At 44.6% G+C, this 72,089-nt stretch overlaps 2 protein-coding genes across 2 annotated transcripts; both read right to left on the bottom strand.

Annotated features, from left to right (window-relative positions):
- Positions 1-10,379: 10,379 nt before the first annotated feature.
- FOXD2 (forkhead box D2) lies at positions 10,380-13,602 on the bottom strand. Its single transcript, XM_072997600.2, has one exon. It carries the CDS (start codon positions 13,183-13,185, stop codon positions 11,752-11,754), a length of 1,434 nt encoding a protein of 477 aa, XP_072853701.2. The 5' UTR covers positions 13,186-13,602; the 3' UTR covers positions 10,380-11,751.
- Positions 13,603-34,227: 20,625 nt separating this feature from the next.
- On the bottom strand, positions 34,228-62,042 carry FOXE3 (forkhead box E3). Its single transcript, XM_072996459.2, has one exon. The coding sequence runs from the start codon at positions 61,963-61,965 to the stop codon at positions 60,661-60,663; it is 1,305 nt and encodes a 434-aa protein (XP_072852560.2). The 5' UTR covers positions 61,966-62,042; the 3' UTR covers positions 34,228-60,660.
- Between the last annotated feature and the right edge of the window lie 10,047 nt (positions 62,043-72,089).

The raw sequence follows: 72,089 nt of genomic DNA, 5'->3' as shown, positions 1-72,089 counted from the left end.
TTGTGAATGAAGATGACCATAATCTACCTTTGGACTGGAAAGGTCACTGGGACAGGGCAGCCTCATTAGGCCACTGAGTTTTAAAGGGCCTTCTCTGGTGCTGGAAAGCCTCTATGAGTTTGGTCCATATTCTGGAGTAAGTGGTACATCCAGGAGAAACAGATATGGGAGGGGGCAAACAACAGAAATGGGCAGGTTTCAAGCCTCTGGCTGGCCACTGAGGGAAAGCTCATGCTAGGATGGAGTCTGCATCCCTATTCCTGGCCACTCACCCCTTTAATAAACCGAGAACCTGGAATAGTAGGACCTGTTCTCCAAGCTAGTTTGAAGAGTTTGATCCGGATTAAATTGAGGAGGAGGAGAGATGGAAACAGAGGTAGCAGAAGCAGTAAAAGATTTTTTTTAAGGAATCCGCTTCCCCCCCCCCCCCCCCGCACACCTGCCCCAAGGGAAAGGGCAAAGAAAAGTAGTTCGCTTTTAAATTAAGGCATCTCGGGTTTCTCTAGAAATGACTTTATATTTTCCACAATGCTAAATAGGGTGATCTTTAACAAATGTACCACAGAGTAGAAAAGTTGGGAGGTTTTTCTGTTAGAAGCAAACACGCCCCTCCATTCCATACGGTTGGCGTTAAAAAGGGAATGAATGCTTTGCCAAAATAAACACACCACAATCAAGAGTGAAACCAATCTTGGTCAGTGGCAGCATTTATTTGGCTGGAAGACCCCTGTTCTTTAACTAGTTTGGGAGAAGGAAAGAAGAAGGCAACATTATACTGCTGCTTTTGACTAATTTCTCACCCCTTTATATTCTGAAGGAGTTTCTTTGGCTTTGCCTTTGGCTTTTTCTTTTTCTTCCTGTTTTAAAGCACCAAGGAGTTCCGAGGTTAGATCATTTGATACAGTATTTTGGTCTCTGCTGGTCACCAGAGGCGAACACCAGCACTTAGATTCTGTATTTGCATTAAGCTGGAAGATCAAAGGCTCCCCATACCAGGCTTCCTCTTGGCACCTGTTGCTAGAGCTACAGAGAAAACTAAAATATTTTAAAATAAAACAAATGTGGAAAATGCATCTTAAGTCCATTCTGGCTGCATTTGCAGGCCACAGCAGAGTAGTTAGGTACACATATGAGGCATAAAAATCAAATAACCAACGATTATCTATCCTGGAGGGTTTTTCTTTGATAACCTGAACAATTTTTAATTCTCTGACTGAATGGAGCTACTTTTGCCTACAATTAAAATACAGTAAAAATCCAAGCTTTCATTTTAAAATAAGCCCCTATTCTCATCAGTGGGCGACTCTAAGGACCAGTCTTGTTCCGGAGTAAAAGAACAGAAAAAAGTTCATGCCCCAGTTTTTGCAAACATCCTCAGGTTGTTTGTTTGCCTAGATTTCCCGAAAACAGACAATCATTACATCTTCCAGTATTATACCAGATTTAACCTGCCAGTTAAATCGGCAGGTTTCCAGGTCGGCACTTGAAAATGTAGAAGTCTTGTGAGTTTAAAATCTAGTGAGACCCTGCGGTACAAATTTAAGACGGATGGAACGTGGCTTCATTACCCTAACTCGCGTTCTTCGGGAATTCTAAGGATGGTCGTTTTGTGTGGTCCTGCGAATTCTTTATCAGGCATCATCCTCAACCGCCCTCACCCTTCACAAGATTATATTTCCCACGATCGCCTCGTTGCCAGATTTTAAAGGAGGTTTTAAAGTCTCTTTAAAGATGAGCATGATAGAGAGACGGGATGAGTAATTGGCACATTAGAACTGCAGAGCTGGAAGGGACCCTATGGATCAAGTCCAACCCCTATCAAGGAGACACAGTAGAGAATCGAACTCCCAACCTCTGGCTTCCCGACTAGAGACCTAAGCAACTGAACTATCCAGAAGTAGTTTTTAAAATCTTGTAGCACCTTGAGATGGTTGGACAGTGTCATCGAAGCAACCAACATGAATTTGACCCAACTCCGGGAGGCGGCGGAAGACAGGAGGGCCTGGCGTGCTCTGGTCCATGGGGTCACGAAGAGTCGGACACGACTAAACGACTGAACAAACAAACAAAGCACATTTCTATAAAGTACAAATTTTGCGATCCAGAGGAAGCTTGCCCCATAGCATCGGTGCCTCCTATTTAGGGCGCGAGGGTGCATCGCACCCCGAAATCTGCTGGAGAAGGCACCCCTGCCCGGCCCACACTAAGCATAATCGCTATTGACTGTAAAGTCAGCTTGCTTAAGGTCGGCTGAACTCCGCATGAAGAGCGTTTAAGACAGCAGGTGGCGCCTTCAAAAAAGAAGCCCCCACCCAGCCACCCACAGGAGGCAAAGCTTGTACCTTTTGAGAGGAATCCCCCGATAATCAAATTCACACGTTAACAGTTCAAGTTCTGCCCAGAACAGAAGAATGCAGTAGAACCAATATAGATTATACCCAGGTGCTTCGATTCTGACAGGCTTGTGAGTGGCTCAGCCACCCCGGGTGAAAGGCAAGGGAAGTGGAACAGTTAACTGCGCTTCAGAAAATTACTGGGCGGGGAGCAGAGATATGTGACCCGGTGGTTGTGATCAGACCAGCGTCCAAAACATCTCGCCTTAAATTTTCCCATATGCCTATGTGCGTGTGTATGTGAACGCTCGCCCTTTTTCACGGCTTCTCGCTAAACGTAAAGGGAGTAACGCTGAAGGGCTGAACAGTGTCATTCATTCATTACCTAACCCACTTTCATCCTCAGCGTGTTACTTGGAAGGTGCGTCGTGTGATTCCGAGCCAAGGGTAGTGGTATTCCTTGGTCTACCCCGACTTAGAGACACTTAGAAGGAACGGGGGAAAGAAAAAGGAGGAGGTGGCAAAGTATTGTAGCACTTAACCGATTTATTTCAGTTTGAGTTTTGCTGGATCAAAGTTCATATCTTGAGACTCAAGGAGGGCACATACATGCCCCCTACATTTATACCATAGGGATGAAATTCAAGGGCAGGTGACGTCATGCAAAAAATTTTAAGGGACCTGTAATTTGTACTCCCCCTGTCTAAAGAAGTGGATTTTGATCCACCAAAGTGCCCGTAGAAACAAATCTGAAAGTCTTTGAAGTGCCACAGTATTTTTGCCTTTCCCCCTTCACTTTTGCCAGCTTGTTGAAGCAAACTAGCACACCACTTCTTTGGAAATGACTTGGAAGTCTCTCTCGTGACTTCTACTTGAAGGCACATCCAAACAATCCTTTTTTTGAAACAGGCACCATCGGGACAAACACTCCCTTCCGAAGAAGACGCCTCGGGCCTTTTCTTCTCCTGGCTAAGCTGCCTGGTTACTGTTCAGAGAAAAACCGCTATTAGAGGAGCGACTCTCCCTGACGGCGTTTCTTTAACCGTGCAGAAACACAAGCAACTTCGTTAAGAGCCACGCCAAAGCAAGCGGCGGGGACCTGTAGCTACATTTTCCATGAAGGGCGCCAAGAAGTCCACCTATTTTCCATCTGGCTTGCAAATTGGAAGGGAGGGGGGGGGAGAGAGAGAGAGAGACGAGAGGGGAGGGATCAACAAAAAGGTCCCAGGATAAACAAATATTAGCAAGAGGCCCCTTCTAGATCTAAGAATGCTACGGTTTGGCGGCGGGGGTGGGTGGGTGGGGGTTGGAGTTTGTTCGCCATCTGGTTTCATATAATTTTCAGTCCACAAAACAATTATTTGGAAGTGTCCCCTTGGTATTCCTAGATCTGTCACAGAATCTAAGGGGCCTGTGGATAAACTACACCAGGAAGGAACGCTGAGCAAACCGGAAGATATGAGACAGGAGCGGATTTCTAACTGCCAAGTCTGTGGCAGGTTGCCTTTCTACCTCTTTTGCCTGCGAGTTTCCTTCTCCAAAGGAATCTCGGCAGGGCAAAAAAGTCAAGGCGAAGGTGAGAAAACCACTCCTTCATGACAGCCTCATCGTGAGGACGGAGGCATTTTACACATGCTCAAGAGATACCGTGTTATCACTGAAGTCTAGTACGGGAAACAGATTCCAGGGCCAATTCAGCTTGGCCAGGCTCATTCTATTGGGCTGGGATCATAGTTCAACAGCAGTACCACTATGTCTATTTATAATTATACTGATAAGGTGATGTGTATTATTATGGAAGCATAGGTCACAGGAGGGCATTTATCTTGCTGTTTTCGTCCTGTGCAATTAATGCAGGTCCATTGTCATCCAATAAACTACCTCTCCAACAAGTCAATCAACCCAGCTATCCTGGAGATATGAAACGGATCCGATCCAAGAGCTTTGGACTCCAAGCATTGCAGAGATTCTCTGAACAACTTGTGTGGGACTCGAAAACACCCTTGCATCCCCCCCTTCCCGTTTTAAAAACAAGCAGGGCTTGCCCTCTCCTTATTGCCGAAAATCTCCACTTCTCTTTCCTTCTGTGGGATCAGCACAACAGTGGTGCTCAGACCCCTCCGTTTCCAGAAATTCAAAGGTGCCCCCGGGAAGGCTTCCACTCTGCAAAACATCCCTCAAACAATCTTTCCTTTAATTCAACAAAAGCTTCCCCCCACCGCCTCCCAAACTGAGAAAAACTGACAGTCTATTATTCCTTTGTAACCAAAAGCTCCCTTCGCCCACCACCCACTCGGAGCTGCAAATGTCTCTTTGAAAGCCTCTTTAGGAAAATGGACCATGTTTTAATCAGTTCTTTAATTGGCTAATAATCTCTTTCTCACGCACGCACACACACCTTTCCCCTATCTTTGGGAACCCAAGAGTAGGAAAAAGGAAAGAACTCTGGGATTTTTGAAACTCTGATTTTTTTTTTTCACTTTTGCATTCGCTTTCTCCCCAAACTTGGCCATTTATCTGTCCCTTTCTGAGACAAATTAGTTTCCTTAATTTTCAGCCCATCCACACTCCAGTGGAAGTGAAATTCTTTTAGCAGAGCAACTCTCCTTCTGCTTTACAGAAGTGTTGTTCGAGATGAGGTGACATAATTATTCGCCGGAGACAATTTATATCGCCTCCGCAGCTTTAGAAAGTACCCAATTTCTAATCCCTGGACGAGAGCTCCTGTTCCCTAACTTTTGTTTTCTGCAACACGACTTGGGCTTCCATGCCCTTCTTGTAATCACACCCAATGAATGCTAGCCACAAAATAAGTTTTTTTTTTAAAATAAAAAAGAAAAAGAAAAGGTTTTATGTATTTATTTTTAAAGCAATCAGACAACTATCTAAAAAATTCCTCTCGTTTAACTGGTATGGATTGAAACAGAAGAAATGCCAAAAGGATTCGGAAAACGACAGGACATTTGTGATCAACTGAAAAAAATAATAATTCCCCAATAAAAGTTACACTGTGTGATTGGAAGGTGCGTTGTTGTGAATAAGCTGTTTACTGACAGAACTTTTTGCTGTCCCGGGGAAGGAATCATTTCCTCCTTAATAAGGATGTTCTTTTAAAAAACTGACTGCGGAGTCCAAGTATCTTACGATTCTTAAGAGCCCCAAGGAAATGACTTTGAAGGGAAAATGAAATCGCTCCTATCATTAAGGTCTTAAATCTACCGGGTATTACGACAAAAGGAAGGATACCATGGGCTTCAAACAGAATTTATTCACAGATCAGCATTTAACACACACCAAAAGTCAACTTCAAGTAGCGTGTGTGTGCGTGTGTGTGAGAGAGAAAGAGCGAGAGAGATTCTCCTTAGAAACAAACGATACAGTCAAAAGGGCTGCGATCCTGACCCTTTCCTAATTCCCAAATCACTTTCAAACGCGCCTGCAGGCTCCAGGGAGTGGCAATAATGGGAACCAGAAGAGGCCAAAAGATGAGCCACTTAGAAAGGAGAAGGGCTTGATTGTGAAGGAGGAAAGGCCGGGGCCGCGAGTTTAACGCCAGAGCGAACCAGCAGACCTCCCCTCTCTCCTCGATCTTGAATTGGTTAATCTCTCTGTCTGCTTCTCACATTCTTACTCTCGTATTTAGAGAGCCGGGCTGAAACGAGAGAAGACGTCCTCTAGTGCTCCCACACACGATTTTCTCTACTCAAGACAAGACCCTTTATTGGCCTGTTTTCAAACAATAATATAAATAAATATTTCAAAGAGGAGTCTCAGGTTACCGGTCCCGTTTAATAGAAAGAGGGTGGAAAAGGGGACGCTCCCGCAGAACAGAGGACCAGCATCGCAGTTCCTTGTAATGTGACCTGGGATGGAGCTCACGTGTCTTTGAGATCTACGATGAAATTATGAACAGACCTGAACCCCATCCATGCGTATCTCCCCCACGCGCCTTTTAAGGCGCCTCGCTCCTTGTACTCGAAACCAGCGCTCGGATCGCTCTAGCAGAGCAAACTGCGTATCGTGTTCAGCTGTAAAAAGCGAGATTCCCGAAAGAGACTAGAATTCCTCAATAGGGAAAAGGCGGTAAATAATGTTCCGGGGTGGATGGGGAGGTGGGGAGTAATACGGAATAAAGTTAAAATCATTATAAAACATCCATCCCGGTGCTAGAAAATAGGGCTCCCTACCGTCCGCTTGGGCCTCAGTCCTATACGTCTCATTGAAAATAATACAACCTCTGAACAGAGATGATACACACTGCTGGATCTGAAGAAGGGCAGCTGGAACAAGAAGCGGAGGCTTTCTTGAAACCATGCAAACCTAAATTCGGCTTATTTACCTTCTGGCTTGTGGATCAATCCTGCCCTGCGCAATGGCCCGCCATGAAAATATGCAACCACGCTTATTTGTCAGCTCTAACATCAGCCTTTTCCAGCCTCACAGGCTTTAGATGATTCGGAGTAGAGCACCCAGCACCCTCCAGCCATTGGCTAGAAGGACTGGGGACGTTGGAAATCCTGATCCAGAATCTCTGGAGGACACACGTTATTCTTCCCTGATATAAATTTAACACATTCCTTATTCCCAGAGTAGAGAGGGGTCGCGAGACGGGGGAATCACTGTTCATTCGGAACACAAGAAGAGGTAGAAAAGGTTTCCGAAGGTGCCTCCTGCCGCCACCGACCCGTCTCCCATCAATAATCCTGCCATTATTATGTACCAGTCTTTTAAAAAGTCAACAGCCCCTCTAGGGTTTTAAACTGTTCAGCAGGTCCCTCTGCCACCCGGTTTTAGAGAAGGAAACAAGAACAAAAAAAAAACTATTTAGAACTCCTGCTCTAATTTATTTCCGGGTTGGGGAACAGAAATCTATTCTGCAGAATAGCTGGGGCCGGCCGATTCTTGTGCCTCTAGTCTCTTTCACTAAACATTTAAATACAGTAATATAGGAGGTTAACTCAGAATAAATTAAGTCTCCCCGGAGAAGCCTGCTAACGATTTTCTTTCAGACAGTGGCAACTTCAAGATGTCCTCTCACCTTGAAATAGGAAGTCAGTCAAACACCAGGAAGGCGGCTTTCGCCTCCTCACCTTGTTTCACAAGAAGTACAAGCCTCAAACTCCTTTTTTTGAGGATATGGTGGCACCTCAAGATAGAAAGGAGCTATCCAGGTATGACCAAAACTACCTTTAATTTATGACACACAGGCATACACACAGAAAATGCTACTCGTTAATAATACTGTGTCTGAAGATGATATCACGTTGCTTATCCAGTGGCAGAAAAGACTATTGGGATGGTTATCTATGGGCATACTCTATGTACCTTACTTTCAGACGACCAAAGGTATATAAGGTATACAAACAATAAAACAACATTTACAGAAATATAGATTGTGGCCCGAGATTGCAAAAAAACAGTCAACCAATAAACCAAGTTAAAACAATATCACCTGGTCTCATTTGTCAGGAATCTTCTGCAGCCAAGGTAGCTCCCTCCATAATTCCTGATCAACCATTTTCTTTTCACCTTTAAAGGAGATGCCGGTGAGACATCCCAGTTCTCCTCGGTGTGTAGGCTGGCAGAATAAGAGACAGCCCTTAGATGACTTATTTTGCAATTGTTCTACTGAGCTCCAGCTCTGGAATAAGCTGCTTATGCCCTCTAACCTTTAACCCCTGAACTCCCCGGTCTTGGCCCTCTTTCACATTTTAAGAGGAAACCATGCAACCTATTTACTTCTGTGTGTGAAACATGGCAAGGGAACTATTTATTAAAATACCCATCTGAAAGGGAGGAAAATTTAACGGACTGGGAAAAAATGTATTTTGTGCTGCAATCTTTGCTTTCAAGGGTCCCCTTACCTCTGAACCCAACAGAATGGAACGGAGTTTCCAAACAATGCCACTGTTGCAGCTGAAGGCTGCAGTGCTAGGCACACTTAGTTGGATTTACTTCCAGGTGAACATGCATAGGGCTGTGCCACACTTCCACAGATTGGAATTCATTTTCAAGCGTGCCTTCTAGCATAAGTAACTACTTTAATTCAGTGTGCTTTTACATGCAAATGAGTGTATTTAAGATATGGGGTTAACCAATGTAAAGCCCCACCGCTTCCAGTTCACTAGCACCGCATTTCTTATTCAGGCTCTCTGGCCCAACACACCGCCAACCCCAATCCTCAGGAAAAATAAAATCTACATTTTAGTCCCAGCGTTGATTTCCCATGCATGACGAATCCGACCTAACCCTAACTGCATCTTCCTTCGGAAGTAGCTGTTTGCTTCTCATCTCCCAGAGATGGAAATGTGCTCTTTCACACTCTGAAAGTGGTGTTTGTGAAGGCAACCTTGCATGCACACACCCTGCTCCACCTTTTTCTCACAAGCTGCTTAATTTACAACCCAAACCGTTGCAAGGGGAAAAAAAACACGCCACAAGTATAAGGAAGCCCCTATCTAACCTCCTCTCTCCCAACGCCCTTAAATGCTGGAAATGGGCCGATCGCCCTTCTACAGAAGGGCTTCGCCTTGGATCACTGGAGTTATTGGGAGGGACTCCTGGACAGGAAAAACGGTTTGGGAGACCGGAGTAGATAGAAAGAGCTACAAAGCTCCTTCCATTTGTAACCATGGGCTCAGCAGTCTGGAAAATAGATTCATGCCGCCGCCTTCTACGCTCTCACCCTCCCTTTCCCATGTCCTGCTTTGTAATGTCTTTTGTGGGGTCTGGACATGAAAGGGGACGACCAAGGGTCTGACAGAGGATTGCTTTTCAGAAGCAAATGTGGGCCAAGGGGGACGTGGACCGCCAAGGAAAGCAAGACCCTGTTCAAGGAACAACATCAACAAACTCTGCCAAAAGCTGGAGGGGAGGGGAGGCTGAGGAGTAGCGGGGGGGGGGACAGAGGGGGGGGAGGCGACCTGCAATGGAGAGACAGATGGAAAATGTTGCAAGAATCCGTCCCTCTTGTCTCACTCTCCACAACACCCTCCCTACCCCAAACTTGTATAGACAAAGATATGTCTCTATATATTATATAGACACACACACACACACACACACACACACACACACACACACACACACCTCCCTTCCTGAAAAGAGAAATGGATGACTGCATAGCAGCCCTCAAGCTCCCCTCTAAAAAGACTCATTTACTTTTTACGTGCTTGTAATAGACTGTCCTATATATATAATCGTCTATGACAGCCCATTACAACCACGTAAAAAGTAAATGAGTCTTTTTAGAGGGGAGCTTAAGGGCCATCCATTCATCTATCTTTCTCTCCAAAAACATTCTGCCGGGGAGTGTGGAAGGACACAACTAACAAGGCGGCCGCTGCCCAAGAGACTAGGGGAGTATCTTGTTCAGCAAAAGCGGGCACATTTACAGACTTGGCCACACATATAAAGACATTTTAAGGAAGGATTCAGCAAGGAGCTGTTTATTTTTTAATCTTTTTTTTTTTTTTTTGGCAAGAGGACTTTCACAAATTTAGGTAGAGGTCTCCGATTTCAGACAGTCAACTGAACCCTTCAGGCTCTGGAGAAACTTTAACATTTCTTCCCCCCCCCCCAAACAGCCCCCTCCATTCCTCGTTGCCTCTTCCATGTGTCAACATTTCCAACCAAAACAAAAGGGGAGTGGGAGTACAGTTTTGCTCCTGGAGGAACTGCCTGGCAACTTCAAGCATTTCCTGAAAACAAGAACTTAATGAGTTGCCAGCTGTAATACCAGAGTTTAAAAGAACGATGCATTTTAAACACACACACATACACACACACACACACATATCTGGGTCCAAGGTTTTTACACTTAAAATTATTGATTTTAAAGAAAGAGCAGAATCAATATTTAAAGTTGATCAAATCATGGCCATAATGAATACTAAAGATTTATTAATAGGCAAGGAAGAAAGTGTTTCATCTACTAAATCTAACCTACCCTTTTCTTCCAGCAGGAAATTCATTTAGTAACATAGTTAAACAAAAAGTGCATGTCTCTACTTACCTTGCCCCTTTTAATGAGAAGAATTTATTACAAGTACATGAGAAGTGTAAGCCAGTGGTAAACTACAGACGAATTTGCCCTGTAATGCAGAAAACTAAGATTTGCCCATTTTCAATTAGGTTAGAGGCTGCAGCCTGAAACACTGATCTTACATAAACTTCTTAAAATATTTTTTCAGAATGAGTTTTAAGAGTCCGTTGACTTCCCTGCTGCAAAGTTTCAGTAGCTTCCTTTCAGTGAGGTTTCAAATCACCAGTACAATTCTCCCACCCCTTGTTTTAAGACCTTTAGTTACTCTTTTTAAGACCTAAACTTAGTTACTCCTTTTTTTCCACTGCTTCTTGTATTAAGAAGGCAAATAGAAAACCCACCAGCTTTCTTTTAAAAGGGTTCACAAACATTTATTAATTTACACCAAAGGTGGACAAAAAAAATACGACGCCTTTTCCACATCAAAGTATTCACAAATCTTTCAATAAAATAGGAAGGATGCACAGCTAGTGGGAAGAGTCAAGTAAGTTCTGGTGGACAATATATACACACAAATAAACCCAGGTGCACAAGAAAACACACACACTAGAGGGGTGGAGAGAAGATGGCTGAGGAGGTAACAGAAAACTTCCTGATACCGCAGGACTTTTTTTGGTAATTGGGTTTGAAATCTCGCTGTTGCAAAATGATCCCTCACTTTAGGAGGTTGGGATTCATAATATTGAAACATTCGAGGGAAACTTTCCTTAAACAAGTGTTTTGAAACAACAGCAAGGTAGAGATACTGTATAAGGAATCCTACAGGGACAGAATTTAAGAGAGAAGTTACTAGTGCAATATTTCAGATTCACCATCCACTTAAATCAAGGATTTAAGGCTCCAGTCCTGCACACTGATTTGGGTGTGAGTCGCCTTTCAAAACAAGTGTTTGGAGAATTACAGATTGTCGTTTTGTCACCTCCAGTCACTTTTATTTTGACTCGGAGGTAACTATCACTAAATCCGGCTAGAACGGTTTTCATGCCTCATGCCGGCGGTTTAGCATCACAGCCTTAATTCAACTATTCCCTGTTATTTTATTTTATTTTTTTACAAGTCACGAAAGTTCATTTGACAGGAAAGGCTAATCTGAAATAAATCTGATCTCTTAGATCCCTGCGTCTCTCTCCCCCGCCCCATCCTGCTTTTAAAACACCGATCCTGAAAAGGCAAGGAGAGAAACGAACACGCAATATCGATCCAGACGCCAAAGAAAAAGTAAAAATAAAAAAAAAACAAGAGTTCCTACCTTTTAAAACACAATAGGAGGGCAATTGTGGGAGTAGAGTAGGGGAGACAAGACAGATAGGGGGCAGTTGGTTGGGGTCGAGGGCATTGAGGCTGGTTGCGTGTGTGTGTGTGTGTGTGTGTGTTTTAAAAGGGACAGCTGTTGAGGTTTGTGAGTTTACTGGAGAAGTTCGGTCCTGACTGTAGAAGGGATTCGTGGGCCAGATTCAAATGGTTCGGTAAGGGAGTCAGAGCCGGAGAGAGCATCGCCAGGACCTGCGCTTGGCTACCGGCGTGGCTCGCCGGGAAGGGCGAAGTTGGCGCGCTGGTGGTGGAGCTGCTCGACTGCGGAGGGGCCGCACCGCCGCCGATGATATTGTCTATGGAAAAGGAAGGCCTGTTGCCGGCTCCCTGGTCCGTCTTGAGAGTCTGCAGGAGAGAGGCGGTGGGACTAAGCTGCCCGGCGGGGTAGAAGGCTTTCCTACAACTCAGATCGCCACCGAGGAAAGAGGAAAGGCCGCTGGAGAAGACCGACGGGGCGGCCGCCGAAGCGCCGGGACCCGCCGAGGCAGGCAGGGCACAAGGTGAGGGCTGGAAGGGGAAGGGCCCCGCCGCCGCCCCGCCGCCGCCTCCTCCTCCTCCGGCGGCAGGGTGGTGATGGTGGTGGTGATGGTGGTGGAAACTCTGCAGCTGGAGCCCGTAGTTGTAGCCATAAGGTCCGTAGGCAAAGCCCGGGAGGAAAGCGGCCGAGTCGGCGGCCGCTCGCAGGAGGAGCTCCGGGGGCTGCGGGTGGAGCTGCTGCTGCTGCCGCTTGAAGCGCTTCCTCCGACGGAGGAAGCTGCCGTTGTCGAACATATCGGCCGACTCCGGGTCCAAAGTCCAGTAGTTGCCCTTGCCCGGGTTGCCCGGCTCGCGGGGGATCTTGACGAAGCAGTCGTTGAGCGACAGGTTGTGGCGGATGGAGTTCTGCCAGGCGGGGAACTTCTCCCGGTAGTAAGGGAAGCGGCCGCTGATGAACTCGCAGATCTCGCTGAGGGTCAGCCGCTTCTTGGGGCTCTGCAGGATGGCCATCGTGATGAGGGCGATGTACGAGTAGGGCGGCTTCACCAGCGGGTTCTTGCCGCCGCCGCCGCCGCCGCCTCCTCCTCCCGAGGCGCCGCCTGAGGACGACGAAGAGGACGACGACGACGGGGGCGCAGCTGGGGCGGCGGCAGCCACAACAGCCGAGGCGGCCGCCCCAGAGGCAGCCGCCGCCGTCACGGGGGGAGGGCGGCCGTCCGCGAGCGCGGCCTCCGGGCCGGCCTGAGCGGGGGACAGCCTCCCCCGGGCCGGCTGCTTAGGAAGGAGGTGCAACTCGTCCTCCTCGTCCTCCTCCTCTTCCTCCTCCACCTCGTCCTCGTCCTCGTCCTCCTCTTCCTCGCTGAACTTGGCCTGGCCGTGCTCGTGCGGGGGGCCCACCACGTCGATGTCCGCGTCCTCCACGTCGGAGAGCGCCTCGTCGTCCTCTTCCTCCTCCGCCGCCGAGGCTGCCGCGAGCAAGCCGCACGGCCGGCTGCTCCCGTTGCTGCAGCCCAGGGTCATGGCAGCGGTGGCGGCGACCGCGGCGTTGCTCCCGGGGCTGCTCCCGCCGCAGCTCTCGCCGCGTGTCCCTGCCTCGGGCTTGGGCTCGGGCTCGTCAGCTCGGCCACCCCCTAGTGGCGGCGGCGCGAGGGAGGAGGAGGAGTCCCAGGAGGAGGCGCCGCCGCCGCGCAGGAAAGGACCGGCGGACCCGGAGCAGCCACAGGCGCGCGCGCTCTGGGCAATGCCCTCCCCTCAGAGCCGGAGGCGGCCAGCTGGAGGGAGGAGGGCGAGGGGCCGCGGGAGGGCAGGCGGGGGAAAAGGGGCAGAGGGGGGGGAAGGGCGTTGGGGTTTGGGGGGGCCGGGGGAAAAAGGTGGGAGACGGGGCAGAAGGGGTGGGGAAAGGCCACCCCCTTCCCGGGCAGCTCGCGCCCGCCAGAACGTCTCACAAGCACTGAGCCGCTGCCGAGCGCGCCAGGAGCCTTTATAGCGCCGCGGCCGGCGGGTCACGTGCTTCCGCGCGCAAAGCCCGAGCTCTCCCACGCCTCGCTTGCGCGCCGTTCGAGCGCGGGTTTGGAGCTGCGGGACCGCCCCGGCCGGCTGCTGCTCTCGAGCGGCTCTTTCTTGCGCGCGCGCTAGTCCGGGCCTTTGGTTACGCGCGACGAGGCCAGAAGGACCGGGGGGCCCCCCAGTTGTCAGCGCTCCCCCTCGGCCGGCCGGCCGGCCCGCGCGCGCCATCTTGCATCCGGCGGGTTCAAGGCTTTCCGCCCTAGAGGGCCCAAGTTGGGAGGGCTGGGAGCCGGCGACCCCCCAAGCAGCAGGGCTGAAAGGCTCGGCGGCTTAAATGTGCATTTTCTTAAAAGTGGCAAGCGGGGAGGGGGCATGCCCGGGGTGCCACGAGCCTTACCTTCCACTTTGTCCTTCTCTCCATCTCTAGGAATTTGTGGAAACCCGGGCAGTAGTACCTGTTGCAGCTTCCCGGGCAGCAACTCCTGATGCCGAGCTCGGGTATGGAGGACGTTTTGCTCCGACCCACGTTAAGGCTTTAGCCTCCCTTCGGGCAGGTTTGCTTGTTTCTCTTTGTTTGTTTTGGTGACAATGCTTGCAAACGCGATTCAGGCGTTTTGCCTGTTTAAGACCTTAGGTGAAGGTAAAGACCTTAGGAACAGCCTAATTCCCAAGTCAGTTAAGGGAATTATTTTTGAAAGACTGTTTGCCACAGAAGTTCGGCAACGACGGCCAAATCCAAAGGCATTCGTCTGTGCGGCCTCATCCGGTGCGTGGCTACTCAGAAATCGGCGATCCTGAGTTCAGCCCGCTGATAGGGCGTATAAAAGGACTGTCGCCGCGGTTCCATCGGTCTGAATAAGACTGGGCCCGAGAGCAGAAGCTCGTCCAGTGTGCTTCCAGGAAAATCCTACTGTCACTTTTCAACATGGATGGAGTGGATTAATAGGATTTCCAACGGGATATTCGTTCAGATAAATGTTTTGTACGTAATGCGTCCCTCCCTGCGTTGTGGATCAGGCTGCAATAAGGCAATCCGCCGTGAGTTCAGGAGCTGCATCAGTCCAGGATGAATCTTAAAATAATTTATTTTAAAAAGGGGGGGCGGGGCGGGTAGGAAGAAGGGTTTATGAGAGAAATCCGATTCTAGTGCACGTTTTTCAAAGGCAGGTTCCCAAGAAGGTAATCCGGGATCATGAAAATCGTTACATTATTCCATTGCTGTAGAAGATGTTGCACCCAGTCCCCCTCACATTTAAATTCTTGGCGTAGTCAACTACTCTAACTGGCCGCTGCTTGTTATTTGCAATGGGACAATTGTATTTATGTGTAAATGCCACATTTCTTCCACGGGGGCATGTATCGCTCTCTCTCTTGCCCGTGTTGCCTTCATAAACAATCTGGTGAGTCAACTTAAGGTAACTACAAGCTCCATGGATCGGGATTCGAGCCCCATGCTTCTAGTCCTATTTTAACCACTACACTGGACCGGTACTTGAGAGCAAACCGGAAGCATCCTTCGCCAGTGATTATTTCCACTCGTTTGCGTGGATTATTGCCAAACCCTGGGACCACCTTTTTCCTCCGGGGCATATTTTACCATATTGCATTAATTCCGTGTAAGAAGTATATATAACATCCTCCCAGAAATGCCAAAGCTCGGAAACAGCAAGAAGCTCGCGGTGCGTTTGAACTGGAGGCAATCATCATTTGGACCACCACCCCATGCAAATCACGTGAGCACTTGAAAGGGCCTTAAACGTTGGGGACTCTCTCTCTTTCTCTCTCTCTCTCTCTCTCTCTCTCTCTCTCTCTCTCTCTCTCTGGTCCACGCAGCTAGCTGCGTGGTATTTCTGAGATTATTTTAAAAGCCCTTTTCTTACTTAGCATAAACTTGTGTATACGTGGAAAAAAGTCCCATTGAAAAGAACAGGAATTTACTTGCAAAGCAGGGTTAGTATGTTCAGGACCGAATGATTGGAAGACATATCCTTTCCACTGACCTGAAGATGGTGGAAGACTCCTGCAAAGGGGAAACAATCTCCCCTCAAGCTGGAGAGGGGCAAAGTCTTGAGACGCTTTCGTATCCATAAAAACAAAAAGGACTGGATTCGATAGGATTTCTTTCCCAGTCACAAGATCGTCTGGCAGATCGAGAGGTTTGTAACTGCTGAAGGCCTGTTACGATCCAAGCCGCTCAGAGGAGGAAGCGTAGTCCTCGATTCCCCGTCTCCCACCTGGTAGTAAACTTACCTGGCTAAGCGTGTAGGAAATGCATGCCCGCCAAGTTATGAGAAGAAAACTCGGCTGGCTTTTAAAAATGATATTTGCAAACCTCCTTCTCCCGGAATCTTGGCAGACACATTAAATGAATCCCCTCCACAACCCAAAAAGCAGAACACTCAAAGCACACATTTCAGCCTTGAAAAAATAATCGTTGAAAAGGACATTAGTAAGTTTGGAATGTATGACTCTAGGCAGCGATCCCTGCTTCCATTGCCTCCTTCTCCTCCGCCTTCCCGCGGTAATTCGACGAGTGGAAAGGACCAGCATTTTTTATTCCTCCTCTTAGCAGGCTGCGTTCGTGTCCTTCCCAACCGACTGGTGCTGCTGATCTAGCGGGTATTTTCCTTCTCATCCGCCCAGTCCTCAGCCCAGTCACCGGCTCTGCTGCCTTTCGTGAGATTTTTCAGAGGAATAAGCGGTCTGTCTGCAGATTAGAGAAAATCTTGGACGTGATGGTGGGAATTTCAATAGCCGTTACCTGTTCATCGATTTTTGAAGGAACAATCTTCAGGATAATGTGGAACCCTATACCCCTTTCGCTTCTGCCTTTATTTTGCTTGTGGCGACTTAAATGCCAATGTTTCTGATCAGTATATTCATCTTTATATTTTAATTTACGTTGCTTTGTGGCCTTCTGTTACACGTATGTGACAGTATCTGTGTACTGCTTGCTGAAAGGGAGCGTCGGGGGGGGGGGGGGAGTTAACCCGGCACGATTCCTAACGGTTCCAGAAATTTTGTTAATGCGAAGGAAGAGGTAAACGGTACCCTGGGGCGCTGGGCTGCCTTCTTAGGACGGCAGCCGCTCTAGGTTTGCAGATCTGGTCCAGTGGCTGAGAGATGCCGACCACACACATCGCCACGTGTCTGCTTTGTTTCGCGGGTAGACATTTCATAAAGCAGCAAAACCGGGAACCTGGAATAGAAGCCGACGTTGGGCTTAAATAAATCCAAGCGAATTTCCTGCCAAGGAAAAGACAGGGGCCGGCTTAAATCAACGCGCTTTTGGCTCCCGGGTTGCTGCCTTAGAGGTAAATCGCTTTGAAATCAAAGGCGAACATTGCTGGGTCTGATTCGTCAGGTGTAGCTCTAGGTAGTCTCTGTCTTGGCACAGCAGGGCATCTAGGACGGGTCCCTTCCGGAGAACTCAAAGGATCTGTGGGCCAAGCGAAGCGCCTGCTGTTGCTGCGCGGGAATCCTTTAGCCATGAAGGGCGGCAGCCTGTAGTTAGCATGAGGTAGTCAAGAAGACCCTCGCTTCCTTTAATCTCTGTCCGCACCTGAGCTCAGAAAGGAAGCCAAAACAGCCAGCAGTAAAGACCCGTTTTGCTTTCCCCAAGAGGCTCCGTCATTCTAGCCACTTCTGGCTAAGCCTGACCGAAAAGCAAGAGGCTGCCGCCCCAAGACGGTGGGCGCTCTTACCGAGTCCCAAGGGTAAGGAGGGGAAAGTAAACTAGGCCAAATCCAGCCGAGCCGAGTCGGGAGGACGCTGGGGTGCTGCCCGTATGGTCAAGTAGAGGTAAGTAACCAGGTGCCCGCCAGGTGTTTTAGACCACAACCCCGGGATCCTTGACAATGGCGGGCTGAGGGCTTAGGGGTCTTGGGGTAAGGGTGGGGTGTAGCAATTTCTTTATCCCTGTTGCAAAGGGCCACAAGTAGCACCTTTAAGGCGCAAGTTTCCCAACTCCTTAGTAGGGACAGTGGGGCAATGGACCTGGAAATATCTTCACCCATGAATGGACTGCAAACCCTAATTTAGCTAGACTTAATATTTAAGGGAGCAAATCCCTATTTGCTTCGCTTCATGAATATACATTATTTCTATGCATTTGAAGAAATGGACAATAGTCCAAGGAAGCTGGTTACTCGTAGAAGTGTCACATGACTCCTCTGTTGTGTATACATCATTAATATGAAAGCTGTCCCTGGAGTCCTCCTGATCTGAGGACGAACGGGAACGCTTCTACTACTCCTGTTGTCAACTACCTCAGACCTTAAAACCTAGACACAGTTTGATATATCAAAGTCAGCCAATGCTTCACTCTGGCCGGATCACACCTCGAGGTTTTAAAGGAGGGCATTAAGCTCAAGGCAGCTGGATCCCTGGTTGGACAGTGTCCTCGAAGCGACCAACATGAATTTGACACGACTCTGGGAGGCAGTGGAAGACAGGAGGGCCTGGCGTGCTCTGGTCCGTGGGGTCACGAAGAGTCGGACACGACTGAACGACTAAACAACAATAACAAAGTTGCTTAGAAGTGAGATCCCATTAATCTAATGGGATTTCCAGCGAACTCAGTACAGTATTCATAAAATTGAAGCCTAAGCCAATTCTACACAAGCTTACTTCTGAGAAAAAGTAGAGAAAAGTCCCACTGCACTGGAAACAAGGCTTAACTCCCGGGTTTTTCTGTTCTCTTTCTAAATGTATGTGCAGGTGGGCCAAACTGTAATGGAAATCTGAATACAGGTAAACAGGAAGAAGAAATGTGGTGTTGGGGGGAGAGCTTTATGACTACCTTGGACTGCCAGAAAGAAGAAAAACTGGGTCCTAGAGGGGAAAAAATGGATAAGAGTGAGGCTTTCACATTTGGCCCATCCAGAGAAAGCAGGATTCTCTGTAAAAGAGGGCAGCGCTGGGAAGCGCTGAGGGCAGTAGGAGAAGAGGAAGTCCAAATATGAGGTGGATGGTCTTCCTAAAGGAAGCCACAGGCTTGAGTTTACAAGAGCTGAGTAGGGCTGTGGGAGGACAGGACATTCTGTAGCTCTCTCACTCACAGGATCACGATAAGTCAGAGGCGATTTAGTGGCGCAAAATAAGAAAAGTAAAGAATGCCGACTTCCCAGTACTAAACAACTATGATGTACTGAAAGTTATTTTCAGGTTAGGTGTTCAGGATCGGAAACATAGCCTCCTGATTTATGCTAGACTTTGTACAGGGGAAACCAAAATCAACCCCAGGCCGGATAGGTGCCGAAAGAGAAGAGGGTCCTCACGGTTGTTGTCAGAGGTCGCAAAGGTAATGCTGGCTGAGGGATTCCGAGAGTTCTAGTTCCAAAATGTAATGTTTCCGAATTCTGGGCGTTTTTAACTAGGTGGCTGGCAGAGACAGGTTGTTTTCACGGGACAGGTGACACCGTAATCGTCTCGCCCTTCCTCCACTTCCCCCCCCACACACACACACCGCAGTTGTTCGCAACCTGGTGCCTTCCTGGAGTGTGGTGCTGGCCGAAAACGTTGGGGCCTGTAGCCCGACATACCAGGAACGCCCAAGGCTGTAGAAGACAGGAATAGAAGGATGGACGAGGATGCATCTGTAAGTAATAATTGTTTTGAGTTGTAAGGAAACCCTGAACGCTATTTATACGCGGATCCATTAGGGCGTGTGACAGACGGCATGGATCGGGGAAGGACAGGCCAACCATGCTGTGTCCGGTTTGTTCAACTCACCCTCGCTACGGGTAAGAAAACAATTCCATCAGTTATAAAAACACCTCGACGGATTGATTGGATAGCTTGAAAGAGAATAAAACTTAGCAAGGGCGGTGTATTACCTACAGGCTGAAAACAATAATCATTTATTCAGGCCCGCACAATGGTACCATTCCAAAGTCTCGGAATAAAACATCTTCGTTTTCGTTTCAGCCATTGCGAGGAATATCGCCTAACACCCTCCAGGATTCTGCAGTCCGAGCTTTCTAGCTGGTCCTGTCCTCTTGACTTTTAAGCACCTTCTTTTGCAGGTCAGGATAATTGATTTTCATTGAATTTATTTCAAAGTAACAGCTCGGCCCTGATTATGTTTGCTTGACAGCTCTAGCCAGGCCGTGTCCGATCGTATTTTAGTACAACAATGTCTCCCCTACGATATTTGCCTTTCTGCTGCCCCCTAGGTTTTATCCCCTGCCCTGAAATCAATGGGGGCTTTTGTGACGTTTTGTCACAACGGGAGAACATTCATTTAGCAAGCATCGGATTCTAAACTTAATTTCCCTGTCTTTTCAATGGCTTATAGGTAGAACTTGGGGACTAAAATAAAAGGCTGCCTCCGTTATGTGACTCCGCTCAGGACCCGCACATTTAAGATGACTGATAAGGGCGATTCCCGCGGGAAGCGGGTTAACCTGCATGCACCGGTGGCTTAAGCATCACATGTAAGCAATTTGGACATGCATTTCAAATAAACCAGGTCTGCAAATGTTCCTTTGGCAGGCAGGAATAATTCAGATAATCGGGCATCCCTAGTCCATTTGACAACTCTTTCCACGCTCAAGTTAAAGTAAGTAAACTTATTCCCATTTGTAGACAATTAATTTAACTAAATGGTTGTTGGCATTCCAAATTTCCAAGAACGATGGATTTTTGCAATGCAATGTGCTTTGATCGGCTCACGGCTCCATTTTTATTTATTTATTTATTTATTTATTTATTTATTTATTTATTTATTTATTTATTTATTTATTTATTTATTCATTCATTCATTCATTCATTCATTCATTCATTCATTCATTCATTCATTCTCCTTGGGATCATCGTTGTGTTGAATGGGTGAGTGGAGGGGAAGGATTCTTCAGATCTCTGAGGTCCAGCAGGTGCTCCTTTGCTTGCTTGCTTGTTAGGAAGCAGTTTGCGTTATTCTCCCCTCCACCAAACCCAGAAAATAAACCACTGTCATGGCCGCAGCTCTATTTAAAATAAACATACAAGCCCATCCTTCGCCTCCCCGTAAAAAGTGTGAGAAAGAGCACGATGAATCGCCGCTCCTGCTGGTGGCGGCCTTGGTGCCTCTGTTCGTAAGGAACAGGTGCTGCCGGCCTTTGGTGATCAAATCTCCAGCCCTTTCCTACTGACAAGGCAAGCGGGGCCAAATGCAGCTGCAGAAGCGGCCCCCCAAGCGCCCCCCAAGTGCCCTTCTCCGAATGCTTAACGTCCCGCCCCCCGCCCCGCCACTGCCCTTCGGTTGGTGCGCTCCAGACGCTCTGCGTTATGAGTCCCGTTATCCCCATCCCAAGTGTTAAATGGGTTGGTGGTGGGGGGAGGAGGAGGAGGAGGCCGGTGATAATCACCCACAGGTCTAAACACTCAGTCACAGTTTACTTTATAAAATTAATAATTGGGGGGAAAGAATCCCTTTCATAGCGAAGTATGTAACGCGCCACAAAACACCCGCAAAAGGACTTCCCCTGAAACGCACGCGCCAACCCAAATAAAAACGAAGCAACCCCACCGTACGCACGCTTACAGGAAAATGACCCACGGAAACTAGGAGAAAGAGCAGCACACCTGGAATATTTTATGAGAATTCGTTCGTGCAGGGACGTTTTGCTCTTATTTGGGCTCCGTGTGCTTGTACCGCCTGCCTGATTTTCTTTGCCTCATTTGCGTTTTTTAAAAGGAGTTTTCGCTGAACATTTTCGGGAGCATCTTTATTTCGTACGTATGAACTTCATACGTACGAAATGAGGATGCTATACTATTTCCATCTGTGCCTGAAAGCAAGCATCATTAAAATGCCTTAGTAAAAATCATTATACTGTCTTCTCCCTCTCCTCCCTGTCGCTGTGCAGCTAGTGGGGCCGGAGTCCCATATTATCTGTCTCTTTCAGAGTAACTTCAGTAAAGCGGACCAGCCTTCACACGCATCTAGTTTGGAGACTGGGTTCATGGAGTTCAAGAGAAAAGAGAGACCTATTTGGATCATCGTCCTTCCAAGCAGGAGCAGGGGGCGGGGAAGGTCTTTCCGCCCCATCTCAACAGAGGAGCGTGTTCAAAACTGGAATCGGAGCAGTTTCGCATTTTAGGTTGGAAGGCGGAAACCAGAGAAGCAGTCGCTAAAGAGGATAACCGGCTTGTACTGTACTCAATAGGTCTTATTATGCGCCCTCCAATCACATGCAACTTAGGGTAAACCTGATAAGGTTTTCAAAGCAAGTGAGATATGTAAGAAGCAGTTTTACCAATTCTACCCTTGCAATGAGCATCCCTGGCCAAGCAGGGACTCGAACCCAGGAGACCTGAGTCCCTAGTCCGATACTGCACCACTCCATTTCTCAGTAGGTCTTCCTTCTGGATAAACAAAAGATGGGTTCTATCACACAGGCACACTTGCGCCACCCTCCGGATATTTTCTCCTAGCTTGGGGCCAAGCGCCACTGGGACCCACTTACTCCTCCGGAAAGGGTTCTGGATCGGGGTGTGATGATGGAAATATGACTATGGGGCTAAAGCCGAGGAGACGGCCCTCCTCAGCTGGCCCCTTTCTACGCCTTTGGTTCCAATCACGTCCCTTGGGAAAAGGTTTCTTGGTTTGCTTTCGGGAAGGGCGGGGAAAATGCCCTAAACCTGCAAAGGAGCTAAATATTTCGGAGAGTTGCTTTCGAGCTGTGCTCCCGGCAGCTGGAAACGAACCTCGTCCTTGGAAAACCGATAGGGAAATGAAAGTAAGTAGCTAAGAAGCAACGCCGATGGGGCTTGGAGTGGCTGGCGAGCAAAGAGCTCCGCTCCCCTACTTTTATCACGAAAAATAATAGTTTGGCCTCTCTGCATAAGCGCGTCGTAAAAAAAAAATGTCCCAAGCAGCTGCTCGAGCCTGCGATTCGCGACCACACGCAGCCCAAGGGTGAGATCGGATTTCCATCTTGAGTATTCCAGGTTATACGGTCCGTTGTACTTCCCCAGAAGGTCTTGACACGCTTGGGAAAACCGGGTGGGTGGGTTTTCGGATTGACTGGAAAACCATTAAGCAAAGGGGAAAAAGCCTTGCTTTATTTACTGTAGCATAGCCTTGATTTAGTAAACTGAGTCCGAAAATGGAGAGGGTGTGAGACCGATTGCACAGGCTATATTCACTTAGACCGAGTAATTAATTAAACATTTGCCTCCACTTTTAGTTCTGCTGAAACACCCATCCCACGTTTTTCCTTTCTTCCACCCCACCTCCCTTTGGGTCTTGCATTCCGAAGAAAGGCGCCGATCCAGGCGCCTGTTCTCCTCGTACCCTAGGCTGGGAGGGACGGGAAAGTTAGGAACACGCGCTCTCCCTGGGCTGCGGAACTTGGAGAAGGACGGAGTGAGTCCTCGACTTTCATTTCAGAGCCACAAAGCTTAGGCATCCGGCGCGTGTGAGGTGAGGAGCAAATACAGGCGCAAAAGCGGCTTGGCCTTTCCGATCCGCCGGCTTTACTCTCGAGACAGCTGCTGCGAACTCTTTTGGAGAGCATGCCAGGAAACCATTCGACCCCACCTGAACTGCAGAACAGGCTTGGAAGTAAACCCGCGGTCCTGAAACACCTGAGCCTATCGAGCAGAGGGGCCAGGAAGCCAGCGTCAGCCCCGTTATTCCCAACTCCAAAATTCATGTCCTCTGTGTGTGAACAACATAAGAAAATAGTGCATAGTACAGGCATATATGTACAGTGTGCTATATACCACTAGGGTAGTTTATTGTGTAGCAATGATTCTTTGTGATTTATATAACATTAAGATAGCAAAAAGGAACAGGGTGGGCTTTGACTTGTTCCTCTCTCTGTTATTGTTTTTTTACTACAGATTTCAGAATCTCCCATTAAGCATGGTCCTGCTGGCTGCAAAATTCTGGAAGTCCAAAAAAAGGAATTTTTTCCAGATTCTTCAAACAGCTGAATCAATTCCAGAGGCCACAATGTCTTGAATGGATCAACATTTGGACAAGAGCATTTGCAGAGTTTATATAGTAACATAAAGAAAAACGATCAGAACTTTTTTCCCCAGTAGTGTGAAAAGGCAAATTATTTATCCTCTTTTCCATCCAGCTGATATTAATATGAGTGCAGCTGTTTTCATGGGACATAACAGTTCCAAAGTCTATGAAGAAAAGGGAAAACCCTGCCTACCTGCTGCAACCACAAACCCATTTTTACAAGAAACATTGCAATGAAATCAAGCAGATGGCCAATGTTTCTTGTTTACATTTTTGAAGAAGGAAAAATAGAAGTTGGGTGTGGGCTTCTAGAAAGATATCAACCCCAGATTAGAGAATTGTCAAAGTTTACTGCAGGTGTACTTGCCCCAAAAGGATCAGGATAGAATCATCATCATCATCATCATCATCATCATCATCATCATCATCATCATCATCATCATCATCATCATCATCATCATCATCATGTGCTGTCAAGTCAATTTTGACTTAAGGCAACCCTTTTCAGAGTTTCCCAGGTACAGAATACTCAAACATCATTTACCATACCTAACCCACTGAGCTATCCAACCAGCTGCTCAGGATATAGTGCTTGTTTTAACTGTCAGTGTCCTGCAATTTTTAATAAAATATAATATGACAAACGGAACAAATAAAACAAACGTCTTAAAAGAAAAAAAATACATATTCAATTTTAATTTTTCCCAAGTGACTTCAGTATGTTCCTCAGAAATATATACTCAATAATAATTTTAGAAATCCTCACATGTTGGCCTTTCTTGTGGGAGTATTGTGAAGATGGCAGGGCTAAAAAATTGAAATCTCCAATTAAGAGGTCCTGAGCATTCATTCCTACTTAATTGTGGACTTAAAATCCATTATGAAGCCATGGAATTCCTAGATCGCCCATACAAGTCTGAGATCTTCCCAGCACAGCACACAACTGAAACAGGTCCCCTAACCTTGCCACCTTTGTCCTGTATGGAAGGATCAGCAACAGCAGTTAGGGCTGTTCAAGAGATGAAAGTGGTGGTAACAGCCTTCATAAAGGTTCATCAGCTACCAAGTATATTTTTTTTCTTGCCAACAAGTTGCAGATTGAAAGCAGGAACCATTTGCTGCCAAACCGATTGACTTAATGACAACGCCATGTGATAACAAAGTTTGGGCATGATGCCAATCAGAAGGAAGAGGACAATGCATGTGGCCTTCAGTCTGCGACCTACAGCAAAGAACTGGGGAGAAGCAGGGAAAGGCAGCCACCAAACTACCAAGAGACTGGTGATGGTGATGGATGATTTAAGGCAGAATAAAGTGCAGACAAGGAAAAAGATATGTAGTTAGGCAGCATCTCAATGACTTTTAAATCTCTTACAGCATTTATTAATTTTTTTAAAGTGAAAAATCACAATTGTAGCAGCAAGGCATACTCCTAGTCTTCCAAATATTGATTACTTAAACATCCTAGCCACGGATGGAATCATGAACAAATGCAAGTATTCTTTCGGCTGATTTACAATGGTTAGGTGTTGTCTTTGACACAGGGGTGTGCTTAGGCGTAAGTGACAAAATGGACTCAATCAGGATAGCTCTGCCATCTCAGTGCAACAGCAAGGTGGAGCAAGAAGCAGCTGGTCACGACCCGGAGTCAACTGTGTTTGATCAGGCATTTTTGAAGTTATAGTTTTGTTTGTTTGTTTGCAGGGGGATTAATTTTTAAAAAGTCTTGCTGTGGTCCTGATTAAGGGGAGATCCAAAGTAATACAGGAGGAAATGCTGTTCATTCTGGTGTAATGTAAAGTTAGAGCAGCAGAAGTGTACGGGGTGTTATATCCAGGCCACCAGAATTTCACAGTTTAACTGTGCAATCAGTCATGACCTTTGGGTGGCACTTCCTCCCTGCTCTCTCTTTTTTTTTTTTGCTGCAGCTTTGTGTTATGCACACAGAGTTGCACAACAGGACTTCAGGCTGTTGTATCAAAAGGAGGAAACTCTACAGCAGAAATAGAAGCAGCTGAACCCCCCCCCCCCAAGTAAGTTCAAAACTTCTGTCAGACTCACCCGCTTCTGAGACACTGGGAAAGGTCCTTCAGTTGTCCATATGTATTTGTCTCCTGTCACTGCCTGAAGTATTTTATATAGCTCCAGGTCAAAACAAGAGAGCTGTGTTACCTTTATGTCCTGAAATATTTTCCTTTCCTGCCCCCATCCAACTTAGTTTACTGAACTTCACATACTTTTAAATACTATTAAGGCTGAGTGTGTATGTAATGGTGTATGGATGCTGGCACTCTTGTATGGGTTCTGAGTGGATGGGTCACAATTTAAGTGTTCAGGTCTCTTTCCTCACCTCCTCTGTCACTTTTGTCCTTGTTAGCACTGTGGTGCAAATTCCATTGCTAGGTGGCTTTTCTGCTTCAGGATGCTCAGGAAGAGACTTCTGAATTTGAGACACTGGATCCACGGTTGGAGAAAAAGGAGAATCACCAGTTTAATATAGTAATATCTGCCAAGCGCTGTTTGCAGTTAACCAGAAAAGGCATGTCTCTCCAAAGTTACCATACTAAACCCAGTATTTCAGGTCTACCGTATCTCCCACATTGATGGCACTGTATAGCCTCCCAGCCCTGGGCCATGTCAGATTATTTGCATTTCCTTATAGGGTTTTTCCTGGAGAACCAGAAATGCACAAATACCATAATGGACCTGAACAATTATGGGGTGTTGGTGTCAAGAAAAGTGGGTCAGGTACATACCTGGGCAGTATTATTCGAGCATGGACTGGGTGGGTGGGCCTGTGCAATGACTAAGCTTGTGTACTAGTTTGGTAGTATTGATGCAATTATTTTCCCCCCTGGAAGGAGTGGGTTGTGCCCATGCCTGGAAGCAAAAGTCCTTGCATGAACCCTTCACAGACAGCAGCTCAACCATTGGGTACCAGCCAACAAATTATTTACAATAATAATACTAGCTCTTGCTAGTATGTTTATATAATCAACAACTAGAAAGCAGATTACAATTGTTGTCTCTACCTGAGTCTGCCTCTCATTTCACTTTGTCTCCATTCCCACAACCATGTATGCTGAGGCCAAAATCATGTTCGTGTTTACTGTTTGTCTTTCCCCCTGTTATTTGCATCAGAGTGTATTGGCTACCCCTTGTGCATTCAGAAGCCTTAAGGCTTTCACTGGGGTGACCTTCAGCTTGCAAGCCTGATAAACTACAGAGTGCTCTTCTTGCAGAGTCATTCTCTGTTAGCTTTCCTGAGAGGATTCTGCCTAGTGTATATAAACCTGTGCCATAAATACTTCACGCCCATGTGTCTGAGGAAGTACGAGATTTCAATCCATAAAAGCTCACAACAAAATAATTCTGCTAGCCTTGAACATGCAACAATACTTTTTGCTTTGTTTCGTTTTTGTGAAACATGCTGAAACAGCCTTTCTCTAGAAATTATTTAAGGAAGAGGCTCCAGCAACAAGAATAAGGTACAAAGCACCACTTGTGCTCCCATACATTGGCATACACTGAAATTTTACAACCATACAGCCTCCTTGAATTGTTTGTGTATGAACTTGAGGATGGTGGAAGCAGAAGTCAGGCAAAATTGTTGTAAAAACATGTAACATCAGACAAGGATTATTAAAAATATATCTCAACTTTTCCCCCATAACCTTCAAAGGGTTTAAACTGCAGTACAACACTCAGATGGTCAGTCCCAACTTTCATTCAGTTTGGACAAATGTTCAAGAAACTATTAATATTTAGAACAGCCCTGTTGGCCATCAGTCTGAACATAAATTTAAAAATTCAATTGGAAATTGATCACAAAGAGCAAAATTTAGACTTAAAAATCCCCAAATCCAAGCTGTTCAAATAACCTACTGGAAAAGAGAGGTTACCTACTTGTAACCATAGTTCTTCTAGTGGTCCTCTGTGAATCCACACAATTGGGTTATTCTGTGCCTGTGCTGAACCTCTCAGAAGTTTCTAGAACTTAAAGATACATGATTAGTGGGATGTTCCCCAGTGGAGCGCACTGATGCGCCCATCAGTAATCCCTCAGTTCCTGTAAAAATCCACCGCTGTCAAAGAGCTATTTCAAAGTACAACGTGAGGGACAGAGGGGAGGATGAGTGGGATGTGTGGACGTAATTAAAGGGAGTGAGGAAGAATTAAAGAACCTCTTAATGAGGGTGAAAGAGGAGAGCGCAAAAAATGGTCTGAAGCTCAACATAAAAAAAACTAAGATCATAGCCACTGGTCCCATCACCTCCTGGCAAATAGAAGGGGAAGATATAGAGGCAGTGACAGATTTTACTTTCTTGGGCTCCATGATCTATGATGTCCATGTCCATGATGGTGACAGCAGCCACGAAATTAAAAGACGCCTCCTTCTTGGGAGGAAAGCGATGACAAACCTTGACAACATCTTAAAAAGCAGAGACAGCACCTTGCCGACAAAGGTGCGCATAGTCCAAGGTATGGTTTTTCCAGTGGCAATGTATGGAAGTGAGAGCTGGACCATAAAGAAGGCTGACTGCTGAAGAATTGATGCTTTTGAATTGTGGTGCTGGAGGAGACTCTTGAGAGTCCCCTGGACTGCAAGGAGAATAAACCTATCCATTTTTAAGGAAATCAACCCTGAGTGCTCACTGGAAGGACAGATCTTGAAGCTGAGGCTCCAATACAATCTCATGAGAAGAGAGGACTCCCTGGAAAAGACGCTGATGTTGGGAAAGTGTGAGGGCAAGGGGAGAAGGGGACAACAGAGGACAAGATGGTTGGACAGTGTCACCACAGCTACCAACATGAATTTGACCCAATTCTGGGAGGCAGTGGAAGACAGGAGGGCCTTGTGTGCTCTGCTCCATGGGATCCCGAAGAGTTGGACACAATGACTAAACAACAACAACCACCTCTCTTTCTTCTTCATGGCCTCTATGAATGCACACAATTGGGTGATTGGCAAGCTCACTTACCGGATGGTGAGACGCCATGGTAGAAAAGATGCCAAAACAGCTCTGCCAAAACCAGAATCATTCCGTGCTCTGACATTAAGATGGTAATGTCTGACAAAAGTCGATGGAGTAGACCATGTTGTTGCACTGCAGATGTGAGGGAGTTCAATCCCATGCTGGAAGGCAAAAGATGTGGACAGCAGGGTGAAGCTGGGGCTCCTTTATGAGGACCATGAAAACATAGAAACAGTTTCTGCGATTTTCTGAATAATTTGGTCCTGTCAATGTAAAAGGTCAGGGAGCATCTTACGTCAAGTGTATGGAGCATGCTCAAGAGGTGTTGATGGAGAAGGAAATGGGGTAGGTAGAATAATAGGCTGATTAAGGTAAAATTCCGATACAACTTTGGGTAAGAAGAACACATCAAAATAAAGGGTGACCTTATCAGGATGAAATTGAAGGAAGGGTGGGTCAGATCGGAGGGCTGCTAGTTCGCTAGCTCGCTTAGCAGATGCCATTGCGACAAGGAAAGACGTTTTCAAAGAAAGTAGTTCAAGATCACAGGTAGCCATCAGTTCGAAGAGTAGTTGAGTAAGTTTATTGAGGATAAGTTGTAAAGACCACTGAGGAATAGGAAGTTTGTATGGTAGATGAATATTGTTGAGACTTTTAAGAATTTTTTTAATAGTTGGGTGAGAAAAAAAGTCTGGCCGATTTTGAATTAGGAGGTTGATGAGCTACAATAGCAGAGATATGAACTTTCAAGGTGGAATAAGATAATCCAAAATTGAAGAGATGAAGGACAAAGGTAAGTAAAGTCCTCAAAAAGACTGGTATTGCATGTAAGTTATGAGAATCAGTAAAGGAAATGAATGCTTTCCATTTGTTTTGATATAGAAGCTGGGTCGAGGGCTTTCAAGCCTGATCAAGTACATCCTTTATGGCGGGAATATCCTCCACGCTGTCAGGTTCAGAGACAGTATGTCTGGATGGTAAATCATCCCGTCGTCTTGAGTAAGAAGGTTGGGGATCGGTGGGAGCCAGAATGAGTCGGTTGACATCGACCTCAGGTGGGTGAACCATGGTTGTTTTGGCCACCATGGGGTGAGGAGGACTGCATTCGACTGGAGCTCTCAAAGTTGAATGATGGTTCTTTGTATGAGCCGTATCAGAGGGAATAGATAGAGGAGGTCCCTGTCCCATTTTATCATGAAGGCATCTCCGATCAAGTTCGATACCGGCTCAAGAACAGTAATGTTGGCACTTGGCATTTGCTCGAGAAGCAATGATGTCAATGGAAGGGGTGCCCCAACGGTCGCAGAGGAGATAGAAGATTGTGTTGTTTAGGGACCATTTGTGTGTCCTCAAGGTGAGGTGACTTAGACAGTCTGTGAGGGAGTTTTCGTCTGCGGCTATGTGGACTGCTAGTGGAAAGATGTGATGTAGGTAACACCATTCCCAGAGCTCAACAGTCAAGTACAGTAGGGATAAAGAATGTGTACCTCCTTGTTTGTTTATGTAGTAAAGGGCTGTCGTATTGTCTGTAATGAGTTGGACTGCAATAAGTGGTAGGAAAGTGTGGAAAGCCTTGATAATTGCTAAAACTTCGAGATGATTGATGTGCAATGTTTTCTCTTGATTTGTCCATAGGCCATGGATCCTGCGATGCAGACAATGTGCTCTCCATCCCAATAGACTGGTGTTGGTGGTAATTTGCATAGTCAACTGAAAAGGCAAAAAGGGTTTCCTGAATAGCAAATTCGGGACAAATGCCCACCAAGTGAGTTGACGTGTGAGGTTGGGTGTTACTGTAAGTTGCATAGATGGGTGGTCCGTCATGGGATCGAATAGTGACAGGTCCCATGATTGAAGCGACTTCATTTTGAGCTGTGTGTGCTATATAACTGCAGTTGTCGAGGCCATGAGTCCGGTAAGGTGTTGGACATGATGAGCTGATACCGAGGCTAGAGGTCGGAATGGTTGAATAGCCTTTTTTAGTTTAAGGATTCTCTCGTGTGGGAGGAAGGCTCTGGCCTGTAGTGAATTGAAGTGCACCCTGATGTAGGTAGCATTTTGAGATTGCTCAAGATGTAACTTGGCAAGATTCATGTTGAGACTGAGGTCTCGAAGTGTATCAAGAGTGAGTTGGGTAGCTCTGACGGCATCGTGATACGAGGCTGAGACTATCAACCAGTCATCTATATAAGGGAATATATTGATACCTCAAAGTCAAAAGTAGGCAGCGACTGGTGCCATGCATTTGGTAAAAGTCCTTGGTGCTGTGGAAAGTCCAAATGGGAGAGAACAGAACTGGCATGTGGTGTCATCGAATTGGAATCGAAGGAATTTGTGGTGATTCAGGTGAATAGAGATGTGAAAGTACGTGTCTTGGAGATCGATGAGGACAAACCAGCCTCCCTGTGAAAGGAGAGGAATGATAGTGTCTAGTGTCAACATTCTGAAGCGTCTAGGTCGAATGAATTTATTGAGATTTCTGAGGTCGAGGATGGGATGGAGTCCTCCATCCTTTTTCAAATATCTGGAGTAGAAACTGTCATGCAGGTCATATGGAAGGACTGTAGTTATGGCTTGTTTTTGGAGAAGATGGAAAACTTCTTCTTGAAGGACTGTCGAATAAGGGGTATTTTTAATTTTTCCGATTGGTGGGATAGTTTTAAATTCAATAAAGTAACCGTTTTTAATGATAGAAAGGCCCCATTGGTCATTAGTTATACATTGCCAAGCATTAAAGAAAGGACACAATCTTGTTTGGAATCGTGTTGAAGAAGTGAGAGTAGGTGAAGCGAGTCTATGGGTATTGCTTACCCTTCTTTTGAGGGCGCTGAAAGGGTTGGTGGCTTGGATGCTGTTGCTCAGTTCAAAAGGACAGTGGAGCTGAGGTTGAGGGTTCCTGAAAAGGTATGTCCGATATTTTCCGATGTTTGAGATTTGTATTGTCTGTATGGCTGTTGAAATTGTTGGTATGATTGTTGGTAGAAAGGTTGTCTTTGATATTGTGGCCACTGGTATCTGTACGTCTGCTGGTTTGAGTAGGATCGAGCTGTTTTATGGATCTTATGGAGGTTGTCCATCACTTCGTCTTTTTTTTCATCAAACAGTCCAGCCCCATCAAATGATAGATCCTCTATTGTAGATATCCCAGCAGATCGAAGCCATGCATAATGCCAGAGTGCAATAGAGCTTTAGAGGTGGCATCCGCAGTATGGCGAGATGCAATCCTCTGTTGTTTGGTGAGTGTGGAAACTTTGGTATGGATGTTAAGGGCTTCTGACTTAGCTGATTCTGGGACTGTTTCAAGTACTGGGAGAATCTTGTTCCATAGTTGCCTATGGTAAGCTCCCATTGTGGCTTGATAACTCACATCAAAAATGAGGTGAGGGAATAGAGCCTCCTGTCGAGTATATCTCATTTTCTCTCTTCTTTATTTGTAGGTGCAATTGAGGATTTATTTTGGGCTCTTGGTTGGTTTGACTCTACTATTATGGAGTTTGGTGTTGGATGTTTGGTGAGAAATGCAGTATCTGCACCATGGGTCTTGTAATGATTTTTGATACATCTGGAAATTTATAAGGAAGAGGAAGGTTTGTCCCATGATTTCTTGATCAAATCAAGCATAGCTGGAATGAATGCCAAACTGAGAGGGGACATTTTATCTTGAATAATATTGTAGAACACCAAGTCCTGCTTTGGTGGTGGTCGTTCCTCAATTTCAAGTTGTAAGGATTTTGGCATTCTCATGACTAGTTGAGAATAAGAAGTGAAATCCTCTGATGGAGAGGGTGAGTGATTTTCAGTGACATCAGAAGTTGGTGTCGGTAAATTAGATGGATTTGATTATGGATTTGATTATGAAAATAGAATAGTGTTGTATTTCATAGGATTTAGTTCAGAGCTGCAACGAAAAAGCTAGAAATCTGCTTATGCCCAGGTGCTAATTAGAGGAAAAAATGTACAAGGTCAGTTCTTCTCCAGCTAAAGAAAAAAAAAAGAGTTAAGAAGAGCAAGCTGACCCATATCTTATCTCAACTCCATGGACAAGGACATAACTTCTTAATTTAAGGAAGATGGGCGAAGACAGAGAAGGGTAGGACGGAGAAGAGAGGGAGAGAGACGACACCGAGCGAAATGCAGCCGACAGAACTTTAATCAGAAGACTATGTAAGAATGCTTATTTAAGATTTAGTTAGAAATTTTATTGTTTTCACTTTATAGAGGAAATAACTGGTGGCTAAGGCTGGGGGTTATTTTGGAAATACTAAATGACGTTAAACTAAGCTTGTTGAAATGGTATCTTTTGTAATAAAATATAAAAAGACAAATTGTCTGTAAGCTGTCTCCTTGTATAGACCAAGCTACTGTAGTAAACTGGATATTTTTGAACTAAGATTGTTTTGATCTGGCCACATTACCATATTATCAAATGAGGGTCCTAAAGTAATAAAGAGGAAGAGCAGACCTTCCAGATTGTTTATTTAAAATCGAGACAGACTTGGGTGAAGGAGTGTGAAGTCGCCTAGAGCAAAATTACCGGACCCGATTTTGCTGGCATTAGGGACTAATCATTCTGAATCCCTCTCTGTCTCGTGTAAAGGCAGTTCTTAGGAACGCTTTTACCACAGGTGATTCCTTTGATACGTCAGAGGCAAGGTCCTGAATTGATGGAGATGATGAAGGAGATTGGTGTCGAGGTTTTGACATAAATATTTGTGTGGAGGAAGGAGGCTGTGTTGTGGGAACCATCTTTGTGGAATTTCTCTCCGTGTCAGTAGGCAGAGAAGTGGGACCTTTATAAGTGGTACTAACTTGCAGTGATGCCTGAGGAAGGTGTTTAGAGGAATGCTTAGGACACTTTGATTGAAAATGTTCTCTAATGAATAAAGGGCATTTCAAGGCTGGTTTAGACAGAAGGGTTGTATGAGTTGGTATTTAATGCTGAGGCCGGTGTTGATGTCGAGGAGGAAATGGAGAGAGTGAAGGTGAGTATCGGGGTGGATATGGTAAATTATAGCGGACCCATTTAGGTTCATCATAATATAGTTGTTCTTGAGGATCGTCAGGTATATATGGGTCATATTCATAGTATCTCTCTTCTGTCATCTCAGAAGTGGTGTCGAGAGGATTGCAGATAATAGTAGTACTCCCGGTGTGGGAGGTCATACAGAGCAGGTGATAGATGTCATCTCTTCTCCCAGTGTTTTCTAGAAAAGTGGCAAGATGAATCGGAGCCAGAGAGTTCAATAGGAAATGCCTGCCCTGACGATGCAGGGCTCGAATGGGCCGAGGCCTGGCTGTAATGAACTTCAGCCAGAGAGAGGCCAATACTCAGTGACAAGCTCAAAGCAGAGGCTGGAGCTTGGGCTGGAGGTAAAGATGGGTCATCCCTGTCAGACAGAGAGCCCAGAGCATCTCTAGATGATTCTTCCAGGATGGGAGATGGAAGAGTCGGCTGTGGTGGGTTGAGCTGAGTAGACTTCGAAGTTTTTTTCAGTTTCTTAGAGGTTGTTTTGTCTAGAGACTGAGTCGAGGCCTTCGACGTCGACACAGATTTCGATTTCAAAGCAGACTTCGACTTCTCCTTATGGTGAGGAGAAGGAGTCGCTGGGCTGGAATGAGGCATGGGTGGATTTTGTCGATCTGGTTGAGGGTCTGGAGATCGTGCAGACTCCATAGCGACCGGAGGTGGGTCCAGAGATTTTTCCCAGAGATAAGACCTCAGTCTTTGTAAACAGAGTTTTAGCACTGGTTTAGATAGCCTTTTACATTTGGAGCAGGAGTGTCAGCAAACACGGGTTCGAAAACACACGTGTAAGCCTGGATAGAGAGCAATCAGGAGTTTGCACATGCTAAAGTGGGCTGAGTGAGTCCAAACTCAGCTAGCCATGCTACAACACTCCCTCTTACAAGTCTGCCCACATAAGATGCCCTTGTGCCCTTTCTCTATTGCTGAAATAAAACCATGTGGGCTTTGTAGTCCTGAGACTTATCTTGCACCACAGGCAGGACTCTAAGTAAGCTAGGCCGAGGCAGTACTCTCATGATGACCCTATGACAAGTGTACTGTTCAGGAAACCAATTGAGTTTTATAATCTTTATTTTATTAAAGAATAAGCATGTTTCTAAGTATCAAAGCCAAATTAAACCAAAACAAATAAACTAGCATTGTGCTGGTTATTTACAACTCTGTAGTGAGGTAAAGAAAACATGGAAAATAGACAAGTGTTCAAAAACCTTACAAAAACACAAAAAGCCATTAAAAAGAATAAAAACAGTTCCAGTCCAGTATTTCATTAGTAAAACAAAATAATCCAAGTAGGTTATAAAAAGGCTATAGTCCTCAGTGATCCTGTAGAACCAAAAATCCTGTACTAAAAAGAAAAATTCAGTAAAAGTCCCATTATCCTTAGAAAAGAAAAATCCAGTAAATGTACCATGGTCCTTAAAAATTACAAGAGCATAGTCCATATGGAGTATTCCAAGAAAAGAAGTCCATAAAGGGTATTCCCTAGGTAACAGTCCATAGAAAATAGTCCATGCATAGTCCTTAGGAAAAAGCCCATAAATCCAAAGGTAATCCAGTATAGTAAAGGTTAGTCCCATGTGTCACGAATGAATAAAGAGTCGGTCTTGAAAGACAATGTCCATAGGCAAAAAGTTCCTTTTTCAAGAGTAACTGGCAAGGGCTTATCGCACCTTCCCACGATGTCATCCAATCAGAGTTCGTTACTAGGCAAACAGTCCTGTTGCACCACATGACTTCTTTCCCATACACACCAGATGTTATTTGGGTTTACTGTGGTTTATCAAAGAGTCACAACAATTCCCATCTAATCACACCGAGTCCTTTTCTCAGGCTATCAGAATAACATTCTCTCTGCTTGCCTAGAAAACAACCTGTCAGCATAGCAAAGATACTTTATACGAAGAAACAAGATGGAACCTCTCTTGCTCATTTCTTAATTACCAACCCCATATTCCTTACAAGACTTTAACTCAAAAACCCATCTCATCACATGTAGGATGTTGTTCCCCAAGACATAAAAGGCAATGGTCTTGGCCGATGGTGAGCGGGATTTTATTTGCGCATAGAACTCACCGCTTGAAAGGCCTGGGGGGGCATAAAAGAGTGGGGAAATGGGAGGGAAAAACAGTCGTGGGGGGATTGGCAAGACAGAGAAAAAACTGGAATAAACTCACAGGGGAAACGTCTAATAAAGAAAGATGATTGAAAGGAATTTGAAACAAATAAACAATGATTCGATGGGAAGTATTAATTCAATGGATCGCTATAGTCTCTGAAACAGGTCTAGCCAACTCGGCAGAAAAAAGGAACTGAGGGGATCAATGATGGGCAGAGCATGCGCTCCACGAGGGAATGTCCCACTAATCATGTGTCTTTAGACTCTAGAAACCTCTGAGAGATTCAGCACAGGTGCAGAACAACCCAATTGTGTGCATTGACAGAGGCCACAAAGAAGAAAGATTGTTTTTTTTACAAGTGGTGAATTGTAAATGATAGATCAGATCAGCCTTTGAAACTCAATTTTCCCTTAAAAATTAAAAGCTAATGGAAGGAAGAGTTCTGCAGAGAACAAAAAGCCTTCAAAACAGACTGCATAAAAATGGAGAGTGGATGCTCTGAAGTTTTCCATCAAGAGTTAACATCTAGAGATAAGACTGAGCAAGTGCATGGGTGACCTGCTTATACTTTTTCCCATTACGATTATGTATTTATATTTTAAATTATAACAGTTTTGCTTATATTTGAATCTATACAAATAAATCAGCATATTCAAATTTTATGCTTATCTGTGGCCTTTGTTTTAGCAATGTGTTTCTGACTGCTTGGTGATAAACCTAGGACCACCCCATGTATGGAAGGCAGGGCTGAGGGGCACCATCTTTGTTTTTACCACAGGCAGCAAAATGTCTTGGGCCAGCTCTGCTTCAGATCAAGGCCAATTAAATCCTTCATGATTTAATTAAAACCTTCATGCTCTTGTTTATACATCTGATGTTGTTTCTTTCTCTGAGCCTTTCTCTGCATCAAAAAAAGGTGTTATTAAACCCAATTCCAAATTTATTGGCCGTGTTTTTACACTTTTTGGCTGGAATCCATCAGCTAATTAAGAAAGAGCTTGCAATCCACACGGCACTTCAATGGGGACACTTGTACTTAAGTTGGCGTAGATCCATCCACTTCATCAGCTTAAATGAAAAGTACTACTGCTTAAATAACCTGTTAAGACCCAGTATCAAATGTTGCAGGTGGACAAACTAGAATAATTCTCGTAACTCTTTGCTGTTGCTGCTATCAGGACCTCTCTACAATCTTTCTGTACACTCCTGCAAAGGCCTGTGTAGAGCTGTTTGTTCACCTAGGTGGTACAGTGGAACATGGTGATCTCAACTCATAAATGGCCATGTGTCAAGCCAGCATGCTCTTTGCCACTAAAAACACGTTAGCCAACTTGCACAAGGCCAATTATTATCTGGCACACTATGCCTCTCCATACGGGCACACTAAATCTACAGTGTGGGAACTTCATCTACCACAAAAGAAAAATAGTCTTGTGAACATAAATCGGTTAAAATTATTATCATATATCCCAAAATAAAATTAGAAAATCAGGCAATATTTTCCAAATGTAAGCAATTAAATTCAGGCTGTTAAGTAAACATTCTGGATTTATTTTTATTTTTGGTCCCAATATATATGGCACACTGTAACTCACTCAAAATTTTGGCAAAATTAGCTAGCAATTTATATCCATTTCTAGGCAAGTAGATGCTTCAGGTTATTTGTCAGAGTATTGGCAAAATAGTCAGCCATGCAATCATAAATTATCCTATTAAACTCAACAGCGAAACTCCTGGTTTTAATAGCTTTGGATTTAACTCATTGACATACAGTATGCTTCTTATATAATATTCATTCCACCCTTCTATCTATATTGGTGGACAGAACAAACTAATAACACTAAGCAATTCTTAAACAGTAATTATTAAATTTTAAAATAGAATTTGTTAATTCAAGGTGTACATGAATAGCAGGTATGCTTTAGTTGAGTACTCAGTTCTTCAAATTTTAGCAGAAATAAAGGTATGGGGAGAGAGAAATACAGCAAAGTATTGTAGCATTTTTAAAACTATCAGATTTATTTCAATGTGAATTTTGGCGATCAGAATCCACTTCTACAAAGTCTGCAAAGCATCCAAACTGACAGATGACTTAAGAAAATACATTCGTTTTGTGTTGGGAGATATATATTTTTTACAAATAAGAGGTCTAGAAATCTGTTATTACACAACCCCCAATTTTGTAATTAGAATTTTGTTATGCCAATTGGCAATTCTGCAAGTATTTGATTTGCACATTATATTCCAGCTTGTAAAATGAGAGAGTTAAGAAGACAAAGGGAATACCATGGAGGGAGGGAGAGAGAAGACATCTCACTATATGAGAATGTGAATCTATCACAAGACCTATTCTTGGGGGTAGGGGATATACACATACTTTAAAATTGTTTTGCTCACCATATAATGAAGATAAAAATTAATTCCTGAGGAAAGGAAAAATGATTGGTACAGGAAAGGGGATTGGTTTCTATCACAGTTTTTGATCCACTGGCACAAAGGATGACATTTAATACTATCAGTGAATGTGACCTAATCAGTATTGTCATTTTTGCACTAATTTGTGAAAGGTTGCCAATGGAAATCTTATACATATGATTGCTCAGAAGTAAGCCCCCTGAATTAAGCAAGATTTACTTCCAGATAGGTGATTATGGCAGGGCTGCCTGGATATGCTAGAATAGACATGACTGTCTGTTCACCCAAGAATGGATATGTCCTTACAGCTAAAAAAAATATTAACTAACTTATTTTAGAAATGAGACATTTCACCAATTCATTTGGAGTTATGATCTCAATAGAAGCAGTCTGTCCCATGCTAGTGACCTCTACAACTCCCATCATGACCAGCCAGCATGTAAGCCAAGACAACATAGGTGGAAGGCACCAAGTTGGGGAAGTGTGACAAAATAGTTCTTAATGTTCATCCATAAATAAAGCCATTACTTTGAATTCTTCCTCGCCTGCCTGTTTTGGTACAGTCTTCAGAATACTTCCCTTTACATGGAATGTCACAAATGATATATCAATTGCTTCTTGCGGGGGTGATATTTGGTGTGCCTCCTAATCACCCCCGCTGCCCTTACCATTATAGTATCTGTTATCAGCTGAGTGATAAGCATGCCATCTAGAGGATACTGAGCTAACTGCTCATGAAAACTTTCAAAAATTTCTTTCTCCCAGAGAAAAAAATTGAGTAACAATACAGTAATTTCATTTGGCCTGACCTGTAGCAATTAAAATGCTGGAGGAACCATGTTTTCACAGAGCTTGAGGTTGTCCCCTATTTGGATGGTCAAGGAGTGGGGAAGGACAAAGACCTACGTACTTGGTCCTTGTGGCTCTCTTTGTAAGCCAGCCACAGCACCAACCTTCCAAACCAATACCTTAGAATGGTGCTGTTGGCACTCAAACTACATCATACAAGATCATACAAGATGGTTATTATCATTCCTATGCTGTCAAAATGCTGTTTGTTTTTCTGTGCATGAAACAAGCTGCTGTTAGTCCTTTTGTTTGGTCAGTTTTGCAAGGGGTATTCACTGCCTCTCTGTGTTTGCATATGCCTCATTGCTTTCAATACAGTGATTTCTGGTTGAAGTATCTAGAGCTGCAGATCAGTTACTCTGCTGGAGGAGAGTTTACCCAACACAGTGGCTAATACAGGATTTTGCCCATTATGTACCTCTTGCTTTCCTCTCTTGCATATGGCAAGCCCAGCCATGCCTATGAATTTTTTATTCTTAGCAACAAAGATTACTTTGTGGCTAAAGTGGCAGTAAGGGGAACTGTGAGGGGGAAAGTGACCATGTTATACTAGAGCTCTTGATTTCAAATAAAGAAAAATGAAGCAAAAGCAGAACATAGCTGCACATATATATTAGGAAAGCCAGGTAGCAAAGAATTGCAGGGACAGCATTAGGAAGAGAATGAGAATGAGCTGAGGTGAGCAAGAGATGCTAAAAGCAACAAAAAAGCATGGAATGGGAAAATGGTAACAGATAACAAAAAAAAAAGGCGGAAGTGCTCAATTCTTGCTTTAGATCAGTTTTTGCCCAAAATACAGTCTACAACCCTCTAGGTGAATGTGAAGCACTAATGGTGGGGACAGGATTGCAGCTTGAGATTGATAAACAAATAGTCAAGGAATACCTTGTTAATTTGAACGAGTTCAAATCTCCAAAGCCGAATGAACTGCATCCAAAGGTGTTGAAGGAACTTGCTGAATAACTCTCAGAACTACTGAAATCACGCGGGATGAGTAAAGTGCTAGAAAACTTTGTTGTTGTTGTTTAGTCATTAAGTCATGTCCGACTCTTCATGACCCCATGGACCAGAGCCTGCCAGGCCCTCCTGTCTTCCACTGCCTTCCAGAGTTTGGTCAAATTCATGTTGGTAGCTTCAATGACACTGTCCAACCATCTCATTCTCTGTCATCTCTTTGTAGATATGGTAATCATCTGAATTGAATTTGCCCATTCCCATCCACTTTAATTCACTGAAGTCCAGGATGTCAATGTTTATTCTTGCCATCACCTGTTTGACCACATCCAGCTTACCAAGGTTCATAGATCTTATATATTCCAGGTTCCTATGCAGTATTCTTCTTTGCAGCATCAGACTTTCCTTTCACTTCCAGGCGCCTCCGCAGCTGAGTGTCCTTTCAGCTTTGGCCCAACCATTTCATTAGCTCTGGAGTTACTTGTAATTGTCCTCCGCTCTTCCTCAGTACCATGTTGGATGCCTTCTGACCTGAGGGGCTCATCTTCCAGGGTCATATCTTTTAGCCTTTTATTTCTGTCCATGGAGTTTTCTTGGCAAAGATATTGGAGGGGCTTGCTAGTTCTTGCTCCAGGTGGATCGCGTTTAGTCAGAACTCTCCACTATGACCTGTCCGTCTTGGGTGTCCCTGCACAGCATAGCCCATAGCTTCTCTGAATTACTCAAGCCCCTTCACCACAATAAGGCAGCAATCTGTAAAGGGGCTAGATAACTAGAGGATGGATAATGTTCCCATCTTCAAAAAAGAGGAACCTAGTCAGCTTGATGTCAATTGCAGGGAAATTTTGGAGCAGATTCTAAATCAGAGGTTCATAAGGTTGGGAATCAGTAGTCTAAAAGAATGTTCAGTGACAAATGCCATTAGCAAGCTGCCCAGAGTGGTAGAATATACCAGATGGGCGGGATATAAATCAAACAAATAAAATGAATAAATAAGTGTGAATGGAAGAATAACTGAAACTAATGGCTATATGATAGAATTTGTATTTGAAAGATCTATGGCAAATTGGGCAAAGTCATCCACGGGCCACTCTGTACGACTGTGGAATCCACTGGTAGAAGACAGACTTCTGGCTAGCAGGATGGAGTTTACTGGAATCCATAAAGCTTGGCAACTAGAGCCAGAGACCAAATTTGAAGTGCCAAAGGAGATGGATCAAATTAATCATAGAACGTCATGAGCCATAGACTGAGATGACTCACACAGCTGGATGCAAAATCCATGTCTGAGTTGCTAGTTAATAAATTGAGCCTATTATTATGTGTTCTGTAATCTGAGGACAAATTCTGTCCCTCCTCTGTATTACAGTCTTTCCAGTATTTGAAGAGTGCTATTGTATCTCTCTTCAGTCTCTTTTCTACATGCCATCAAGTTGATTCTGATGTATGGCAATCTGAGAAGTGATTTACCAGACCCTGCTTTTGGTGGCAGAGAAGCTAATCCCATTTGCCAAATACACTTCAGGTGATCTCATCTGACACTTCTCCGGTGAGGCATGGTGGACACTTGAATGTCTGCCCCCCTAGCGGTGTAGACAGGCACTCTAACCCACTGACCTATACTTGAAAGGCAGCCATACAGGGGAGAGGCAGGATTTATTCTCAGTCATCCCAGAGTGCAGGACACAAATTTAATTTTTTTTTAAAGTCACTGTACTTTAACAGTACATTATTTCCTCGTGTTGCTGCCATTCAGTCTTCTATTTTCAACTGCTGTCATCAAAATTATGTCTCCTACATACTTAGGAGAGAAGTTGTTTAAAGATGTGTGGTCTTACTTAAGTACTATTAATGCTACTAATTCTCTGATTCCAAGTGGAAAACCAGGGTTTCTTGCAATGTCTCCAGATGGAGGTGCATTCTTACCACATCAACCGACTGCAAGAGTTACAAAGCCATTTCCTGGTATTCCATTGACATAATTAATTTACCCAAGAAGTTCTCTTAATCTGTTGGTAATCAAATGGGTTTGCCACCAAAGAGGTTTCCGGCCACAAAGAATTCTGGGATGATATCCCAGAATAGCCCTTGGGATCAGAGAGAAGAATGTGGGAGCAGTTTATACAACCATTTGCAGGCAGCTCCATGTTTGCTTGAAGAACTGGCTACAGGAAGTCTGGTTCAGTTGTCTATGTAGTGTTAAAAAAAAAACCCACAAAACTCCAGATTATAGCAACTAGAAGCAAGTGTGGCAAAACAAACTTCTTGGGGCATATCCAAGGCAATGGTAGCACATACCACATTTCTGTCTTCATCGGCCCTATGGGGTGTCTGAATAACTGTATAACTCCCAAATAGGTTACATTTCCCTGTGTCACATGCTCACATATGGGCAGCAAAACACAATTGTGTATGCTGGCAGATAAGCCTTTCCATCTGCATGTTACTAAGCTCTGTTCATTATATTCTGTTTGCTCAGGACTGCTTGTTGGCCTGGTTTCTTCCAAACACTGTCTCTTAGCACCTATCAGGCCCAAATGACCAAAAGGGGGATTTGGGAGTAAATGCCAGAGAGGCTTGTCTGGCCTTCCTTCTCTCTGACTTCTACTTCCTGCTGAACCTGTTGCTAGATTTACGCATCTACCTATGAGTCTCACTTCCTTTCTGGTTTCTATAAGGAGAAGACACACGGCTACACCTCTCACTAGGGCACACCTCTTTCTAGTTAGGATTAAGGCTTCAACTTTTCTGTCTAGAATGTAACTTTCTCAATAAAAGTTTGCTGTTTATTTTTAACTGCTTCTCTTAGAGTGGTCTTAATCGACTAGATAGGCGGGATATAAATGAAATAAATAAATAAATAAATAAATAAATATAATTAATCGATTAATTAATTGATTGATTGATTGATTAAATAAATAAATAAATAAATAAATAAACAAACAAACAAACAAATAAATAAATAAATAAATAAATAAATAAATAAATAAATGGTATTGTGGGTCAGTTGTGGGGCTGACCACCCATATGTCTATGCAACACCTGCTACACAGAAAGAAACCTTAATGTTACTCTTCTGTCTCACCTCGTGCCCATTCACAATATCAGCCAGCATCATACTGTGTGTCGTGGCAGGGATGTTTAAGAGCCATATACATTCACCAGAGCTGGAATGGGCAGGCAGTAGGCGCTCCTATGATTCTAGGAGTTTGCAGTAACTCAGGAAGCTGCTATGGTGCCTTGGTTAGAGTCCAAGACTGGGACCTGAGGAATCTACAGCCCAGTCCCCACAAATCCGTAAAACTGACCTTGGACTCATCATTTTCTCTCTGCCTGAAGTACTTTACAAGAAGGATGAAGTGGGAAGAAGAGCCACTCCTGTACGTATGATGCTTTGACCTCCCAAGAGTGAAAGCACGATATAAGCACAACTAATCGGTAAGAATAAAGTAATAATTTGCAATAGCAATAAGAAAAATGTTCTCTCCTCCCAGTCAGCACTTCTGGGCCATAGAAACTCTGGGCAAAAGGAACTGCAGGTCTTGGCTCAGGGCATGCAGCAGGAAATTGGCTCAAAAGTAATAGTGGAGAGATGTACTCCATATTCACCTGAAAGTGTCTGATACAGGCTGGTGACCTTCCACACTTCTCAGCAATCAGAGGATATAGGAAATGTTTTTAGCCCCATTGGGGATGAAGCTGTGGGTCTCCTTTACCTTTGGTGGCATCTTAGTGTCCTCTTTATATGGAATTAATAGTTTCGTATCCCCTTTCCCCAGGGACGTGGTGGCGCTGCGGGCTAAACCGCAGAAGCCTGTGTTGCAGGGTCAGAAGACCAAGCAGTCATAAGATCGAATCCACGTGACGGAGTGAGCGCCCGTTGCTTGTCCCAGCTCCCGCCAAGCTAGCGGTTCGAAAGCATGCAAATGCAAGGTAACAGTGCTCCGTGTCTAAGTCGCACTGGCCACGTGATCACGGAAACTGTCTTTGGACAAAACACTGGCTTTATGGCTTGGAAACGGGGATGAGCATCACCCCCTAGAGTCAAACACGGCTGGACAAAAAATTGTCAAGGGGAACCTTTACTTTTACCTTATCCCCTTTCCCCACTTTTCATCACAGCAAGTCTTTTTAAAACCAGTGTTTAATGCCATCAACATTGGATTCAACACAAAGGATCTGTGGAGGATTCTACTCCACCCCATAGGTGTCCCTGGACTCTTTCCTATGCCCTGTATTCATCCTTCTTACAAACATACGTTGTCAAGAAGGATCACAGCCAGAAAACTTACATAAGCAAGTCATATAACCAAGTTAAGGGGTAGGAGTTAAATCCAACTAATTGTTATAGGGGTGAAGCATCAATCAAAGAAAGGGAGGCAAATGCTGGCAGAAAAAGCTCCAACCTATAAATCAAGGAAGAAACTAGACAGAAATGGTGCTTTGCTATGAAGAACTGTATGTATTACTAGGCTGCCACCTACTGGTCATGTGCATTACACAGTGATGACTGACGAGTTTCAGTTTATTGCTGCTAACAAAAATAACGAAAGGTTTACTCAGAACACATGTTTTGACAATCTCTTAAAAAGTACAATGCACTTGATATGAGGTACATTCAGATTTAAAGTGCTAAATTCAATTAGCTAGCTTTTTTTCTTGTGAAAGTAAATGCCTCCTATGGACTCTCAACCCTCACTTTGGAGATAAAAGGTGAGAGTTGTTTCGTTTGGCCCCGTAAGAAAATACTAAATGGAAGCTTTTCATGGTCCAAAAATTAGGTGATGGGAAAAGCTTTGTGTGGCATTATTAAAGACACAAGAGGAAGATCAGTTGTACTTTCACTTAATATTTGCACATTAGGATTTCCATTCTTTTTAGCAAATTTGCTAAGGGTTGTGGTGGGTTTTTCGTGCTCTTTGCTAAGCTTTTCCGAACCCTTGAACAGCCAGTTTTTCAGCTGAATGTACCCCAGCACTGAGGTGGTGTAAGCTTGAAACAGACACCTGTTCGTTTTTAATGTATATGATTTACTGGGCATGCTGTCATTTTATTGCTCTAGCTCTCCAAGTGGCTTCTTCACTGGCTCTGTTTTAATGTACTTTTTTTAATGTTGAAGAAGATAATGAAATGATAATAAGCAAAGTTTACATCTTGCCTTTTGTCTAGTGATCTCAGGGTAGCAAAGATGTTTCCTTCTTTATCTTTACAAGAATCCTTTGAGATGGGTGAGGCTTCAACCTGGCAAACTGACCTAAGAAGACCGAATTAGGGGGTGGCTCCTTTAGCAACAGGGAGCAATCTGGTCTGAGTACCTGTGGAATGGCGGGGCTTGAATAAATCACTCCTTCCATTCCCATGGAAATCACTCCTGCAGCCCCTGTGGTTCCAATCCAGTCAACCACATATAGCTGACATTTTTAAGAGTGATCCCACCATTCCAGTAGTGGGCTACAGAGTGGAATAAACTCCCTTTTAGCTGGCCTCTTTGTTTCATTGCTTTGTTGTTGTTGTTTAGTCGTTAAGTCATGTCCGACTTTTCATGACTACATGGACCAGAGCACGCCAGGCCCTCCTGTCTTCCACTGCTTCCCAGAGTTGGGTCAAATTCATGTTGGTAGCTTTGATGACACTTAGTGAGGACTAAAACTTGAATCAAGTTCCAGATCAACTCTAATCACTGCAGTAAGCCATCTTGGGTCCTTGTTAGCTACCTTGGGTCCTTTAAAGGAGAAAGGCAGGGTAAAATATTGTAAATAAATAAATACAGGTACAGGCCACTGGTCTACTATAGCAATTGCTCCCAACCTTGGGTAACCCAGATGTTCCTGAACTATAACTCCCAGAAACCCCAGCCAGCACTGCTGATGGTGAAGGCTTCTGGGAGTTTCAGTCCAAGACCATCTGGGTTACCCAAGGTTGGGAACCACTGTATGTTAATACTACCTTATTGTATATTTATTCTTATATCTGTCTGCAGTGTAGGGTCAACTTGATCCAACACGATGGCTGGGAAGTATACGCTTTCTGTACATTGGGGGCACAGATAGCCTTGCCAGTTAGCAACAGCCTTTCCTGGCATTGGTTGGAGCACCCATTATGCCAACTCCTAGACAAAGATACTCAGTCCACAGTGATTCGAACAGCATCAATGACTTCTGCAGTGGATTACTGTGTTCAGCTGCCCAGAGGGTTGGTTTGGAAGTTGTAGTTGGTGCAAAATTCAGCAGCTTATTGAAACATTCTAATAATAATAATTGTGTGCTTTCAGGACAATTCCAACTTATGGTGACCCTTTCCTAGAGGGTCTTAAGTATAGAGTACTCAGAAGTCACTTACCACTCTGTTCTTCTGGAGATGCTCTGGGACTGTGCAGCTTGCCCAAGGCCACACAATCTGGCTCTTCTCCTACAAGGCACAGGGGGGAATCAAACTCTGTGCTCCAACTCACTAAGCTATCCAATCATCCCATGCACATATTACACAGGGACTGGAAGAACTGTGTTGACTACCTGTGTGCTACCAAGCTTAGTGTAAAAGTCCTGCTATTGACTTCTAAGCCTCTGAACAGAGAGAGTAGCTTTCTGAGAGGGAAGCTCTGTCTATATAGACCAAGGAGATTGTTTTTGTAGTCCTTAGCAGTCATGACAATTCGCACAGCTAGAGCAACCTGAACCACTTTTTTCTATGTGGTGGTCATTTTATTGTGGAAATGGGTCCTGTTTGGTCATGCGTGCTGAAGTGTAACGAGAAAGCTCCAGGTTCCTGTCCCTGCTGAGCCATGGCGTTCTCTTGGTGATCTGGAGCCAATTATCACAGCCATCTGTGTTTTAGAAAATTTGTTACACAGGCAAAATGGAAAGGAGACTCCGTGGATGTTACTCTGAGCTCACCAGAAAAAAAAAGGTCTTTTGTACATGCAGTTATTCCATAATAAATTATCTGTCTCTGAAATTGGGGTGGGAAAACCTTTTCAGCAAAGGGGGCAAACTTCAATCTGGAATCTAATTGTATTCCTACAGTGGGTGACTTGAAATAAAGGGAGCTGGTCCAAGTATAAATCTTGCCCACTTGGATGTTTTCCTGCTAGGAATAAAAAACACAGCTCAACTTGATACATGTTTGCTGAGGACACACGGTTATGTACAGCTGGTAAAAAACATTCTTACCGATGTTGGGATGCTGACCTTCAGTAACAGCTTTATTTGTCATTATAGGTTTTATTATTTTCCTTGTCATATGGTTTTATATTGTAAATTACCTCAGTATCTTTTACAATGAAAAAAATCATGTTTAATTAATGAAACAAAAATGTATCAATGCATATTATCTCTTTTCTGAACAGATACAATACATGAAATGACTATCGGTTTTGCTTTATAACAGAACCACCTTTCCTCCTTCAACTGCAGAGGCTTTAGCCTTTTTTTTTCATGAAACAGGTAGGAAAGGTTAAGAAGAGGAGAATGTTCCTGAAAGTGAAACAGCAGCTCACTCATTTTAGGGTCAGCAAGATGGTGAGCATGGAAGATGCTTCAGAAGTGGTGAAATTTAAGTAAGTACTTACCTTTCACCAAGCTCGATAATTTTTTGAACTCCATGTAACAACACTATGGTTGTTCTGGGCATTGGACAGTGACTGAATGGGTGACTTTCAAAATGCTCTTCCCTCCAACTCAGCTTTTGTCAAGTACAGGAGCATTCCCTTAAGGATGTAGTAGAAACCTTCCTTTGGCTACTATATCCATTAATACATATTTATCTCACAGGAAGACTCACAAAACTCAATGGGTTACATCCACATATAGGCTTTAACCACACACATCACAAAAAAAGCAAATTACTCATGAGATCCCATCAGTTAGGGATGGTTGTCAGAATCCAGTCCAATGAGTGAGCATGCACAGCAATACTATAACTGTCTACTGGGCTGTCTATTTGTCTAGCAGCCCTACTGGATTTAGTGATGCTTACTCTTGAAGTCTCCTTACACGTCCTTAAACACCAGCCAAACTATTGTTCCTTCTGACTGAACTTATTGTATATATTGCATCTTTTTTCTTCAAGCACACTGGAAACAGTTTTTCCTGATGTTGCTAAATTTAGCTCTGGGATGCCTCTCACATTACTTATCATTTCCAAATAAAACATGCCATATAACCATAAAACGTTGGTACACAGTGCATCAAGGCTGCAGATTAAGAAGAGTGAGGACCTGCCAAATTAATAGGAAGCTCAATAAAACAAACATTTAGCAGATCAGATACATCTCCAGAGAATTCCCTCCTGCAATGGTAGCAGGATTCCATGATATGCTACTGCCATCTACTGGATACCAGGAGAAGAAGCAGGCTAACCATTCTCCATTGGAAGAGAGCCCTACAGCTAAAGCAGACACCTTCACAAGGTTGAACACAGGATAGAAAGCCCTTTTCTAGATGGAGAGTCAAGGCATTTTGGTCAGGGACACACATTTTTGCCATGAGTGGTACGCAACCAAAGCTTGGAAAAGTTACTCTTTTGGACTACAGCTCCCTTGTGACCGAAAAGTAACTTCTCTATACTCAATTTGCAACCAATTGAAAGAACATCCCTCTTTTTTCCCCAGAAACAAATAGTTTGGAATGGAATTTAATTATCTCAACATTTAATAAAAATATTAAAACTCTACTTCAAAATATTACAGTCAAGCACTTTGCTTTTAGAGCACCCAAAATGTCACAAAATGAATCAAGGAAATAGGACTTACAAGAACTTGACCACTTGATCACTGTGGTCTTCTTACACAGCATCATATATTACACATTTTTGTTTATTTTTCATTTCTTATGCAAAAGAAACTGCTTATGCATTTATGTTTAGTTTTAATCAGTTACACATTCTTTAACCTCCCCTTGTGCAAAACCAGTCACTGGCTAAAAGGTGACATCTGGGTTTTGTGAGCTACACCCAGTTGTGACTTCCAACTGCAGGAGATCTACTGAATCACTAGGACTTTGCTAATTCAGTCCCGCTGCCTTGATGGCTGTATTTTACTTAGAGACTCATAACTGAATTTATCCCTGGATCTTTTTAAGGATAAACTATATTTAACACTAAGTTGTCTTTCCATGTATTCCTGCCCACCCTAATTTAATCAATTTCAAATAGCATCTCATAAAACATGGTGAATAATCACTTATATCACATTGAGCAATGGAAAACGAACCCTTCTCTTTTTTTTGGTGCAGCCCAAATTGCCTATACAATTGTCTATACTCATCAGAAAGAAATCCTTCATTAGGCACAAGAAGTGTGAAAAATACAATGGGGCAAAAGAATTGTAACAATAAGTACATGCCATCAAATCAATTCTGACTTATGGCAACTCTAGGCACAGAGTATTCATAAGTTAACATTCTTTTCTTCTGGGACCCTCTGGGACCACCCGGCTTGCCCAAGGCTACACAGGCTGGTTCTTTTTATGGAAAGCACAGTGGGGAAATGAACACTCAGCCTCTGGGTCTGATTTAACTCACTGAGCTATCTAGCCAGCCCACCTTCTCAGACACCCACTATCTGTCCTGTTTAGAAAATGTCCGCACAGAATACCTCCTCCTGTTTCCTCAAGCTTAGCAGTAGGCTGCTTCACAGCTCTAGGGACCAGAAATAATTAGCTTCTGTGTTGCTCCAATATTCAACCGAAGTCAACTCCACGCACAAAATGTGGGGTGCACAAAGGTGTAATTTTCCATGTCTCTGGTATATTCACTGCAAACAATGGATCAGTGTGTGAAACGAGGGGAATAATGGGGGTAATGGTGCGGAACATGTAGCTGGCTCCAGTGTGACACACTTCATTGAGTGCAAAGTTGGAGCCAACTTCTGTGTAACCCTTTTGTGACTTGGTTATGGAGGGGAGAAATGGTAGAATGAGATACTTTGAGTCCCACATCCGGATCCTAAATGCATTCCTACTTAAACTACATTGATTCAAATACAATTTTTAATTCAATTATGTGTTTTGGCTCATACTTTGTAAGAATAAATCCTCTTTGCGGAGTCTGTTTGCTCCTCTTGCCAGAGTTATACCATTAGGTTAATGGGAGGACACTTGAGTCAGGTGGCTGATTTTTTTTCCTGAAACACAAGGCAATACTTGGGCATTATAGCTGGTTGGCAGTAGTGGTGGTGGTAGAACATGTCCTTGCCCCCTTCCTCCCCCCCCCCCCAAGATCTTACTGCCCTTCAGATCCCATGAATGCTAAACTCCTCATTCTAAACTCCTCTCCTTTTTAGTAGAAGGAAGAAATCAAAATTATTTTCCTTCTTCTCTCAGTTTCAAACATGACCTCAAAACTAGGTTTTTCAGTGATTGGTAATTTTGCCCTAACTGGAAGTTTTGGCATCCAATATTAGTATTTTTCTCTTCTAGCATGAGAGACATAATTATGAAAGGAGAAGATAGTGATTTTTATGCTGTGGGGGGTGAGGAGCCCACTTGCAATTTCAAGAAAGTGTGAGAGCCGTTACAAAAAGTTTGCCTTGGAAAGGTGCCCATGTATTTAAGGAACTTCTGTGGAAGGCTTAGACCCCACCTCTGCCTTGAATTTTGGTTCTTGGGCAAGTTACTTCTCTTTTAATATCAGTCTTCTGTCTTTCTTTGAAATAAGGCACTCTGGGACCTCAAAAAACAAAGTCACTTTTCTGAATGCAGAGTAATCTGCTGCATGCTGAGTATACACATTTCATAATAGGACAAGCCAATACATTTTTTTCAGCCACCTTTACTGCTAATTTCCCCCAATAATAGGATGACCAGCCCCAAGCCATGCACAAGATTCACACATCCTGTGCTGCAAATGCACAAAGAATTACACTTCCTTTTTCTGAATTTCCTGGCTTCTTATCTCTCCCCCCCCCTGCTGCAATGTTTATGGATGACTGTCAGACAGACGGATCAGACGGACACACATGCATGAGAAAGGCAGCGGTCCTCTTCTTTTCCTACTTTCCTACTTTCTTCTGGACAGCTCAGATAACCACAATGCACAGCTCTCACATAGGGCTCAGAGACCTTGGAAATGAAAATGGTCATTGTTGGGTGCTTGTGCTTCATTCAGATGTTATGCTAGCTTGTTCTTTAAAAAGAATAGCTCTTAGGGGTGAGTGCCTTGGCAAGGGAAGCAGTGGTAGATGCTCTGCTTCTTGTAATCATCATAGGAATTGAACAGTGACCAGGCTACTGGGCTAGAAATGTATAGACCACTACCAACTCAAATGTCTTAGGTCAGTGGCCAGATGTCACTGACCAATTAATAGAATTCCATCCTTGAAAAATGTGCTGAGAGTGAATATTTCAACTTCCTTCTACCACGGTGAGGAATTTAGCAAATATCCTTTATAGCAGCTATTATGCCACTCTCTTTGGCCTGACTTAACCCCTCTTCTGGTTCACCTGTGAAAAGATTTCTTTCCCACTAGCATCACAACATTCAACAAGGATCCCCACACTAAGTTGTATACCATGGACAGAAATATTATAAGAACATGTGTGAACCTTTATTTTGGAGATGCCAACTTACAAAAGATGATATGAACATTATATCTCAGAACCTTGGTACCTGGCAAAAAACCTATTCTTCACTGGGACTGCCCATCCTATTTGTAATTCTTTGGTGGGAAGAAAAAAACAAGAAATTGGACCTTCTCGGTGGTCACCCCTCAGCTGTGGAATCGGTTACCATCTGCTATTTGCCTGGCCCCTCTGCTGGGTACTTTTGAGAAACAACTTAAGACCTGGTTATTTTGGCAGGCATTTCAAAATATACCACTTACAGGGCCTACCTAATCTGCTGTTACAGCCAAAATGCCATAAGATTGCTGCCAATTCAAATGTTATTAGTCATTGTTTAGAGCACTGTAGAATGTATTTTAATTGTTTGATTATTTCTATAATGCATTTTTCCATACAGTTGCATTGTTTTTATGATTTTGATTATCTGTTGTTTTAGGTTGTAAACCACCCAGAGTGGCCTTCAGTTAGATGGACAGTATAAAAACTGAATAAACTGAATAAAGAAACAAACATCTCTATCCTGCCCCCAGCAGCATTTCTTAACTCAGTGCATCACAACTGTGGTTCTGCTTAGGAAAGAAAAAAGGAGAGTGAAACGTGAGAATCTGAGTCTCATTCCTACAACAATAAATGGTGGTGTAGTATTATGTCCACATGCAACCTATAAGGAAATAAGTTTGGAAGAGCTTGAAAATCAAATCTTTTGGTTTTAAAAAAGAAACACATACTGACACCTGCCTACAAAAATCCACCTCTACCAAAAGTATACAAAACAGCATGTGTTTATCATCAAAATATGTGCACATGTGCAAAGCTACAGCCTAGCTGTTATTCTGCTGTAAAGTAACAGTAGCTGCATTTGAGCGGTCCTATCTCAGCAACTGTGGCTGAAATCCTATTCCTTAGCATCGTAAGTCACAGTAGAGTAGGTCCCATGGGGATCTGGTGAGTCCGCTCCATCGAGTTCCATTGAGTTTTACAAGTTCCACTGAATCAAATGTGCCTCCTCTAGTTGAAACCTACTTGGCTAAACAACAGGATTTCAGCCTATGTCTTTTTAATAAAGACACAGTTCTTCGCATTATACAGTATACTCATTTAGCACAAGAAGTGAGAATAGAAGAGACAAACTTTGCAATTCATTTGTGAGCTTGTGATTTAAAGCAGCTGTCCTCTGAAGATGCCGGCCACAGAGACTGGCAAAACGTTAGGAAGAACCACCTTCAGAACACGGCCAAAGAGCCTGAAAAACCCACAACAACCATTAGATCCCAGATGTGAAAGCCTTCGTGGATACATTAAAAGGATCCCCCCCTTATTGTCCAATCAGACTTGCTTTTCTCTGTTCTTAAGTAAAAATAAAATTCTTCACATCAATGTGATTGGGAAACAGTGTGGTCCTAAAGGCAGTAGCTAGCCATTTGGAGTGTCATCACATATGCCTAAATAGGTGTTTGGTCTTCTTTGAGGGACTGATCTTAGCTCTGGAAGGAAGGGAGTCACTGAGTTTGCTGGCCCCAGGTCAGGAGCAGCAACCACCAGTTTTTCATGGGTATCTGCAGGGCTTGGAAAGGACTCCATTCAAGTGGGCATGAGCACACACAGGGAAGCTTTCTGGCGGCAGCTACCATTTAAAATGTTACAACATCTGGCTACGTTCACAATATTAACAGGGAATTTTACAAATTTTATGCAATTCTCCTATCTATCCTAACCCGTACACCCCAAGAAATAACTGAAAGTAGCATAAAAGTAATGAATAAAAAGCAACACCAATATTTTTCCCAACAGTGTGATGACTAACAACAATGGGTTACTTTTATAACACGTAACAGAAATAAGTTACTTGTGAAGCACAACTTCTCAAGCTGTGGAATGTAGGTTTAGATAAATACCTTGGGCTAGATCACAGTTTGGTCGTGCTTAGAGGAGATGGACCAAAACCAACTAGTCTAAATAATGACTAAACCTGGATCCAGATCATGAGGAGTATACAGAAGCAGCATCACAGAGAGATATTCGTGTAAATTGGAAAGAGAAGACATAAAGAGTTTTGCAGAAGCCACTTGTTCTCGGTTTATCAATGCATATAGGGGTACAAGGGGCAAATCATGTTTAGGCACACAAGTCAGCTACAGAAAAAGTAACTAGACATTGCAAACTGCACTTCCACAGGTAAATGCATTTTGTCTGGATCATCATAGCACCAAAGTCACATATCATATAAATCATGTTCAGACACTAGAAAAAGTTGCCCCTCTTTATGCTAAGGTACCTTATGCTCACTTCCCATCTAGCCACTCTGCCTGGTATTCTAACTTCTCCTATGCCAAGCTCCCTAGTGGTTTAGGATTCCAGTATCTTCCAAATGCTACTTGTTCTATTCTCCACAGGCTTGCAAACTGCCTCCTCTGCCATCTCCTTGGGCAGTTTATAGCTGGCCAACCATTCTTTGAAGGTTCTGAGTAGCAGCCTGTAGGAAGTTGCCTTACATTGGTCTCCCTAGTGCAGTTAACTCCGACTGATGGTATCTCCCTGCAGTTTCAGGCAGGTCTTTTGCCTCACCCCACCCTGTTTCTCACCTAGAAATGCTGGGTACTGACCTTTAGTTCCCACCACTAGGCCTGAATCTATCATCATGTTAGTGCTTCCCTCCCTCCCTCTCCAGCAACCTTCCACTTTGCCTGAAAATCTTGGCCTAGCAAGTCCACGACAGACTTTGAGGGCATCCAGGTGGGGTGTATCTCCCACTCCTGATTCCACTGACTGAAACATTTCCATCCCACTGGATCAATTCCACTTTGACTTAGGTCCCAACAGTCCTATAGTCCATAGTGGCTAAGTTTAACTAGCGATTAACTAGGTACCTGGCAGAATACCTGTCCCCACCTAGCTCTACTCGTGTCACTCGATCAAGCCAGACCGGATGGCTGAGGGGCTTAACCCCAGAGAGGCTGGAAGAAGAGAACAAGAAACCGAGCCTTTTTGGTGGTGGCCCCTCATCTTTGGAACACCTTACCCCCAGAGATCTGACTGGCACCCTCGCTGGGAATTTTTGAAAACAAGTTGAAGATTTGTTCTTCCGGCAGGCCTTCCCCCCTCCTATTACATAGCTTCTTTATCCCATCGTGGATCTTGTTTTCTTTATTGATCTTTCTGCTATTATGATCAAAATTATTTTAATGCTGTTTTTATCTTTCTATTCGTAAGCCGCCCAGAGAAGATGGGCGAGGTAAAATATTAGAACAAATAAATAGATAAAAATAAAATAAATTTACTTGTCCTGGGCAAGAGTGTGGCACACTCACCAGACAGATACAAACACATGCCTGAACTACAGAGATACATTGTTCAAACAAACATTCTCACAAAGTCAGAAAACACTGTGTTAATTTCTGTTCTTATCTCTAAGAAGTGGAAGGAGAAAGAACATACAGCATAATCAGGGAAGGAAGGTGGTCTATGAATTTGCACCCTACAGATGGGATGTATAGACTAATTCTTAATTCTCTAAGGTCACTTTCTATGTATTTCACTTATGTTCTTCCACTATGTATCTGCTTTAGTAGTGTCTGACAGGAATTTCACTTAATATAAACCTCTTACTACTGTGGCAGGACAAATCTTGCAATATTACAGGTGACTTGCAAACTGTCAGTGATGGAAACCTTTGCTATGTCTTCACTAAGTGCCCATCAGAAACAGAAAAATTTCAGAAAGTTTACTGTTGTCTCTGGTGACAGTACGACTCAATCTTCCATCAGTATACAATTAGTTGAAAGAGGCTGAATTGCCTACCTGTGGCTCCGTGAGGAAGGGCTAAGTGTCTCTAATCTGCCTGTCCTTCTTTGCAAACAATTGCTTATGCTGCAGTTTTACCAGTCAAAAGCAGCCAAGACTTACACCACTAGCAAGGCACACATACATTTTCTTCCAGTGTCTAAATCCACCTTGGTTCTGCTAGGCTTATGCCCTTCATGACACTTTAATCCAACTCATTTGCTTGATTCATCCCAGGTCTAAACAAGCTTTTGAAATGAAGCTTAAAGGGTTAGTCACAATACATTAAGATAATCAAGAAGGCACTCCCTACATTAGTTTAAAGGCCACCCCAAACAGTTATCTTGTACATCTTCTGGACAAAGAAATCTGACAACGTTACTCACTATGGGTTTCCTTCTGAGTCTTTTCCAAAGTTCAGGCACACCCAGGAAGGTATTGGTCTTAGTTCTTTTCCATAAATGTTGATCAGCTCAATTCCAGATCGATGCAGCCAAATCTTCTTCTGAACACTCCAACTGAGAACCGAACCAGAAAGGTGTGAGGCACCCATTTGGTCCTTGCTTAATTATTTAAGGCCCATATTCCATGCTCAGGTGTCAAATCCCCAGATTATTTAAACAATAGGATTTACACCTTGTCCAAAAGAATTCACTTAATTAAGTTGAAATATGATGGTTTCAGTGTTCTGTAGGCATGTGAAGCTGTAATATTTTTGTATTGTTTTTTTTTTTTTAAAAGAATTCTACCAAGGCCCCTCCTCCCCATAAAAATACATCCATAGATGGGCTTAGTGACATGTTGGGAAAGACATTGCAAGCACTGTGCATTGGGCCGAGACAAAAAAGCCAGAACCTGACAGACAACTTCAAGTGCACAAAGAAGAAGCCAGCCAACAGAAAGTAACCTGAGAGCCATAATGCAGTTCTTCAGACCACCTGAGTCTTGTTGGCTCCAGCCATACTTCAGTGGAAACTAAAGACTGGGGGGGGGGGACCTTCAAGAGTTCTCTTTTTTAAAGTAGTTTCCCAGATGATGCCTTATTTTCTTTGAGATTATGGGGAATTGAAAAGGACATAGATGACCTAGCTATCATTTTTCAAAGAGTGGTACATGTTGGATGACCAATTTAGGGCCAGCCTTACCATTAGTCAGATTAAGAATGCCTCAGGGGAGATGGTGAAGAGATGGAAGAAGGCACTGTTAAGTACCATTTGGCCCTCCTTTATCTCTTCATGCTAGGCATCTACCCTCAGTGGGGGTAGAGGAGGATCTCCTCTTATGAGCCCTGAATTGAGACTGAGCTGCCAGTCTACTTGGGTTCTGCACATGTAATCTGGGGGAAGGGGTTGCTTCAGCCAGCACGCTGTCTTGAAACAGCCCACCCGAGTTTGGATTAGATTTCCAGCAAGAACCACACAAATCACCAAATATGGTTCCAACTAAAATCTTTAACAGAATTCTTCTTTGCTGCTGGAATATGGTACTCTCTGGAAGGTTTTCATTAGATTTCTCATCTACTAGCAAAAACTGTTAATTAAAAAAGAATAAGAAAGTTATTACCCTTCCTCATCTTCCTGTGAAGACAATGTGCATTAAATCCATTTTGTTCCATTGATGTGTCTGGGTGTGATAACTCTTGTATCCAGCTCTTATAACATCGCTGAAGGAATGGATTGATACCTACGTACATATGAAGCAGTGAAGAAAGCCAAAATCCAGTAGGGGTAAAATGTGACTTGTTGGAAATATAGTGCTAGAGGAGAGCTTTGAAGGTATCATGGCCTACCATGAAAGCAAATGAGTGGATCCTAAATTAAATCAAGTGCAGATTCTCCCTACAAGAAAAAAAAATGATGAAATGGAGGCTATTGTACTTTGGGCACATCATCAGAAGACAAAATTTGGTAGAAAAGACAATAATGCTAGGAAAAGTTGAGGGCAAAGAGAAAAGAGGAAGACCAGATATGAGACTCATACGTTCAAAGAGAAGCCACAGAATTAAGTTTACATGAACTAAACAAGGCTGTAAACCGTAAGACATATTGGAGGTCATTCATAGGGTCACCATAATTCAAAGGCAACAAGACTGCACGTAACAGCAACAAGGCACCTGAGCATAAGCCTCACTAAGTTCAATGCAGTGTACATCAGGCAGATTTCAACTCTCATTTATTAACAACTTTTGTCAAAATAATTTCTTCAAACTGCAAATTTGGGTGTCAAGGCTGAAAGCTAGACTAAAATCAAGTGTGTGATCTCTTATCTGAACTGAAGAAGCAAAATAAGAATTCACACATTGGGTTCTATGCACTGGAGTATCTGCTGAATTCAGTCCCACTCTCAGGCTCTGATTGCACACTTGCTGGGGATTCTCCCACTGAATTTATTTCCTAGGAAACAGCAGCTGCATTCAAGACCTTTGCCAAGTCACAACTCTGTCAAACCCAGAACACAGATGGGTCAAGTATAACCAGGACAGAGCTGCTGTTCCGCATACTCCAATGAAGTCTGGAATATCTGGTGTCTTACAAACTGTGTGAACCCAAAGAGAACTGGACAGAAGGCAGAACTGCTTTCTAAACTGTCTAGATTGAGAAAACAACAAATGAATCAGTGAATTACTTTATACACTTGTTCAGTTGCTTATTTGTCACAGGAAAATGTTTCACTTAGAGCATGATAGTAAAATCTTTTAGGTTTATTATTGACAGTATGTCATAAACAAGACAATATTAAAAACATTTTCTTTCTTTGGTGTTTTTCCTTTTTCCATAATAAAGAATATATTTCTACGGCATATTCAATATTCAAAAGAGAAGCAACACATTTAAGCAGGTCTAAAAATGGAACATTTCATTTTCTAAGTTTTTTAAAAAGCAAGAATTCCTTGTACTAACAAAAATGTATTACTTAATTTAATAAGTACAACTACTTCTCACTGAAGAGATAAACCATGTCTGCACTTAAGGCTGCTGACAGTGACTCACATGGCAGAATGCTCCTCCATGCAGGAAAAACCTGCCAGACAGTAAATGAGAGAACAGGCAAGAAGGCAAATCAGCCTTCCTTTTTGTTTTGCTAGCTTTGCATGTGCTGGAATTCACTTTTAATTACTATTATTTTGTTACAGCACGGGAGATGGTCACTTACAGTTTGCAGTGGTACAGGACTAAAACCTCAGTGAGAACTGGCTTTAAAGTATTAAATATTAATACTGAAAATCCTGACACTAATTTTGTTAAACATCAAAGGCTAATCCATAGTCCAGTTAAGATGAACCATTTGGATTTAAAACAACATAAGCAGTGATCCCTAGGATGCCTTGTAATAACTGCTTTAAAATCAATTAAATGAACTGAATGACATTGGTTTAAACAGCACTAACTTTCAGGTACGCATTTAGGATTGTACCTCTTTAGGGTTAAATCGAACTACTCTGTCTAGGCTAAGTTATGGACTGAGATTTTTGTTTTAATTATAGTTTATCAGTCTAACAAGGAATCCCACATCCTGGGATATTTGACACATTATATATGCAAAGTTCTACTGTGCGTTACTCAGAAGGCACTACTTTCCTTTATGCAATATGCACTACAAAACTATACTAATACTACATATGCAATATGCACTATATACACTGTACACTTCATATGTAACATACTAAGCTGTTACATTATAAAGTAAGCAATATTGCATAATACATCTATTGTTCGCCATAATGATGGTGTATTACTTATACTCCACCAAAACATTGCTATGTGTAATGCAGATCACTTCCATACACAAAATCTGGTCTAACATGATTACATTTGAAATGCATTATATGCTGCCTATTCAGCAAGGAAGATGTATGATTAGTAAAAATTGTGTGTTGTGAATTGTGTACAATGACTAAATGAACTGTGTAAAATGTACCAGCTTCACAACATGGGGGGGGGGGTTCTTTCTTATTCTGAAGTGACCAGAGACAAAATTAAGTAAAACAAAATGGAAAAAGGTGTTACATACCAAGGATTATCAGTGGCCTTCTTGATGTCTTCAAGATAGTGTGGTTAGAGGACAAATCACTAGATTTGACTTGAACATATAAAAAAATCATACTGAATCACACAAATGGCCTAGCTAGAGCAGCACTGGCTTCTCATAGTAGCTAACTGTGACTCTGTGGAGCCCACAAACAAGACCCAAGGGGCAAATCCAATGGTAAGTCCTAGGCAGAGTAGATTTAAGAAATCCTATTCATTCAGTGAATCCGCTCCAGCTGCAGCGAACAAGTGGATTCAACCCAGGGGTAATTACCACACTTCCTTTGAAGCAACCATAATAAGGAGATGGGGTAGCCTTAATCCTAGTCAACAGATCGAAGAGATCTTGACTTGGGCACCTGTCTTCTCTTCTTCCTCCCCATCCTGGCAACAAGAGGTCAAATACACAGTCACTTTACAAGCGAAAATCTTCACCCAAGAATGCCTGCCTAAATGTGCTTCCATTGTGCCATCTCTGGTGCAGCCTTCAGCCCACCTCACAAACAGAACATCCACATGGTCTACTCTATAGATGGCCCTCCTTTAGAAAACTGTGGAAGGACATGTCTGGCTTCCAGAGCAAGAACTTTCAGGTCACTCAACCATCCCTGGGCACAAGACGAAGCAGGCACACTGGCTATGTAGTTTTCCTCACTAAGGTGTGATGCACTCCATTTTAAATGACACTATTCGTTTCCAAACGTGGTATCTTCATGTAAATTAACATATCCAAATTTTATACAAATACAGTCTCTTTGGTGGGGATGCAGAAGTGGCTACCATAGTTAGGATTCTGCGGGCATTACAAAAGCGGTTTTATTCTGTACCCTTGAAAATGGATAACCCCAATTAGGGGGAGGGACCTGTTCTGTCTTGGGGTTTTCCTCCCCCCAAAGAACTCCTAGGGAACCCCTGGGACGTGGCACTTTAAAATAAACTTGCTGCATCTCCAAATGACAAAATTCCGGGCTTGAAGGCACTGTACCCAGTAGGTGGGTAGGTGGGTCCTGATGGCCCAACTCTGCAGTGGACTGAGCAGAGGCACCACGAATGACATCTTCACTGTGGTCAAAAGAGATGCCTCTTTGCAGCCAGTAAAGGCACAGAGCGTGTATCTATAGAAAGGTAACAAGCCTAAATCATACATCCAGGATCCTAGGACGCCCCCTCCCTCCCCGTTACACTAGAGCACAAGTGTCATCGAACGAGCTGCGTTCACGCAGTAGGCAGAGGCCTCCGTTCCCATCTGCCTGTTATGGACACACTTCGGGGAAAGTCCTCTCGTCTTTGTGGTTGTGGCGGCTGCAAGCAGGGCAGGTTTCCCCTTCACAGGTACCTTTCCAGGCCGGCGGGGAAACTGGGCTGCCTCATGTAAGAGTTATTGGGCCCCGCTCCGAACTGGCCCAGTCCGTTCAGCTGGGAAGCAGCGAGGCCGAGCAGTTGCTCCGCGTGCTCGGCGCAGGCAGTGGCCGGGCGCCCCGGTGGTAACGCCAGCCGGTTGGGGGCGCCGTAGAGCTGCGCGTTGGGAGGGGAATAGGCGCCCGGCGGCACCGACAGGGGGCCCGGCGGCGAGGCCGAGTACGGGTAGCTCATGGCCGGGGGCTGTCGGCCCAGCAAGCCCGGGCTGACCGGCTGCGCCTGGAAACAGGCCTCCGGGTTAGCCACGTGGCAGCTGCCCAGTTCACCGGCGGCGGCGCCGTTCAAGCCTAAAGCCGGGTGGCCCAGCTCGGTCCCCGCTGGGGACGCTTGAAGCGCCGCCGCCGCCGCTTGTTGTTGTTGTTGCTGCTGCTGCTGCTGCTGTTGCTGCTGCTGCTGCTGGGAGCTGATGAGGCTGTCGATGCTGAACATCCGCGGCGGGAGCGCCACCGTGCCCGGGTACTGGGGCAGGCCGGGCAGTTGGGTGCCGTAGGCGACCCCGGGCGAATAGAGGGGGCCGCCCCCGGGGCTCGGGTAGCCCACGGCCGCGGAGCCGTTGCAAGGGCCCGGCCGGGCGACGGGCCCCGGGTTGGGGGTGAAGGCGCTGGCGCTGTGCACGTAGCCCGGGTAGGTGGTGAGGTCGGTGCGCTTGAAGCGCTTCCTCCGGCGCAGGAAGGAGCCGTTGTCGAACATGTCCTCGGCGGCGGGGTCGAGGGTCCAGTAGTTGCCCTTGCCCGGGTGGCCCGGCTCGCGGGGGATCTTGACGAAGCAGTCGTTGAGGGTCAGGTTGTGGCGGATGGAGTTCTGCCACTTCTTGGGGTTCTCGCGGTAGAAGGGGAAGCGCTCGGTGATGAACTTGTAGATGCCGCCCAGCGTCAGCCGCCGCTCGGGCGCGTTGGCGATGGCCATGGCGATCAGGGCGATGTAGGAATAGGGCGGCTTGCCCCGCTGCACCGGCCGCTTCCTCCGACGGCCGCCGCCGCTCCCGCCCGTGCCCGGGCAAGGGGGCTGCTCCTCGGCCGGCTGCTCGCCTCTTCTCTCGGTCGGGCTCCCCCGGGGCTCGGCTTTGATCAGCAAGGGCTCCACCTTGCAGCCCGAGGGGGAGGCCCGGTGCAGAGCCGGGGAGCCGGGGCTGGCCCCCTGGCTGGGCGAGTGGAGGGAGTCGGCTGTCATCGTGCACATATCCGAGAAGAAGGAGAACCCGGCCAGATTCATATACAGGGAAAACTCCGCCAAGGGAGAGGCGGACGAAGCAGGGCAGCTCCCTGGGGATCCAGGTACTATTGGGCAGGCACTGCGCTTTTATATAGGTCAGCCCTGGCGCCCCCCCCCGGTGCAACCCCCGGAAGGGCGCAGCAAGACTGTCCACCCACCTACTCTAGTTATGCGCACAGAGAGAGAGACACAGAGGAAGAATCCGGGATTCCTTCCATTTCTGTGCCAGGGAGGAAAGGGGGCAGGACAGTGTTTTATTTTGCGGTAGAAGCTGCGGGCTCATCTTAAAGATGGAAGCGCGTCCTCCGTATCTTGAGTGGGTGTTACTCCGAGAAAGTGTTCCGAGGACTGCGGCTTCAGTCCGAATCGACAAAACCCGGAGGTTCTTTAGAGGAAGAATCTTAGGGATGTTCACGGGTCACGCACATCGGTGCACTCCTCTGGAGACCACTCTGAAGCTCCTCCGCGATAGTAACCGGATCCTAAGATATTAAAGATTTACTGTAGTATATATCAAGGGAAAACTCCAGGAATTTTCCAGAGAGAGGTGGTCCGGGAGAAGGGCGCGCTTTAAAGTCGTGCCCCGCCTCGGTTTGGCATCTGGGAAAGCAGACTTGCAAAACACGTTGGAAAGTCCTTCTGTGCAGGCTTTAGGGAAGGGGACGGGGTGTTTCACGAGAGCAGAGGCGGTGAACCTCCTGGTAAATACCTCTTCCCTTGAGTGGAAACCAGGCTCACCAAAACCGGTGTCGTTGACTGGTCTTCCACAGCAGGCTGCCGCGGAAAAAACAGGGTTGAGATCGACGGGACTGTCGCTCTGCGCCTAAACACATGCTCCCCTTTCTAGGCATCCCCTGCACACAGAATCATAACAGACGAAATGAAAGCGAGGGAGGAAGAAGGAGGAACCGATGACTGTGAATCCATCTTAAGCAAAACAGCCCTGCACGGCGGCGGGGTTTTAGCCGTCCCTAGGGCGTTACTAGAGTGACATCAAGTTATATACCTTGTCACAAAACGAATGCTAGCAGCCACAATTGTCAGCTAAAATTCTCTTTCTTTCTTTTTATTGGGTCAGGAGAGGAATGAACTTTCCCAGTTCCCTTATATGCACTGACTGCAGAATTTATTGCTCAGCGCTCTTTGTTATTATTACTGACAAGTACCAAACTTCTTCTTGTTGTTGTTTAGTCGTTCAGTCGTGTCCGACTCTTCGTGACCCCATAGACCAGAGCACGCCAGGTCCTCCTGTCTTCGACTGCCTCCCAGAGTTGGGTCAAATTCATGTCGGTAGCTTCCATGACACTGACCAACCATCTCGTCCTCTGTCGTCCCCTTCTCCTCTTGCCTTCACTCTTTCCCAACGTCAGGGTGTTTTCCAGGGAGTCTTCTCTTCTCATGAGATGGCCAAAGTATTGGAGCGTCAGCTTCAGGATCTGTCCTTCCAGTGAGCACTCAGGGTTGATTCCTTTCAAAATGGATAGGTGTGTTCTCTTTGCAGTCCAGGGGACTCTCAAGTGTTTCCTCCAGCACCACAGTTCAAAGGCATCAATTCTTCAGCGGTCATTCTTCTTTATGGTCCAGCTCTCACTTCCATACATCACTACTGGAAAAACCATAGCTTTAACTATGCGGACCTTTGTTGGCAAGGTGATGTCTCCGCTTTTTAAGATGCTGTCTAGGTTTGTCATCGCTTTCCTCCCAAGAAGGAGGAGTCTTTTAATTTCGTGGCTGCTGTCACCATCTGCAGTGATCATGGAGCCCAAGAAAGTAAAATCCCTCACTGTCTCCATATCTTCCCCTTCTGTTTCCCAGGAGGTGATGGGACCAGTGGCCATGATCTTAGGTTTTTTGATGTTGAGCATCAGACCATTTTTTGCGCTCTCCTCTTTCACCCTCATTAAGAGGTTCTTTAATTCCTCCTCACTTTCTGCCATCAGAGAGGTATCATCTGCATAGCTGAGGTTGTTGATATTTCTTCCAGCAATCTTAGCTAGAAGAAACTTAGTCCTTTTTATTTGTATAATAAATAATAACAGTTTTGCAGCGTGGTAAAGAGGAACCTTTTTACTGTACAATCTAGGCATTTCTACTCAGTGACAAGAGCCTCAGAGTTCAGTGGAAGTTACTTCCAGGTAAGCACATGTCGAATTGCCACCTTCTGCAGTTAAATGCATTGGTGTATGTGCTGTCAAGTTAGACCCAATTTATGGGGATCCTAACAGAGCTGTCAAGGTAAGAGATATTTAAGGAGTGGTTTACCAGTGCAATCCTTCCCCCAAAAAAGTTTCCATGGCCCTGAAAGGACTTGAACCCAGTTCTCTTGAGTTCTAGTCCATTATTCTATACACTACACCACACAGGGCACCCTAATTAGATGCATATTTATCTAGGAACATGTAGTGTGATTTCCCTGTTAGTTTGTAGTATGTTGCTGCAATGCCAACAAAATGTTTTTATGGTACCTGAAAGACCAAATGATATAAACCTTTGGGGGACTGCAGCCCATTTCATCACATGCATCATATATCTGAGGAAGTGGGCTGCAACCCATGAGGATTTATACAAATAAAACTTGTTAATCATTGAGCGGTCACAAGCTTTGTTGGTTTTGCTACATCAATTTAGGAGTAAACCCCTGCTGATTATAGTGGGACTTGTTCCTCTGAGTAACATGAACTTGTTATACTTTCCCATGACTCCTTTTAAAGTGCACTTTCCTGGCTGAGACTGTGGGCATAGATGTGATCCACAAAACTTCACATTAAAATATAGCAGCTGCTCATTCAAGTGTCACAATGATCTTGCATCCTGGTTTTTTGGTTTTGTCTTATTTTGGTTTTGATTTGATGTTGCTTGCATAGATTAGCAGAGCTGCTTCTTCAAAAATCTGTACTCTTTCATTATTCTGAGTATGCAGGTATTGGGCTATACATTTATTACAGGATCAATGAACAGGTATAGAATTATAACCCACTGTAATTCAGTTCATCTACATTGTAAAAGTGTATATATATGTATTTTTCTTCCAAATAGAAATGAAGACAAATAAACATCAGCAGAAATTTGTCTTTTCATAAATTAAGTCATTTGTCCTGCTGATTGCTATATTATTATGAGCTGCTGATTTCAGGAGCAGGTCAACCTTGCCAGAATTTTTCCCCTTTGCGCCACTAGAAAAGACATTAATGCTTGGAAAAGCTGAAAGCAGCAGGAAGAGGTGGTTTGACTACATAAGGGAAGCAACAAACCTTGAGTTAAGAGCACAGCTGGCTGTTGTGGACAGGACTTTTTGGAGGTCATTCATATAATGGATCGAGTAAGTTGGAAGCAACATGATGGCACATTATAACAAAACCTCCCTTTGATGTCCTGCCAGCAAAGAGTTTGGAAGGACTCAACAGTTTGTTTGCCATTCCTCAGCATTACTTAACCCAAGTACAACTGGCAGGGGTGGGGAAGAGGTGGGTCATCCCCTTATTAGGAGACTGCAGGTTTTTGGTCTTTGCCCACCTCCATTAGTCCTTGTTTGCATTTTGTGATCTCTGATGCCAGAGCAATTCACACAAAAATCTAATGCATGACCTTTAAGTCACCATCTTTTTTTAAAAAAAAAAAATTCTGTACATTAACAGCATGAATCTCAGAGTTTAGTGTGGTTACTTGGAATTCTGGGATCCCAATACAAGTCTTTTCGGATCTGTGGGGTTTTCAGAATAACAGATTAAACACTGCTTTGTGTGCTTGGAGCACTCCCAATGCCGAGGGATTTAAATTCTTTATACCCGCAGTCTTAAAATAATTTAATAGAACGAGCTACTTCTGGTTAACTGGGGGAAAGTTGTATTGAGTTCTGTGGGACTTAACCCGAAGCAGAAATGGGTTGGTTTGTGATGAGGGTCCCATTTAATGTGGTGCGACTTCCCAAGGGGGGAAAAAAAGGCAAGCAGAGCTTCTAGCCTAAGTGGTACCGAAAGGAATGGGAGCCGTCCACACCTGCGCTGCTCCTTTGCATTGCAAAGGGGAATTGGCTCCAGTGAACTCCTCAGTGATTGAAGACCTGAAGGCTAGCGTCACTAAGTATACTTTTAAGCACAATGTAACATCATTAAAACCACGCGCGTCTTGTAAATTCGCACTGCAAGAAAGTGGCAGCCACAGTTTTATGCGGAATGCATTCCTAGCAACCATATCCTATCTCTTAACAGTAAAGAGTCCTAGGGTTCTGCAGCAGCCTAAGAAGTAAATCCATCTGGCCGGTCAGCCATTCTCCCTTCCGTGATTCTGCATTCAAACGGCCACCTCAACAAACACATTCAGTGCCAACTGAGGAGACTCACTCCTCAGTGGTTTGCCTTCCCCTCCCTTTTTCTTTCTTTCCTGCTTGGTAAGTATTCTGCAACCTCTTTTCTGAAATAGATCTGCTTTCTAGAAACGTTTTTGCACAGCATCCCGGCATCTCCCTCCTGTCTGCGGATAGCCCCTGGTGGTTGCGCTCCTGCCCGCCCTCACCCGCCCTATGGCTTTTAGAAGGAGAGGTAGGTACAGTTGCCACTTAAGGCTGGGGCGCTGGCGTGCAGCCCTTTTTGTTGTTGTTGTTTAGTCGTTTAGTCTGTCCGACTCTTCGTGACCCCACGGACTAGAGCACACCAGGCACTCCTGTCTTCCACTGCCTCCCGGAGTTGGGTCAAATTCATGTTGGTCGCTTCGATGACACTGTCCAACCATCTCCTCCTCTGTCGTCCCTTTCTCCTCTTGCCTTCACACTTTCCCAGCATCAAGGTCTTTTCCAAGGAGTCTTCTCTTCTCATGAGATGGCCAAAGTACTGGAGCCTCAGCTTCAGGATCTGTCCTTCCAATGAGTACTCAGGGTTGATTTCCTTTAGAATGGATAGGTTTGTTCTCCTTGCAGTCCTGGGGACTATCAAGAGCCTCCTCCAACACCACAATTCAGAAGCATCAATTCTTCGGCGGTCAGCCTTCTTTATGGTCCAGCTCTCACCTCCGTACATCCCTAGCGCATCCCAAAGAATGCCACACAGGAGGACTGTTCGCTGGAACTGTGGGGTGGGTCGGAGGATTCCAATTCCATCCGTCTGTACACGCTTCCGTCAATCAAAACGTTCAAACAAATTGGATAAAAGGGGGGGGGGGAACAAGATAGTCCACCATGAGTTTTCAAAATTTGAAGTATTGTTTTAGGATTTGCTTTAATTTTACCAATGAGGGTAATTTCTTTGATCGGCCGACAACACAAAGAAATCTGCCCTGAACCTGCAAAAACATAGAGAACAGAAATGATTTGAAAGTTGTTGGTTCGTTTCCCCAAAAACTATCTATTCGTTTAGAACGGAGAAAAGGGGGAGGAAGAACCATTATTATTCAACCGCTTTTGAATGGGGGCTCCGTCCTTCCATCTTCAGATGTAGGTGGGGTTGGGGGCTAGTCCAGATTGTAGCAAATATGTTGTTACTTATAGAAGTAAGTGCTGGGAATGTCAAATGAAATGACTCCAAATAATTACTTAGATCGCCAGGATTATATGTGCCTGCTGGAAAGTAGATGGAGATCGAGTTTAGTAGGGATTAGTGTCAGGAAGGTGAGTCTGTAACATAAGGCTCCAGTTCTAGACCCGCTAGTCTTTAAGGCACAGTTAAACGGTATGGGATTTCAAGCATCTGTTTGTGAAGTTTCCTCCAAAAGCGCCCCAAGCAACGCCGACGACTGTCCTCTCCCCCCTCCCCATTTTATCATCACGACAGTCCTGTCAGGTGGAGAGAATAGGATTGGTTTAGGGTCACCCGGAGAGTTTCGTGGCGGAGTGGGTCGCATTTCATTGCTGTAAATTGCATAGGGGTTGTGTAGAAATCCCAGGGGGCATCTTTTAGAAATCAATCGATTAATCCATCGGTTATATTAAAACGCAACAATTTAAAAAACACCCTAAGCGCTAGTTGCGAGAACTTTCTCCTCTAAATTATACTTTTAATGACCATGAGAATCTCCAAAATACTTTTTCCTAGGTACAGAATTAATTCGAAGCGTCCGCGTTTCTTTACCCATTGCTTGGTGTCTGTGAACTCCCACCCCCACGTCTAGTTCGGTTTCGCAGGAACGAAGAAATCCAGAAAGAGAATTAAAGGGTGGGATTGAAACCGGTTTAGCCTGCGACGGTATAGAACCCCATCAGGTACTATACGCAATGGAACGCAATGAGACTGCCAGTCCCATTGTGTTCCCCGGCGTTTAGTCCCTAATGGGGTTCTATAGCGTGACAATGCGAATGAGCGTCTGGAAGAGAGAGCGGAGGCGAGCGCTTGTCTCCCGCATCTCTGACTGCAGAAGGGCAGTGGCTTAAGTCCTCTTCTCAAGACCTTCCCAGAGGGGCGCGGAGGGGGGCGCATTGCATCGGGGTTTGCTTTGAGGCGCCTAAGTGAGGAATATGCCCCTTCCATCGTACCCCCCCTCTCCCCTCCCCCCCCCCGTCCCCGCTCAATGTGGAACTGAGGCGGAGGAGCCGCGAGCAGATTCGTCGGGAGCAAGCGCCAAGTGGTGGAGGGATCGGGGCGAAGAGTCCCGAAGGGCAACCCCTGCGGCGCACCGGGCCCGCACGGGACTTGCCTTGAGCCGCGCCAGGCCCTTTCGGTGCAGGCGCTTTGGGCTGCTGGTGGGGTGCTTTGGAGCTCGCCTTCCTTCCCTCGGCATCCGCGGTGAAAAACAAAACCCTGCTCCGCGAACCTTTTCCAAAGAAAGAACCCGTTGCTTCCCCTTGTCCTTTTGCAGGTCTTTTGCGTGGTCATGAGATCTTTTAAAGGCAAGGCTGGTGGAACTGCTGGTCGTGTTCTAGACATGCAAGAAGAGGGGGATTGGAGTCACTTCTACTTTTTTGTCAGACGCATGGGTCAAACAAGTCACTTTCGATGGCTAACACGGAACCTGTCCTTTTCTCTCCTGCAGCACAGGGAAGGAGATGTCCTCGCATCCAGGGTTTATTTCATCCACATAGCTTCATCCATCCGCCCCGCCCCCCATCCCTCGATTCTCCAGAGCAGGGGTAAGGAACTCCCCTCCCTATTCATGGACATCGCCTAGGGATATTCTGTCTAGGCAACTGCTTAAAATGGGCAAAGCTGACGCTTGAAATGGATGGGACCATAGCCAAAGTCTCACAGACCGATACACAGACACACAGAGTGCCACAGATCAACACCCCTGCTCTTCTGCTCTCTGTTTCTCTAATGGGGAAAGAAAGTTAACTCCAAACTGGTCAACAGCTCTGGGTCTCCTCCCTCATTTTATTTATTTATTTATTTATTTGCTCTCTCTTCAGAACATCCCCACCCCCATTCCAGAAGACTATCCCTCATTGCATGGGCTCCATCTCTTCCATTCCCCCTGTCTCACTTCCCCCTTCCTTCCTTCCCTCCCTCCCTCTGACCTGCCTCCCCCCACCATGAGGTCAGGCAAGGGGAACGCAAGTTGGCCACTCCTGTTCTAATGTTCCACACATTGTGCTTCTCTAGACTCCATGTAGCTGGCTGGATAGCTTAGTGGTTTCCATATCTGGCTGCGGAGCCAGGGTGTGGGAGTTCACTTCCCCTCTGTGCCTCTCAAGAGAACAAGCTGCATCATCTCAGGGCGCCCCCAGTGGAAAGTAAACCACTCCTGAGTATTCTCTACCTGCATACAGTAGCCCTGAAAATGTTGCAGAGGTCAGAACGGACTTAACAGCATATTATGATGATAATCTGCACTTTTTCTTGCCCTTTCAACACCTCTCTCCTTTCTCTGTAGATGAGAGGTCAAATACCTTTGGAAAGATGTGACCAACTCCAAATTGCTTGCTCCCTTGCACCTGCCCTTCTTCCAGTGTATGACATTGTTCATCAGCATGACTGAGGTTGCTTCATGTCCTCAGGACGCAACATCCAAGAAAACTGAACTAGATGGTGTCTGGGATATGCAGATAGGCGGAAAAGCGGAACCAAGAGCATCCAGCTCAAGATGGCAGCACGTGACTGGATTCATTAGATCAGGAGTGGGGACCTTGACCCTCCAGATTCTAGTTCCTTCCATCTCTTGTCACTAGCTGTGGAGAACTGAAGATCCCAAACACCTGAAGGCCCAGCATTGCCCACTTCAGCTTTAAATGCAAAGAGAAAATCATGTTTTGTTTTTATTGTGCATGTAACAGGCAGTTGCACGCAAAGTCCCTTTTTCTCTCTCTGCCCTTTGCACAAGAGAGATTCAAAATCCTTTTGCTCCATTCCCCCATTCACACAACTGCATGGAGTATTATTCCAGCAGAGTTGGATCACTCAACCTCTAACAGGATCCTGCCCTTAGTGATTATCTTTAGGGATACTGGGGTGGTGCAAACCACAAGTGCTTCTTAGAATGAGATGGGGTTCAAAACGAAAAGATTCCTTTCACCTCCACCTTTTGCTCTGCATATTAATGTCACCACACACTGCCCTCTGCTTCTGCAGCTGTCTCTCCCTTTTCTACTATTTGGGGAAGGACATGGCCGGTTATACTGACATACTGCTGAATTCCACTCCATGTGTGCATCCAAATGCCCTGACTGGGAAGTACAATTCCTTAAGTGGACAAAATGTGTGCTTCCAATTGCTGTGAAACTGCAACTCCCGGCATTACTTCCCACCATCTATGTCAAGTAAACTTTCTGGGATCTGCAGTCCAGTAATATCCAGAAAGCCAGACTTGGATGTGCAGAGCTATGGAAGGAACAGGTCAGAGGGTATAACCATGTAAACAAATACATCTGTTTGCCTACACATCAGAACAGTGAAGTCACAAACTGGGTCTCCAGGTGCTTTTTCATAGATGAGAAATTGAAACTGAGAGGTGGTTGTGTTTGTGAGGCAGGGCTGCAACTCCATGGCAGGATTTGCAGTCAATTTCTCCCAGATTCATCCCCTGCCATCATTCATTAGGGCTCAGAAAGTCTATGACTGAAACCTGGGAGAAATTCTGCTGGTTAATGCATCTGAATGGGTCAAAGGTCTGATCTGGTATAAAACAGCTCCCAGCCTGGCACCATCAGGGAGAGGAGCTCAGCTCTGTGATAATGGCCCTGGAAAGACTTCCATTTGCACTGGATCAATTGGTGCCATCATAGATTAGCCTGACCTGCCAATGCCAGTGCTGAAGTTTCTGGGCCATTAAGCCATTCAGGGAAGACATCCTCCATGGTAATCTAGCACCCACTTGTCTCATTCTCCAAATAATTATCTTGACAATAGCAATATCATTCATTAGTAACAAGATGTTCTTTTCCTGCCCTCAAGGCCTCCAAAATTGCTGTGTCAGGGTGCATTTCCTCCCCTGTCTCAAATCTTACATGCAGTAAGCCTTTTGCAGTGCTTGATGAAACTGTTCAATGATTTAGAAACCGAAGCTCCCAAAGCCCACCTGGGCAAGGTGTCTCTGTCCCCCTGTTTCCAGTTGTGGACAAAAAAGAATGGCACAGGGAAGCTTGTCTGCTTACAGAAAACATTGTGAAACTTGGATTTGTTTTACTTTGAAGAAGATGGGAAGATCTCTTACACTATTGAAGGTGAGGTCGGTTGCCTCAGTGTTCAATTATTGCTCCGTAGAATACGGTAGTTTCCTTTTTGAAAGCTAGGTTTTTGGAAGCTCTCATTCACTCCCAAAGCTCTCCATATTTGGAAGTTCCCGTTCACTGTAAAAATAAGGATAATTAGAGTTGACTTAATAGATTTAAAATAACAATAAAGCAGGGGAAACCTATTAAACTATTACAGCTCATTAACATTAAATATTTTTATATAATCTGGGAAAGGTATCCTTTAGAAATGAGTTTAAATTTCACAAATATTCAGAGCTTTCAAAAAATTTCAAATTTCAGAATTCAGGTTTTGAAATAAAAAAGGAGAACTCAAAATTTAGCATTCATAGTTTGGAATTAAGTTTTGGTATCAAGTTGTGATGTCTGCTTTTTGGATTGCTAAATGAAATTAATATAAAATTATAATATGCCTGGAGGATGTGTATACTCTTAGAGTGAAATCTATATACAATTACATAGAGCTTACCTACTGTAATCAATAGGATGCGTATTAGCTGTGTCTAACATACAA

The sequence above is a fragment of the Pogona vitticeps genome, chromosome 4, assembly GCF_051106095.1.
Source record: "Pogona vitticeps strain Pit_001003342236 chromosome 4, PviZW2.1, whole genome shotgun sequence".
In the NCBI taxonomy this organism is placed as follows: Eukaryota; Metazoa; Chordata; class Lepidosauria; order Squamata; family Agamidae; genus Pogona; species Pogona vitticeps.
Note: the sequence above shows the minus strand (reverse complement) of the source record. Positions and strands in the feature narration are given on the sequence as shown.

Coding starts and splice junctions, on each gene's coding strand:
- FOXD2 (XM_072997600.2), bottom strand. CDS start 13,185: ATGACCCTGGGCTGCAGCAACGGGAGCAGCCGGCCGTGCGGCTTGCTC.
- FOXE3 (XM_072996459.2), bottom strand. CDS start 61,965: ATGAATCTGGCCGGGTTCTCCTTCTTCTCGGATATGTGCACGATGACA.